We start from the raw sequence: 72,089 nt of genomic DNA, 5'->3' as shown, positions 1-72,089 counted from the left end.
AGCCTGGAAATTCCTTCCTTCTCCAGGCTATTAATGACTTCAGCTGGTGAGAGATGCAGGATCCTATTTATAGCAGGGCTGCACTCTCCATTCTTCCTGTAGAGCTCTAATGAGCCATTCCAGCCCTGCTCAAGGGAAGAGATTTCAATTCTTCCCCAATGGCTGGGCTCTGGGGTTATCCAAGTGCCTGGTGGATCATTTGCTAGCTGTCAGCAGCAGAGACTGCCAGTTCTCTGGATCAAACCAGCAGAATATCCCAGCTCTTTAATTGGGGCTCTGAAAAAAATAAAACTTGGAGGGTCATAAACTTTTATAGAGTAACGCAGCAAAACAGGGTAAATGAGATGCACGTCTGCCCAAAACTGGGACAGGCTCTGATCTTTCCCTTCAGCACATAAAAGGTTCATTTTCTGCTGCAGATTTAAGGCATTAGAATAGGAAACCCCAGGAGCTGTTGGGAGCCTTGGAAAATACTGGGTTTACAGCTGTAAAAGTACTGGGAGGGAAGGGATCCTCGGAATCACAGAATCATGGGATGGTTTGGGGTGGAAGGGACCTTAAAGCCCATCCTGTGCCACCCCAGCCTGGCCTTGGGCACTGCCAGGGATCCAGGGGCAGCCACAGCTTCTCTGGGCACCCTGTGCCATAACTTCATGACCACCTTCAAAAATATTTGAGTGCTCACCATTCCAGACCTATTCTGGTGGAGAACAATGGTGCATTAATTCTCCTCAGCTTGCTTCTATTCCCATTTTCTATCTGCCAGAGATCCAGCTGGGATGGATCCTCATCGGAAGTGTGGGAAGGAAAAGTGAGCTGGGATGTCTTGAGCAGAGCAGACAAATTGTAACTGAATAGCTGAAAATTTCATTTTGAAAATTTGTCTTGTCAAAACTGAAAGCAAGATTTATTTTTTTTTCCCCCAGTTTGTTTGGAAGCTTTCAGCATTTGCTGGAGTGGATCCTTTGGAAGCCATGGTTTGTGACATTCAGGAGGTGGAGGATTTTCCACCTTCCCTGGGCAGATTCCTCAGGTCTCTGCCTTCAAGCTGAGATCCAGGGCAGAAATCAGCCTCTGCCCTGACCTAGGAAAAGTGCCCTCTGAAATTCAACAAATTCTGCCTCAGAATTCAAATGCAAAATTTTATGGGTTTTTTTGTTTGGTTAGTTTTGATTTGGTTTTTAGGTTTTTATCTTTTTGCTAGGAGTGGTGGTGGTTAGGGTTTTTTTAATTTATTTGGTTGGATTTTATTTGTTTTCTTTGGAAAATTCCATATAAAGTCTAATACGACCTTTCCACAGAATCATGGAATCGTTAAGGTTGGAAAAGACTTCCAAAATCATCAAGTCCCACCTTCCAGTGAACCCTGCCATATCACTAAACCACACCATGGAATTCCCCACCCAGTCATTTCTGGGGCACTTCCAGGGATGGGGACTCCACCACTGCCTGTGTCAGGGCACGATCATCCTTCCCATGAAGAAATTTTTCCTAAAAGCTTCACATCCTGTCCCTTAGTAATATCACATCCTAATACCAAACAAACTCATTTCCCCATGTGAACATATAACACAGATTTTTAGGCTTCATTCCTGCCTGGTTTCTCTTTTGACTTTTAACCTTTAATTATCTTGAAGGTGAAGGAATGATCTCCCACTTAAAAACATCAGGACACTTTACCTAGGGGAATAAACTGACCGATGCAAAGAAAATCTTGTTCTATGAAATAAGATTCTAATGGTTTTATTTACAACTATTCCAGAATAATTAGTACCCCATGGGGTTTTCATGCTTGACTGTAAATGTAGGAAACTGTATTGCTTTACAAGTATTTCCTTCTAAATTTTTAGTCTAAACATTTACTTCATTGTTAGAACCATTAATGTTTCACAAATTTTTTCCAGCAGGTTGCTATTACTGGACCAGTTTTTTTATTTTATATACCATTTTTTACTAATGACAGCATATATGAGGCCATTGTTACCTCAGAAAATTCCTGTGTTCAATCATTACCCCCAGAAGCTTTAGAAATTCCTCTATTTAATCACTTTTTTTTTTTTTCTCAGATATGTATTCAGTTAAAGTTTTCTCCACAGCTGGAGAAAGGTATTTCACACTTCTCCAAGCAGTTTATCAAATATTCCACTTGCCAAGTTGCCTATTAATTTAGTCATCACCACTTGTCACCAGATTTGGATAAATGAGCATTTTCAATGAACTTAAGGCAGCTCTGAAAGCAGATGTTAATTTTGTATTCACGCTGCTTTGAAAATAAGAGTCAAAATATTCTGATAATAAAACCATCTAAACAAGAAAAAAAAAAGTGTTCCATTGTTGTCTTCTTAGAAAGGCATAATTGTTATTATTATTTCTCTTTCTTTCAGGGGTTTGTTGATACCTCCTTTACAACCTTGCCCTCTAAAAGTGCCAAAGCTGTGTTTGCTCCTGACTGCCCACCCAGGCATGCCTTCTGACAATTAAGAGGCAATTAAACAAGTTAATATTGAAGAACTAGGCCTGTCTTTTGAAGTGACAGAAACATTCTAGCTGGTTTTTTATGGTTTGTAATGGACAGCTTTGTCTGTCTGTGCTCCTCTTTCCACGTACCTTTCACAAGGGAGTCCCCTGTACCTGTCCCATCAGGGTGGGCTCACACTCTCCTGGTTTGTGCAGGAACCTTCTGTCTCCTCAGCTGCTCTGGTGCCTCATTCCAACTGGTCTTTTATCAAAAGCACTCCTGTGGGTTTTTTGGCTCTGAACCAGCTCTGCTCACCTTGCACTCCTGGAGCAGCCCACCTGTGCTAACCCTCCTGATTTTCTGTCTCATTATCATCAGCTGAGGTTGTTTCTTCCATTATGGCTGCATTCACATGACAGATGAGTGTGTCAGTCTGATCTGATCCTTCCAGTCTGGAGACTGGGATGTGGCAGAGACAAATAGACAAATGACTCTTCCATTTCCACTGTCTAGTGGGCACTGGCTGTCCTTACTTTTGCCTTGCCTGGTAAGATTGTGGCTGCCCCTGGATCCCTGGAAGTGTCCAAGGCCAGGTTGGACAGGGTTTGGAGCAACCTGGGCTAGTGGAAGGTGTCCCTGCCCATGGCATGGGATGGAATGAAATTGATTTTAAGGTCCCTTCCAACCCAAGCCATTCTAGGATCCCATCCAACTCTTGACAAAAGAAACTCCCCTGCCATGCTGGTGGAGCCTCTGGTTTTTCTCTGATCTAATAAATAATGCATGGAAACCACAAATAACAATACATTAATTGTGAGTGTCTCAGCAAGGAGACATTAAAGAAGAGTCAGCATCCAGCCTTGTGTGGGAGGGCACTGCCAGAAAGGAAAGCTCCCTCCATCCACAATGAGTGATGAATAATTGCAGCCAATCCACTTATTCCCAAAGAAGCTCATCCCACCAGTCTGGGCTAAATGTGCTGAAAGCAGGAACTAATTAGTGAATAAGTTGCTTCCACCAAGTTGAGTGGGCATCAATCACATCCTGCAACTGGGGCCACACAACACTGGGCAGCCCTGCACGGCTGCTGCTCTTTGGGAATGGGATCCCAACAAACCTGGCCCAGCTGCTGTGGTTTGGGAATGGGATCCCAGCAAACCTGGTCCAGCTGCTGTGGTTTGGGAATGGGATCCCAGCAAACCTGGCCCAGCTGCTGTGGTTTGGGAATGGGATCCCAGCAAACCTGGCCCAGCTGCTGTGGTTTGGGATGGGATCCCAACAAACCTGGCCCAGCTGCTGTGGTTTGGGATGGGATCCCAACAAACCTGGCCCAGCTGCTGTGGTTTGGAATGGGATCCCAACAAACCTGGCCCAGCTGCTGTGGATTGGGAATGGGATCCCAACAAACCTGGCCCAGCTGCTGCTGTTTGAGAATGGGATCCCAAGGTGCCCAAGGAGCTGCTAGCCAGCACCAGGCAGAGGCAGCGTGTCATTTGTCTTGTAGGACATGAGAGGATTCTATTTAGTCCTTTGTGAGGTGTTTTGATGCTGGTTTTTTTTGTTTTGTTTTTCGGGGTTTTGGTTTTTTTTTTTTTGTTTTTTTTTTTTTTAATGCAGGAAGACAAGCTGGAGTTCCACAATTAATATGGAGTCTGCTGCACTTCCAAGTCACCCTGGGTACAAATGTGGATTGGGATCAAAGTGCCTTTGTGTTAAATAAACCATATCATCCAAGAGAGAGTTTGTGTTGGGTTTATGCACAGGGCTGGTGGGATTGGATCTGTCAGGGACTCTGCTGGCTAAAAGTTAATCCATCTGCAGTTTTGAACAAATAAGAATCACAGAATCACTGATCTTGGGAAAGACCTCCAGGATCACCCCTGGAATTATTCAAGGCCAGGTTGGACAGGGCTTGGAGCAACTTGAGATAGTGGAAGGTGTCCATGCCCATGGCAGGGGGTGGGACAAGGTGACCTGTAAGATCCCTTCCAACCCAACCCATCCTGTGATATTAAAGCTTCCCTGCTTTTTTTTCCAGCCTCAAAAGAAGAAATGAGCAGGTTAGAGAGAGCCACGATGTGGGATCAGGCTGGAGAAATGTCAGCAAGCACAGCAAAGCCCGTGTGTGGGCAGGCAGGGGTTTTGGAGGGAGCACTTATTTCTCTGCTGCTGAAAGGTTTCTTGCTCTCCACTGTCATGCAAATTCCAGCTCGAGGAGGTGAAATGTTGGAATTGACGCTGGAATACATTCTGTGCACAGTCTCTCCTTTATTTCCAGACCTCTGTCAGTGCCTGCTCACTCCACCGCTGCTTTGCAGTCGCAAAAGAATTAAATCCTGTCAGCAGCTCCTCCAGGCAGCAGAGCCAGCATTTGCAACTGAACAAAACATCTGCATTTTCTTCCAATCGCCCATTTTGGGGTTGTATTTCCTGCAGTCCTACTCGTGCATAAATGGCTTAAGGGCAAACCTTTTTTACCAACCCATAATAAACTGCTCACCTGAAGTGAAAAATCCCCACACCTGTCCCTGCAGAAGACCCCTGGTTTCACATGAAGTGGGGACCACAGTGAGCTCCTGGGGGATTTGCTCACGATGTGAGTTTAATTCTGAACATTCAGCTCCCTTTGTTTCACACTGAAGTGCTTCCATGGGTTTCAGGCTATTTCCTTTAAAGCATTTAAATAAATAGTTTATCATGGAGTGACACAAGACAGCATTCTTCTTTACAGCCTTTCAAAGATATTCAGTGGCTTTGTTTTAGTCAACTTAGGCAAAAGCATAAAGCTTTAAAGGCATTTTAAACTGTTACATTATAAATGTTCTTCTTTGTAACAAAGGAAAAAAACACAAAACTTAAGGATTTCTAAAGATTTATGAGGTCTTTTGTTTTTCTGTTTTTCCTCACTCTTTCAAGCTGCTAAACAAACATCAAAGCATGAAATGGGGAGGCACCATCCAAGTGCATTTTTCTGATACTGGGTGGGAGGTGTGTGAAAGGAAATGAGAAATTAATTTCCAGCTGTGGTACAGAAAAGGGATGGACCAGATATTGGTGATATGGATAACTCCTCCCTGCAGCACCACTGGGGTCCTCTCCAGACGTGGAAAACTGCTCCTTGCAGAGCCTTTTTGTCCCTTCAGCCATTCTGCTGGGACTGTGGATGGAATCACCTGTGGGGATGTCCCCACTCAGGATGTCCCCACTCACCTCATTCCAGTGTGGCCAGGAAATTCAAGCAGATAACACAACTGCTGTGAAGCCAAACAAGCTTCAGGTCATATCCCACCAATGGAAAAAGTCTGGAGTCAAAGGACACCAAAGGTTGTTGAGATGTGAGCTTCAAACTTTTGTGAAGCTCGGTGTGCTCCATTTGACCCAGCTGGAGTCTCTGGGAACATTTTAGGGACACACATGATGAGAAAGGTTGAAAAACTGCTGCCCAGTCTCCATGAAAGATAATTGTCTGCACTGGAGGTGACTCATAACTGCCTTTTTCTCCTTTAAAACAAGAAACCTTTCATAAAATATGAGCAATCTTCTCTCTCACCTGCCTTCCACACATGACAGATGAATTGCTGTGAAAAGTCTTTCAGAGAAGCATCTGATCAAGGTTTCCCTTCCACCTTCCATTTGAAAAACTGATAAGTGTGCAAAAAAAATCCCAGGAAAGGAAACAAACAAAAAAAAATCAGGAGTGACTCTGAAGTTAAAAAATCAGTGCAAGAACACCCAAAATTTCCTGATTTTTTGAAATGGAAAGACAAAAGCCCTTACGTAGGAGATGTATTAGTCTCTAAATCAACATTTTCTTCAGCTTTTATAGATCTCTACCATGGCAGAAGAGTGTTGGTGAATGCCTGCCTGTGACTGCACTTCCAGGAGGAATCCCTCCTGAAAATCCTGAACTTATCTTACAGAGATTTCCTCTTGTGAGCTCTGCCTAAATGGGGGAAACCCAGCTCAGACAATTCCCTGTTTGCCAAGGGATCAGTGAGATGGAGATGGGGATCACTTTGGGGCTGAGGGATGCTGAGAGCAGCCCGACTCATCCATCCCAAAACTCAACATTTTGGGGAAGAGCAATATCTCCTGAGATCCTGACAGAGGAACCAACAGGTGACAGTGCTGACACCTGATCCAACCCAGCCTGGGGACATCTGGCATCAGTCACTTTGTGCCAATAAAAGCCCAGCCCCACTTTTTAATGGGAGGATCTTCTAACACCCCCCTCCTGGGAGTGTGTGGAGATTCCTCCCTGGAGTGGGGACCCCCTCAAGGTCACTCCTTGAGGGTGACAAAAGAGGTTCAGTCACTGGGATAGGTGAGCGACATCAATCCCTACTTAATGACTGTTTTCCTAGCTTTAATATCATTACTCCAATAAATAGTGCACCACGTTAGTTATAGCTGCCTGTACTATGTATTAACTAATTCTGATTAAAATCTTTCAGTTCAAGCATTCTCATTATCACTGTCATTCTAATTGCAGGGTTAAACTCAGAAAGGGCTAGGAAAGGGGAAGAGGATGGGGTTTTTATCCTCTTATTTGAGAATTTCAGCCTATGCTTCTAAGATAGGATTTATTTTACACTCTTCACCTAATAAACATTTATTGGAGAAATAATTTTCCCTTTGTGGGCCCTTTTGGAAAAATGTGCCTTCTGAGCACTGAAATAATTGGAGACCTTGGCTGTTTGGTGGTCTCCAAGGCCCTGTGCTTTGCTGACACAGAGAAGTCTCTCTGGCTCCTGGGACAAATAAAAACGGTGCCACAATTCAGGGGTTGCCTTTCCCTGATCTTAAAACTCTGGAGAAATGGACACCACTGACTGTGAGTTTCCTCAGCCAGCTGGGGGCTGGTTAACACTAACCAGTTTGCACTGGTTAACAGCTACTCAGCATTCCCTTTTCACCCCGAATTTCCTGAAGGACCTGAAAATGTAGATCAGGCAAAATGCCTGATGTGTGTATTATTTCTGATTGTTTGTATAGGAAAGGCTGGTCTGACATGGGGAAGGGCTGCCTGGGAAAGTGGGGGAGTCACCACCCCTGGAAGAGTTCAAAAAATGTGGATGTGGACATGGTTTAGTGCTGGGTTAATGGTGGGACTCCATGGTCTTGGAGGCCTTTTCCAACCCTAATGGCTCCCTGATTCTATGTGTGTGCTGTAGTTTTAATTAGACATTTTAAATAGACTGCTAGGATGGGATTTTTATTCATTTATTATTCCTTAATTACTTAGCTAGTCCATTATAATTGAAATATGTGTTCTGTGGCCTCGTATGAAAAGAGATTGAAAGCTAAACATAGGAGCTGCTCAGTGGGTGCATTAATTGGGAAGTCAGATAATCAATAAAGGGAAAAACTAAATTAAGGACAGTTTAAAATACTCATGTCAAAGACACTCAATCAAGGAAATGGAGGGATTTCTCCAGCAGAACCTGGGCTCTGTCATCCTTGGGGATGATTGGACTGATGTCCATCCCTGCACTGGTGGCTGGGGATGCAGAACCTCACCCACAAAATCCAGGGGTGGGTGACCTCCATCCCTGGGAGCCAGGGGGAAAATGATGGGCTCCATATTCCTGAGGCACAGAGGGGCTGTTCTGGATGCCTGGCATGGCTTTTGAAAGGTGGCCTGTTAGTGCAATACTTCAGATTAAAACCTGTAATCATGATTCTCTAGCAGAGGAAAGATGACCTGAGGCAAAGCTTTTTATGTTTCCTGCATTGTTAGAAAGCAGCAGGGTTTGAAATGTACAGGTTTTGCTGCCCTGCAAATGAAGGAAAGGGTAGGAATGCCCAGATAAATATCAATAATATTAAATAATCACCCTTTTACCATCATGGAATCATTTAGATTGGAAAAGATCTCCAAGACCAATGAGTCTGACCTCTTGCTTCCCTCAGGCCCAGTGGAGTCAGGACACAAAAAATGTTTAGTGGGCTTTAATGTCCCTTCCAACCCAAACCACTCTGGAGCTCTACAATTCTTATGGAGGGAAGTCAGGAGGATTTTTATCAGAGGGAGGAGAAGCCAAACTAATCTGTTTTAACAGGAAACAAGAGTATTTGTTGCCAACTGCTGTTTTATTCCCATTGGAATCTGGTGTTCCACAATGCAGCTGTTTTAACCTCCTCCATCCCTCCCCTCCTTTCATTCACTGCTGCCACATAATCTGGAATAGGAATTTCCAACTGCAAGCTTGTAGATGAGCACACACATTCCCAAAAATTAAATATCCCTGATAGTGGCCTTGGACTTGACGTGGAAACATGGGCAGAAAAAAGGCTTTAATTCATGGATGACATGGGGTATTGAGGAACTTTAAATAACCTTCTCTTCCAAGGCTTCCTCTCTGGTCAGTGCAGAGATTAACCCAGAAAAGAAACCAAGTTCCAGCAATCAAGAGAGTGATGAGCCTGATTAATCCTCTCCATTACTGCAGAGGGAAGAAAGGGAGATAAGACTCATCAGACAAATGTTGGCCTTCAGGAACTCTTCCTTTGCATATTTGCATGCATAAATTAAATTAACTCAGGCAGCTGCATGAGCCCCAAAGTTTCAATTATTAAAATGATGACTACGTAAAAAAGGTACAAGAAATTGCAAGGATTGCTGTGGAAAATATTAATTTTTTAGGTTAAGTGCAGGTTATGGGGCTCCTCCCTGATTTTGCCATGTGTTTGGCCATAGGAGAGCTCCCAGTCATCATTACAAACTGATATAATGGAGCTTTCTACTCATAATTATAAAATTCAAATTAATATAGAGGAAAGGCAGTAGGAGAACACTGCCACAGTCCTGTACAGATCACTGAAGTGACTGAATCTGACCCTAATTAGTCATTATTGATTATTCTTATGCTTTAATTTCTGTGCATTTCTGCAGAACTGAAACATATCAATAAACAGATACATAAAATAGTTCAGATGGCGTTGAAATCCCAGCACTAAAAATTGATCCCAGGAGAAAAGAAAGAGTCAGAGTTCTTTCAAAATAAGAAATAAATTGTTCTTTTTTTTTACAGCCTAATCCTTGCTGGCAGAATGGATCTCCTTGACGTTATTTCTGTATAAAAGAACATAAGAGATGCACCCTCTTTGGTAGCAAGAAGGTTCCATGGAGGCACACAGAGTGTTTTACAGTTTAGTTATAAGAAATTTTGTGGCATTTAATAGAACTGGAGGACATTCTCTAGGCAGAATTTAAAATTCACGTGGGGTAACAATGTCAGTACATTTTCCAATAGATTAGAAAGTGCTCTAAAGCGAATATCCCAAACCTTACGAACAGAAAGGATTGTGCAGAGGCACATTCACAGCATTTCTGAGGAGAAAAGTGGGAAAAGAGAAAGAAAACCCATCAGAAGCCTGGATCAATGCACGTGCAGCAGCACAGCTTCTTAAATCCTGTGTGACGGCTCGAACATGACAACATGGAACAGCTTCACAGGACATGGCCAAGGAGATAAATTTGGCAGCAGCAGGTGTTCATTTCCCCCAGGAAACTCCTAAAAGTGCTTAAAACCAGTGGGTTATCTACTTAACCTTGTTCTCAAGGACAGAGCAGAGAGGGAAGTCAGCCCTTGCCGTGGAATTCTTGGGAAATGTTACATTAAAAAAGTAAAGACACTGCTCATTATAACTCAGTGCTCCTTTCAAAGCTGCCAGAGATCAGCCAGGCCAAGAGCTCTGCAGGATTTAAAAATCAGTTGGATAATTGCAGTGATCCAGGAGTCCTCATAGCAAAGACTAAACAAAGGCTGGTTTCCTCTTCCTCAATAAACAAAACACAAGTCTTGGAAAGGGAGAATAAAGGATCAACCTTCAGGGCATAAGCAGCCTCTGACTCATGGGGTTTGGGAAGGAATGCTCAGGGACAAATACTGAGCCTAAGCTAGGCTTGATGGTTTGGGGCTTAATGGTTTGGGGTTTAATGGTTTGGGGTTTAATGGTTTGGGGTTTACTGGTTTGGGGTTTAATGGTTTGGGGTTTAATGGTTTGGGGCTTAATGGTTTGGGGTTTAATGGTTTGGGGTTTAATGGTTTGGGGCTTAAAGGTTTGGGGCTTAATGGTTTGGGGTTTAATGGTTTGGGGCTTAATGGTTTGGGGCTTGATGGTTTGGGGTTTAATGGTTTGGGGTTTAATGGTTTGGGGTTCAATAGTTTGGGGTTTAATGGTTTGGGGTTTATTGGTTTGGGGCTTAATGGTTTGGGGTTCAATAGTTTGGGGCTTAATGGTTTGGGGTTTAATGGTTTGGGGCTTAATGGTTTGGGGTTTAATGGTTTGGGGCTTAATGGTTTGGGGTTTAATGGTTTGGGGCTTAATGGTTTGGGGTTTAATGGTTTGGGGTTTAATGGTTTGGGGTTTATTGGTTTGGGGCTTAATGGTTTGGGGTTTATTGGTTTGGGGCTTAATGGTTTGGGGTTTAATGGTTTGGGGCTTAATGGTTTGGGGTTTAATGGTTTGGGGCTTAATGTAGCCAAACTCTGTAGAAAGAAGAGTTTGAAGAGCTGCCTTGTGGAGTGGTCAGCACTCTCTAAAGGCTCCCTGCTTGCTGAGTGCTTTGCACTGGAAAAAAATCCCATGAGGAGGGGCTGAGGGAGCTGGGAAAGGGGCTCAGCCTGCAGAAAAGGAGGCTCAGGAGGGACCTTGTGGCTCTGCACAACTCCTGACAGGAGGGGGCAGCCAGGGGGGTCGGGCTGTGCTCCCAGGAACAGGGACAGAAGGAGAGGGAACGGCCTCAGGCTGTGCTCAGGTTGGACAGCAGGAGGAATTTCTGCATGGAAAGGGTGGTAAGGGCTTGGCAGGGGCTGCCCAGGGAGGTGTTAGAGTGCCCATCCCTGGAGGTGCTAAGGAATGAGTGGCTGTGGCTCTTGGTGACCTGGTTGAGTTGGAAATGCTGGGATTCAGGTGAAGGTTGGGCTCTGACCTCAGAAGCCTTTTCCAACCTCAGTGATTCTGTGGTTCTTGCCTTCCCTGCTAACCTGGCCCTTCCACCCCATGTCCTCCCCCCCCAGGGCCCATTCCAAGGGAAATTTGTTCCCTCCTGCCTGGAGGAGCTGGATAAATCTGCCCCAGCACTTTGGGCAGGGACAGAAGTCAGGGCATGAAATAAAACACTTTAATTCTCTGTCAAAGTGGGATTCTCCCCGACTGCAGTGACTCTGAAAGGCAGAGCTGTCTGATGGGGGTGGCACCTGTCACACACAGCCCAGGGACAGAAGCTCAGACCCTGAGAGGTGACTGGCACAGGGTAAGAGTTTAGATTAGTGAAAAGGAAGGAAAAATTAAAGTGAGAAGGCCTTAATTCACAGCATTTCACAGGATTATTTATAATTTCCATCTAACCCCAAGTTAACACTAATCTCAGACTCCCTCAGAGAATTTTGGTGTTGCAGCACCAGGTTTCACACACCCTCCTCTGAGGGTGGAAGCACCTTCTGACAGCTAAAAATGTCCTTTTTAGCCTTTTTTTCATCAGCAATCAAGCCCCTTCAACTCATAAGAAACTGGTTTAGTTTTTTTTTTTATTAATAAATGGAATAATTTCCGTTTTCATGATAAGAAACAGTCGAATTTATTCCTCCCTGAACTCCTCTTGGAATTCTGTGTGTGTGCACATGTGTGTGTTTGTGTGTTTGTTTGTGCAGGAGAAGTAAAAATACAAAATAAACCCAACTTTTTCCTTCCCATTTGGGATTATTCCCCCCAAACCGTGGGTGACCCCTCAGGTGTAGCCAGGAAATCCATAGGATATTTTATTCCTAATAATCTCCTGGCAGTTCCTGAGGTGTGAGAGCATCTCACGCAGTGAAATCTGAATTTAAAAAGGGCTAACTTCCCCCTTTTGGAAGGTGGACTTGCCATTTATGCATGGTGCCATTAAAATTAATTACCTGAGAACCAGTCCATAATGTCCACAGGTATGGAAATAATAAAAATTAATTGACTGAAAGTGTTCATAAAATGTTTGGAGCAAAGGTCATTAATTTGTGCTCGCTGAAACAGAGACTTGCATGCTTGGATTACCCAAATACTTCAGCAATAAGATAAATAAAAAGTGCTCAAAAAAAAATATATATAAGTGATTAAAGTAAAGCTCTGCAGTTCTGGGGGTTTGGATCCCAGTTCTGGGAGGGCAGAGCAGGAGCTGGTGTAACTTGACCCTCTCCTTGAAAGCCTTTCCCCAGGGAAAGTGCTTGGATTTCCTTCTCTTGCATGCAGACAAATCCATACTAAAGGAAAGGAAAGAAGAAAAGGGGTTGGGGGAAGCTTGGTTTGGCTTTGCAGGTGGGATTTTCTGCAGGTGCATTTCTGGTCACTAAATTATTCACAGCAAAGGAACAATTGGAGCTGTCACCTCTTGAGGAAGGAGATCCTGTCCCCATGTGCTTCCTCAAGGATAACGGAGGCAGGCATCAACCAAACTGATGGAAAAGGATAATTAAAAAATAAAAACAAAACAAACAATTTCCAGTTCACAGTTTGAATTCCATTTTTATGAACTGAGCAGACTGGGATCTAGTTTGGGGTGCTGAAACCTGAACCATTGCTGGGTGTTGCTGCTATAATCAGCAGAATGTACATATTTATAGATCTATTTCTGTTGTAATCAGCAGAATGTACATATTTATACATCTAGTTATCTTTTGTTCTATGTCTGCCAAGACTGCTTATAACTAATGACAGTTATTTAACTTCTGCCACTTTATCAGGCTCTGGAAGTGTTCAAGGTATCAGGGTGCCCAGAGAAGCTGTGGCTGCCTCTGGATCCCTGGAAGTGTCCCAGGCCAGCTTGGACAGAGCTTGGAGCACCCTGGGATTGTGGAAAGTGTCCCTGCCCATGGCTGGTGGGGATTGGATGAAATTTCAGCCCCTTTCAACCCAAATCAGTCTGGAATTCTGTGATTACAAACTAATTTCCCTCCTGTTCCTTCCTGTTCTCCCTGTGCATCTCCCAGAACCCAAAACCAGTTCTGGAGAGGTTCGTTATTCCCAATTTCAAATCCAAAGTAGTTAAGCACAGCACTCTGTACAGGATAAATGGAATAAGAACCTCTGCTTCTTAAGAGTACTGATGCTTTTGTATAGTGAATATTCCCCTAAAGCACTGGAATGGTCTGGATTTACACAGGCAGCTCCTGAAGTTTAGAGGTAACAATTTATAGTCAATTTTAGGACTGGAATTGCAGCATCTTTGTGGTAAATTATTTCATTGTGGCCACTTGAATAACTGTGTGCATCTTAACAAATATTATTAAATTAGTAATTAAAGGGGAAGGCAGTGTCCTCAGAGGCAATGAAATAAATCCTATCATTTGATTATAGATCATTTTCTGAATTACCTCTGTGCTGGAGGTTCTAGCCTGGTACCAGTACAACCTGTGGGGTGACTGCAGAAATACTGCCCCATTTTTTTGAGTTTTCTTTGGACAGAATACTCATTTCATTTTTTAATTTTTAGGGAATTTTGTCCAGGAATTATGTACTGTTATTCTTTTAATTCTGTTATTTATCAGTAATACACACAAATTGCTTTAGACTGCAACCCTGACAATACAAAAGAGGGTAATTTGGAGATTATTTCTTTTGCAGGCAGTGTAATAATTGCATGTAATTAGGACTGAAACTGCTGCAAAAGTCTGAATGGGTTGTTATAACTTCTGATGTTTAGATTTATCATTAACAAAAATGGCAATTCTTGCCTTCAATTTTCCTCTCTCTAATTTTCTTCTAATGTTTTTTTCCTGGTGAGCAAATATCCGTATTTTTTCAATAATCTTGCTGTTGTGAGGAGTACATTTGGTAAACAGGACCTTGAGTAATCCCTCCCTTCAAGGCAACCACACCCTGATAAAATCAATGCATTTAACTTTTCTCACGTTGCAGTTCTCCACTGTGCTTCACCACAACTGGAGCTGTGGATCTGGATAAGTCCCTCCCTCTTTCCCTAATTCTTCTGTACACTCCTTCTCTCCAAAGAGCCCCCTCAGTCCCTTATTCCCTCTTTGTTCCTCCCCTTTCCTTCAAGCTGTACCTGCTTTGGGTGATTTTTAGCTTGTCCAGGTGCCATCCTTTACCTTGCACCATCCAGCAGCAGGAAAACAGGGCTCCTTTATTTATCCTCTTTCAGCTCAGATTTCCCTCATGAATACTAAGAAGTGCAAAACTCATTTAATTTTCCCACTTTATCCTGTTCACTTTATATTAAGTTTCTCCCTAATCCCTTTGTGGGCTAATTATTTCACTTTTCAGCCCTTTATCTCTTTCCCTTTATATATTTAAAGAATCTTATATTGTTTTTAGTCAGTCCCAAGATAATAATTCCCTTTTTATTGTATTTTTCCATTGCAGCATTTTGGAGACCCTGACATCCATCCTCCCCTACTTCCTTTATTAATTTTCAGGAACATTCATTTACACAGCTCTGATACATTTTCTCCATTATCCCTCTCTCTCTCCAGTGCCTCCTCCCTCTGGGACAGCCTCTTTTTTCAAGCTGGCCCAGAGCAATTACAACACAATTAGAGGGGAACCAACTACAGGAAAATGTTAATTTCCCCAAAATATTGCCTGCCTTCCTTCCAAATCTGTGCCAGAGGGGTTGGGGTTTTTTGTGGGTTTTTTTTTTCCCTCTTCTCCAAGTCAGAAGCCAGGTCAGGATATTGAATTACAGGAATTCCAGAATGTGGAGTCCCAGGAAGAGACAGGTGTCAGGCAGGTCCTGCTGCTTTTGTGCCCAATGCCACTCCTGGGATCACCCCATTCCCTGCAAAAGCCACTTCTCATGGATTATCTTCCATCTGCTGCACTTTGGGTTTCTCATGATCACAGGTGCAGCATCCTCAGAGTTCTACTCCTGCCTGTGGTACCAAACCTGGCCCCATAAAACAGGAACTGCAGGAACTGAGTGCTCCAAACCTGCTGGTTTATTGAGACGAGGAAAATTAGGAATTTCATCCAAAGCATGTTTCCAGAGAGATAAAACTAAAGCAGTTAAGCCTCTGTGTCTCTCTGAATATATTTCTCTGCACATGTTTGTAATCCTACAAGCATATAATTACATAAAGGCACAGATAGTTTAGAGTTTTGTGGGGGCTTTCACTGAAATGAAACCCTTTATTCCAGAAACCTGAGCAAATAATTCATTCCTAATATCTTCTTTTCTCTTCCTGTAATTTAGCATTTCAAATGCAAGGTGCTTTATTTACATTTCATTTCATTTCATTTCATTTTGTATTCCAGGGGGTTGAAGCTAGTCTTGCTAACTTGGCTCTCCTGGTAATCACCAACTCATCATGTTCTACCCAAAAAAATGCAGATTCAAGCAAGTAAACTGCATTTGGGGATTTGGTTTGTTTTGGTTTTAGCAATGCCATCATTCCTCAGGTTTTCAGCTTCTCTTGGTTTCGTGGTTTGAGTTTGAAAGAGTTTTAAAGGAATTAGAGACAGCACTTTTTAAACCAGACTAAAGCCTTTGAATGATTTTGTAGATTACCATTAATTAGTCTGGGTGGAATCCAATCACTTCCTAAATCTCTAAATAAGGCAGTGTTGTTTGCAGCACTACAGTCATAGTCTATCAGCAGATATTATCAGTATTATTCTACTCTTTAGCTCAGCCAAATTGGAACAAAAATAATCTTGACCTCTGTTAAACAAGACTAATAAATATTCCTCAAAATGCAGATTGATTATTCAATGGAGAGCCCTAAAAAAATTTAAGTATTTATCCCTTTTGAAGGCAGGGAAGAGGAAAGAGGAAAAGAAGCCTGCAGGCTTTCTGTGTTTAATACCTGTGGAGTTCAGGGCTGAGGCTCCACATCCAGCACGTGGAAAAGGAAAAATTTGGAAGAGAAGTGAGGTGAAAGCATTCTCACTTCTGCCTTCCTTCATGTTCATGCAAGAATGGACATTCCCTGAAGAGCTGGTGATCATTGTGGGCCCCCTCCAACTCAGAATATTCCATGATTCTGAGATTAATTTACTGTTTGTTACTGTCTCTAGGCGTGCCAGCAGCAAACCCAGCCACTGCTCCAGCTCCAGACAAGATTTCTTCCTTCTGATAGGGCTCTTTCCACCCAAATAACTTGTGTGGATTTACATTTATTGTTCCTGGATAGTTTTATGGCTATTTGGAATTGCAGAAGATCCCCACTGGACAGCAAACAAGGAAATTTCAGGCTGGAAGGAGAGAAGCATGGCTCAGGAATCCTTCAAACCCCAGAGCCTGGTGAGCACAACTTCCCTGGGATGCATCTCCCAGAGAAGACAAAAATTCCTCTTGGGGAATTTCTAGCAGCAGATTCTGGAGGTGATTGATGGTAGAAGGGTTTGAGTAATGTGATCTTTAGGAAATGTCACAGTGAAAGCTCAGAAATCTGGAGGGCAAAGTGGTAAAGAAATTAATACCTTTTAAGTGGGAAATATGACCCACCTTGGAGCTGCAGAGAAAACTCTCATGTGCAACTGTGTTTTTATGGGTTCCAAAGCCACTTTCTTTTATGTGAGTTTATTTTTTCCCTCATTTGCTGGAGAAAAAAAAAAAAATCCAACAATTTCTCAACGAATTGGTGAGAGAAGATTACAAATGAGTTTGGTAAATAACAGAATCCTACCTGTTCAAATCACACAGCTGGCCAAAAAAAAAAAAAGAAAAAAGAAAAAAAGAAAGACAAAGGAGCCTTTCCATGTGATTTAAAAGGAACAAACCCTCTGTAAGTCTGTGTTTACAGAACATCCTGGTGAATGGAACAGGAAATTGCCCCAGGTCAATCTATAATTTGGAAACACCAGAAGGTTGTGCATTTTAATTAACTTTCAGCTCTTTCTCTGGTGCCTTTCCCTCTGTTTCTTTTCTGTTCACAATGATTAAAAGACAGAATCCTGCCCCAGTTCCGTGCTCAGGAACGCTTCCTGATTTGCTTTCATTAACTTCCACTATGCAAACAAGTTTAATTATTTATCTGCTGATTTCCACAGGAAATCCTACAGAGATGTGAGTCTGCTTTGTAGGGATGCCATCTCAGCAGGAGCTGGAAAATCCAATCATCCATCCTTTAGGGAAGAGAAGTGATGCCTTCCCCAACCTGTTCATGGGAAAAATGTTTCAGTTCAGTTAAAATCTGGGGACCAAAGAAATACTGGATCAGCTGGTGCTTCTCCTAAAAGCTTCCCACTTTGTTATTTGGATTTAAATATTGTGAGACAAGAATGTTCCACAGTACATGGGATTAGGCTGGAATCCTGTTGCAGTCCCTAGGAATAATCTGATTTGTCCATGATCCTGGACTAGAACATGCCCAGGTGGGAATTGGGTTGGTTCTTTGGGAGTAAAAATATTGAAAGAAAAATAAATAACCAATCAAAAACCAGACTCAGACTACCAAACTGATGGCTATCTATCCTGAAATGTATTTAAAATTATTTCCAGTTTTGAAAAATGAGAGGTGGAAGTAACAGCAGAGAGATCAAACCCTCTGCAGTGATCAGCACGGAATTTTTTGTGTGTGTGCTGTGAACCTTTATGAAAGCAACATCTGCTCCCATTTGTATGTTAATTTATTTTTTTTTGCATTTAAGATTTGGCTTTTAAAACTCATCCTCTCTCTTCTCCCTGAGAGTGAGGAGCTGAGTTATAAAGCAGAGAATGAGGGGGGCCTCTGAGTGAGACCATCAATAAAAGGAGCACCAAGGAATAACTTCAGTTATGGAGAGTCAAATGCCAGGTGAGGGCTTGCTAATAAGGTTTGAACCTGCATTGCCAGATTAATATTTTATTTTTGGGATCAGCCCCTGATTTCTATTCTCCCTGTGCCCTCCTCTGTTCCTTCCCCAGGCAGCCATTCCAGAGGCAGAGGGAGGATCTGATTCCTCCATCCCTGCTCTGATACCCCCAGCATGTGAGGAGCAGAGATGGAATCTTCAGCCAGGAACCTGATTCCATTTTCTCTCCTGGTGCTTTGGCTGTGGTGAGAAGAGAAGTCTGTGGTGCCTTTACAGGACTGCTTTTCATGAGCTCACAAAGGTCATTAAGACCAAGAAAGTAACTTTGGAGGGAGCTCTGGCCTTGTCCAGTTGATTTTGGGTATCTCCACAGAGGCACCTGGAGTTTGGTGATGATTTTCCCCCACATGATTGGACTTTCCCAATTTCCAGCTTGGCCCATTGCCTGTTTTTTATTGTCTTGCAGCTCTGGAATGAGTCTGCCTCAGTTGGTGGGGCAGAAGGTCTTTGCCAATCTCCTTGCCTGAGCCTAGGATACAGGAAAAGCCTGCAAAACAAATTAATGCTTCTTCATTTCAGTTATTATATTAAAAAAAAAAAAAAGGAAGGGCCCACCTGTTTGATTTGAGCCCTGCATTTTCCACATCCCCAGTTCCCCCTCTGGGATCCTGCAGAGGACCAGCTGGAATGCAGCAATTCCATGAATTTCCTGGTCAGTTGGTCTGTATTTATTATTCCTGAGGTAGCACATTATTCTCTGATGAACTGCAGTAATTTCCTAAGTCCTCCTTTCCATGGATTAGGGTTTTTTTTCAATTTAAAGTCCTCTTTCTGTCTTTTACAAATAAAAATCACTTTAAATGGACTTGTTGAAAGGTGAAAGAATATGAACAAACCCCCCATTGTTCTTTAAGGAGAACGTGCCAGATTCTGACCATCTCAGTCCCTTGGTGCCCAGAAAAATTCATGGAACAAAAGAGGAACAAAGAGAGGCCTCAATCACACCCAGATTTGACAACCCTGGGGGTAAGAGGTAATTATTCAAAATTAATTCCCCTCCCCAAAAATACCTCCTGGGGTTCACAGCCAAATCAACCTCTGATCAAACTCCCTTTCCTTGGAATAAAAATGCCATGCAGCCAGCATGGGATAAAGCACACTTTGGGGAATCTTAAGGACCTCAGAATTACTGCAGCCTCAATTTTCTCCTTTTCTGAGTGTGGAATCCAAAGATAATTGGTTTAAACGTACAAAACACAAAATTGGAGCCACCAGCTGGAATTGCTGTTGTAACATAATGCTCACAGCTGCAATTATGCAAAAACAAGCTTAGCCAGTTCCACAGGACCTGGGTTTTTAACAGATCCCAAAGTTCTGCAGGATGAGGGTTTCCCTCAAGAAACAAAGGTGTTTGCAGAGTGCAAAAGGGCAGAGATGCACAGTCAGACTCACAGCTGAGTCACTAAACCTTTCAGCAAGTGTATTTTGGATGCATTTTTCAATTTTTTTTTTAAATAATTTCTGTTATTATCCATTTTGCATTTTTCCAGCTGAGCTGTTGGCCATTCCCAGCTAAGTCTGAAGAAAACTGACATGGTCCCATGGCAATCTTGGATTCTTCTCACCCAGTGCCTACTAATAATTACCTTGAACCTCTCTCATTTACTCAAGCTAAAAGAGCTTTATAATTTCTTCATAAATATGAATAAATATATTAATTTTATATAGTTATTTCTAAATTTTATATACAGAATTATTAATGAATATAAAATGAATATTCAGCCACGTGGAAGGTTTGACATGACCTTAGTTAAAGCCACAGCCAGAGGGTGTTGATCAGGAAAATCCTTGTCACACATGGAGATGTGTGCGTGACACAGCAGTGGGGAACAGAACTGGGGCAGAAATCTTGTGCAGGGAGATGAAAATTCTGTTATTCCACCTTCACCTCCTTTCACACCTTAGGGGTTGTCCTTCCAAGCCTTTCCTCTCACTTCCAAGCACCTACTGTATTTCAGTGGGAGAAAAAATTAAAAAAGGATATATCAAAATAAAGTGCACCTGAAAGGCAGGTTTTTTTGGCACTTTGACTTTCATTGGGAAAAAGTTTGGGGCAGATTTGCATTCAGATTTTTTAGAGAACAGGAATTTGTTTGTTACCAGCTCTCCAGACAATTAGTGGGTTCCTGTTGTAATAAGTTTTGCTGATGTGATTGTGAGCAACGCTGAAGTTGCAGAATTAAAATTCAACTTTTTTCGTTTCATTTTAAATTGATATTTTTTTTCTTGCACAGAACCACAGAATATCCTGAGTGAGAAGGGACCCACAGGGATCATCCAGTCCAGCCCTGTCCCTGCCCAGACACCCCAGCAATCCCACCCTGGGAACGTTGTCCAAACCCTCCTGGAGCTCTGGCAGCCTTGGGGCTGTGCCCATTCCCTGGGGAGCCTGGGCAGTGCCCAGCACCCTCTGGGGAAGAACCTTTCCTTGATCTCAGCCTGACCCTGCCCTGGCACAGCTCCAGGCCAAACTTTTTTGGAGTTTGTTAAGAGAATTTATTTCCTCTTTTTTTTTTTTTTTTTAAGAGAAAAAGAAAAATAAAAAAAAAAGGAAAAGGAAAAGGAAAAGGAAAAGGAAAAGGAAAAGGAAAAGGAAAAGGAAAAGGAAAAGGAAAAGGAAAAGGAAAAGGAAAAGGAAAAGGAAAAGGAAAAGGAAAAGGAAAAGGAGAAACCTTTTGAATTCAATCTACATGGTCAGAAATTGTTTCCCAGAGAAGCTGTGGCTGCCCCACCCCTGGAATTGCCCAAGGTCAGGATGGACCAAGGATCATCTCGTTCCCCTCCCCGCCATGGGCAGGGGCACCTTCCCCTAGGCCAGGTTGCCCCAGCCTGGCCTTGAACAGTGCCAGGGATTGGGATTCCATGCTGAGAGGGTTTAAATTCTCCTTTTCAGGCCCTGTTCTGCTGGCTGTCCCTGGGCTGTGCTCCTCAAGGAGAGGCAGTGGGGGCGTTTTTCACGTGGCATTGCACAGAAAATGGAGCTGGGTAAGAGCTGAGGCAGACAGAATATGCTGGAAACGTCCCAGTGCTTTGCTCCTGCCTCTGTTTAGCCCCTGCAAGGTCTGATCTAAATTTTCCATTGCATTCTGTGAGAGTTAACACGGCATAATAACCCCCAGCACTGCTGGCTGCCTGCTGCTGATGGATTCAGGATCAAATACAATGTAATGGGCCTTGGGGGAGTGATTTTGGAGTTTGGGGTTTATCAGAGATGCTTATCCATCCCTGCTCCTGAAATAAAACCACAGTGCTGGCCAGAAATCCTTAATGGGTGTGAAACTGCTGAAGGGTGCCATGGACAGGGCACTGTGGGGTTTTATCTTGACTGTTGGGGTGCTCTAGGGCTAATGGACAGCAGCCATAAGTTGTGAGATTTGCTTTATGGCCGTGTGCTCAGGGAGCAGCAACTTCTTCCATTTTAATTTACTTCTGCTGTTTGATCTGTTAAGGTTCACATTTTCCAGCTTTCATCTGCTGCCCTGGGGGACAGGAGTGCATTTTAAATCAAAATGATGTCTGGATTCTTTTATGGAGAAGACAACAAGGCCAGGTTTCCATTAATAAAATGGAAATTCTCTTGAGACTAAGAAAAAATTGACAAGTGCTGGTGGCACTTGGGAAAGGCTGTGACACTTTCTTGGGATGGTGTGACAAGGTTTGGGCAGCTGGGGTTTGCAGGGGTGAAGCTGGTAGAGGAGATCAGGGATGGCCCAGGATGGACAGAGCTCATTCCAGCCATGCCCAAGGACCTGCCTCCAGCCAAAGCCAAGCTGGTGGCACTGGGGACATCTCTGGGATGGCCTCCTTGGGCTGGAAATAAGGAAATGGGAAAGAGGGAGCTCTGCAGACAGCCAGGGCAAGGCAGGAGGAGGGGCAGGAGCTGCTGCAGGTGCCAGGGCTGAGATTCCCCTGAGAGTCCATGGGGCAGCTGTGGCCCTGCAGCCCCTGGAGGAGCCCAGGGAGGCAGAGATCCACCTGCAGCCCCTGGAGGGGAGGCAGAGATCCACCTGCAGCCCCTGGAGATCCCCAGGGATGCAGAGATCCACCTGCAGCCCCTGGAGGATCCCAGGGATGCTGAGGAAGCTGCAGCCTGTGTAGAGCCTGGACAGGGGCAGGTCCTGGCAGGAGCTGTTTTCCCACAGAGAGGAGCCCACCCAGGAGCAGGTGTGGTCCTGGCAGGACCTTGGGCTGGGAGAAGTCTGTTCCTGATGGAGTGTAGCCCAGGGGAAGGGCTTCCAGTGTGAGGATGAGGAACCAGCAGAGATGAAGAGCTATAGACTGACCACCACCCTCATTTGTCACTGTGATGTTTTCTGATAAATCCCTTGGCCAGGATTTTTCTCCTGAGAAGCTGAGAAGCCTCAGAAAAGAATGAAAATAAGATTTATCTTCTTGCTTTGGAATGTGGTCTGGAGCTCATTTACCAGCAGGTGCATCTTGGATTGGTTCCATGTGAATTGTTTTTAATGAATGGCCAATCACCATCAGCTGTGTTGGACTCTGAGGGGTCAGTCAGGAGCTTTCATTATCATTCTTGTCCAGCCTTCTGATGTATCCTTTCTCTTTCTCTAGTATAGTTTTAGTATAGCATTCATAATATAATATAATATAATATAATATAATATAATATAATATAATATAATATAATATAATATAATATAATATAATATAATATAATATAATATAATATAATATAATATAATATAATATAATATAATATAATATAATGAATCAGCCTTCTGAGAACTTGGAGTCAGATTCTCATCTCTCACCTCATCCTGGGGACCTCCCAACACCACCCTCCTTTCCCACATGGGAGGAGATGAAACAGTTGGGAGTAAATCCCAGAATCCAGGATGGGTCAGGCTCACCTGGTGCCACCTCTCTGCTCCAGCAGGGCCGTCCCATCCCAGGGTTGTGTCTGGATGGCTCTGGAACATCCCCAGTGAGGACACTCCACACCCTCTGTGGTCTCTGTTCCAGTGCTCAGTCACTGCCCAGGGAAGTTCTTCCATCCTGGGAAGAAAGGAGAGAGAGAGAGGGGAAGATTTTTTTTTTAGATTTATCTCAATTCCTCACCATCCTACTTGGCAATAAAAGAATTTTTTCACCCAAGTCCAGCCTGGTTTGCCCATGACAGTGATGGGTGAGTGATCTCCCTGTCACCATCCTGAGCTTTCCCATGGAATTCTCTTCCCCACCCTGTGGAGGGAAGGCAGCTGGGTGGGTGTCTGGCAGAACCTTCCCTCTTCCACCCATCCCAGTCTTTCACCTGCTGTTTCTTAGCAGTGACAGAATTTAATATCACTAAAACATGAACACCTGGTTGGTTTTATCCACCTGAGTGTGGCAGAGTTTTCCTTCTGATTTTCCATCCCTGCTGCCCTTCCTGCCCTGGTCTCCTCTTGCAGACACAATGTGAACACCATGAAGGCTGAATCACCTGGAAAAAGAGGTTTGCTGGTAGCTGGTGGGGGGGGTTATGATTTCTTGTCTGCTGATTTGTGTCACCCACTGATGATTTCCTGAGGAATCTCTCTGGAAAGGCCTCAGCACCAGCAGAGTGTGGGTTCAAATTCCTGCTATTCCTGTGTGATCTTCAAATTCCTGCTAGTTTCAAAATGCATTCACACAGCTCTTTGAAAATAGAGAAAACCATGCCAAGGTGTAAAGGTCCCCTATATTTTTGACAATGCACATTTTAAATATAGCAAGTAATACATCAAGGGGTGAGAAGTAGAGGATCCAACAAGATGTAAATCACATTTTGTCTGATGCCATCTCACAGAACTTGTGCCATGACCCCTGAGCTGGTTTTGGTGCTGAATTTTCTCATTTTTCCCTCCATTTTACAGCATTCCTATGTATTTAAATGACCTCACCTTGCTCACTGTGGTTAAACTGACCACTAAGAAGAAAGAGTTGACTTCCCACTTATGCCTTTTCCTGTTGTACAATTTTATTTTTATTGCTATTTTTCTTACCCAGTAGTTTCAATTCAGCATATTTATGACATGGATTAATGTTTTCCAGACTTGTCTGCTGCCCAAACCCCATTTTTCCCCCAGGACCAGCAGGGATGTTTGACCTGCTCTCTGTCCATTCTCAAAGCTCTGGATGAGGCAGTGCTTTTCCTGCACTATTGAACAGTGTTTAAATTGAAGGAGGTTGCTGAGAAATCAATCTCTGTGCTGGCTGATGCTTTTTGCCAGCTATCACTTATCAGGTGATGCTTCCAAATCTCCTCTAATGTCAGTAAATGACACTGGGTACCCTCCTTAACAAGTGATCTATACCTTCATCTCAACATGCTGGAATTTATTACTTTTAATTACTTTAACTGCTCACTCAAAAAGCTTCTTTCTTTCCAAGATTTTTTTTTCTCCCCCAGCAAAACAAAAAAATGAAATAGGAGAACAAATGATGCATTTTAATTATGTCAATAACATGCAATTTTCTGGTCTTTTCTTCTTCCCTGAAGTTTAATTAATCTGGAGCAAGTAATAAATTGTCATAGCTTTCAGCTCAGCTCCTCGATTCAAAATGAATTCACTTCATTGGATGGAATTAGATTTGAGCTCTGTTCTCATCTCTGGGAGCTCCAGCTCCTGGCTAGGAGTCAAAATGTGGGCATTTGACAAGGCAAACAGTTGAGAATTCTGTGCTGGGGGTGATGCAGGGCCATCCCATGCTCCTCACCCCACCTTGGGCAGACACCTGGGTCCAGTCAGACACACAGCCAGACCTCCCCTTGGCAATCCCAGCTCCTGATGGTGGCCTGCTTTAAAAAATAATTCAAATAAAAGAGATAAGGGACAAACCTGGTCAACTTTGTTGCCTTGGTAGGTTGGAGACCCTCAGAGCCTGGGGTATAAAGATGTAGCACACTAACAAGCTGAGATGTAAGAAATGATGAGTCCTAATTACAAGGCTACTGAATTTAAAATCAGAGTATTTTATTGCACTGAGCAGCACCTTCCAGTCTGCACCATGCTCAAGACACAGAAATAGCTGCAGCTTGCAAGGGAATTGAGTGTAATTGGCATTATTATCACTCTATCAGCATTAATTTATTAGAATAAATGTTATCAGGTTGTTATCTGCACCATCCAGTGCCACAAAGAGAGAAAGGAGAAGGGATGGGAAGGGAAAAGCTTGGAACAAGATTGACTTTTAAGGTGACTTTCACCTTGCACTGCTGAAACCACCGAGCCATTTTGGGACAAGAAATGTCTTTCCTGGGTCAGTCTCACAAAACATTGCCCTTTTTCAGGCCAAATAACTCTTTCCATCAGGGCTCTGGTACTGCAGCTCTGAATTTTGCCACGCAGCTGACAATGAGACAATTCATGGCAGCCCAACAAATAGCACTGCAGCCTGCCCAGCTTCTGACACTGGAATAAAAACTATTTACTGCATATTTGTGTTTCTGTGCTGAGGAAAACCCACTCTGTTCTGGGCATCTCACAGGGGTGTTTTGGTCATGTCTTTGCTCTGTCACAACGAAATTGCAGGCAAAACCCCATTTTCTTGCAAATGGAGTTACATGGCAGGTTTGGTTTTCTCCTCTCTTGTTTCTGTCATTCCTCATTTGCACCAGAACTCTTATTTCCATTTCTCCTCATCCAGCAGGACAGTGTTATTTATTATTTTGTTTCCTGCCAATTATTGATTCCCCTCTGCAGAACAGATTACAGTTGCTGGCTGAGGGATTTTTTTTCCCTCTGGGAACTGAGAAAATCTCAATAAAAAGCAAGTGTTTAGTAGGCTGATATTGCTGCTCCTTTCAGTGCTGAGGTTCAACAAGGCCTGGCTGGAAATTCCAGGCTTTATTTCCAGGGAATGTGCTGACAAGTGAGTCAGGAGAGCATTTCATCCATTCCTTGCAGCTGAGCTAATGTATATCTTTGTGTTGCTCTCTGAAAGAAATCCAGAGTATTTTATCCTCAGTCACAGAAGTTTGGGGGAGATTATTAGAGATTAATTAGCACCTCTTAATTATTCTTTTAACAAAAATGTTCTTCCATTTTTGGGGGGTTACAGGGAAGCACAATTGGCTCATTTTTTAAAAATTTTATTTATTTTCAGGTTATGTCACAGGAGATAAAAGGGGGAAATGTAAAATGTTTTGGGGAATGGAAGTGGGGAGCCAGCTAGGTGTGGAGGTGGTGTTTTGGGGGCAGCTCTTGTGCAAAGAGGCTGGAATTGCTGAGGTTAATGCAGGACTCAGTGAGCACAGACAGGAGGAAAGCTGCTGCTCTCCAAGGTTTCCATCAAATATCCCGTTTTGTTGGAGCTATCAGCTCCCTGGTGTGATTCAGGGCTGGGCCATGGCTCTGCTTAGGGCTAAGATTTGAGGGAAGAGGATGTGGAGAAGACATTTTCTGTTGGGTTCCCCTTATCTAGCACCAAGAGATAAGAGGTTATCCTGGGGAGCCTTCTGTCCTCCAGATTTACCATTTGCCCCTGAGCACTCAGTTTTGATTTAAGGATGGATATTTACTGCTGGCCCAAATAATTCTGGACTGCAATTAAACAACTAAAAAGACATGGCTTAGGAAAACATAAATAATTGTGTTTTTAATTGTTCAAAAGTGAATTAATATGTACTCTTGATATGGCTCTGGTCAGATCAGAGCAGCCAACTGCAGAAGGATCAATTTACACCCCTGGATGCAGCACAACCATGAGAATTCTTAAGGGATGGGATGATTCAAAGCCTATTTTTAGTGTATTGATAAGGCTTTGGGCTCTACATTTTTGATGGTGAGGGTTTTAGAACTGCAAGATGAAGGATCCCACACTGTATATTGGATTCTGAAAGCCATGTTGGGGTAAGACCAAGCAGGGATTTAGGGAAAAATTCTTGTCCAGGTAGGCAGACCTGGGCTGTGACACCAAACAGGAAATACAAAAGGCTCTGCAGCCCAGTTTGTTCCTCTGTGCTCACAAATTCCTGGGGGCAGGAAGGGGATTAGTGCAGAGGTAATGATGCTTTAAAATTTGATCAGCATTAAGAGTAGATTAAAGAAAATTAAAGATTAAAGGTTTATTGCAGCCTTCTGCAAGGGCTTTGGTGATAAGGAATGGCTTGGTGGATATTAAAGATCAAAATATGTGGGTTTTTTTTTCTACCACAGCCAAATGGCTAAAATCCCCAGTGCAGGGCTTTAGGACTGGCTGCTATTGGTTTGGGAGAAAACTTCATCCTACATTTTATTTTATTGATCATTTAAGGTTAGAATTGATGTTTTGGAATCAAAATTGTGCAGTCAAACTGTGGCAACCCCTCGGAGGCAGAAAAAAGAAAAAGGTATGATCAGAGCCCAAAACATGATTATCTATACTCAGAAACACTTTTTTTTACCAGATGCTGTTGAATCCTGAAAGTGAGGAAAGAGCTGTGACCTTCCTTTTATCCCTACCTGCACTCCGTGCCTGGTATTTGGGATATTTGGGAAAGAAGCACTGGGGGTGAGTTAGGATAATCTCACTGTACATTTCTACATCTCCTGGGTTTCACAGAAACATTAGAGATCCAAAGAGGATTTATTTAAAGAGGCAGAGTTGTTGTTTAACTCTAATGGCACACGATGAAACTGCTGGAAATGAACTTTTGGCTTCGTTTCTAACGTGAATAAACTCATTCCATAATGTCTTGGGCAGTGGATTACAGAAAGTTAGATGTAAGGCATCAGTCAATAAAAGCAAGTCTTTTCCCACACTGGTGATCCACATTAAAATGCTGTTAAAAAGGCCTTGGCACTAATCACAATTCCCAGTTGCACCACAAACAAGGGAAAATATCTGCAGGAAGGTCAAACAGAAGTGACCTCACACTGCAGCATCACCCCAGGAAAATATAACAGCATCCCAGGCTAAACCTCTTCCTAAATCTCAATTTCTGGCATTCAGGGCTCTGATCCTGCTGTAAAGGAAGGTGAAACTGTTCTCCCTTGGCAGAGCCCTGAGGGACTGGAGCACCCAGCAGGAGAGGAATTGTGTGTTCTTTATGCTCCCAGCCCTGCTCCTGAGCACACTGCTAACAGCAACCTTCATTATATCCCACAAACAGACCACAAAAAGGACGTGCTGTTATTGTCCCTCTTCTTTATTCCTGTGGCCCTGCAGAACAGCCACTTTCAGGTTTCCAAGCCCTAAACCTTAATTAAAATCATCACATTGGCTGTAACACAGAAAGGCACCATAAGGCTTTCCACCACTCCAAACCTCCAGCTCTAATCAGCCTCTTCCTGTCTCTGGCAATGATACAAAATTGAATTGAACAAAATTGAACAATTTCACTTCTTTAAGCTTATTTCCCAAAGGCTTCAGCCCAACGTTCCCAGCAGAAGCTCTCCATCTAAGTCAGGGGGTGGGAAGTAGGAAATCAGGTAAGAAACTGAGTTCTTGGAGCTTTCATTTCCCAAACCCAGCTGTAACCTAATCTGTGCTGTAACTGGAGAACAAGTGGGGAATATAAAGCCTCTGCAGAAACCAGCCCTCCTCCTCCTGCCTCTGCAGCAACCTGGGCTCCTGAGGTTTCCCTTTTCCAGTTAAACTGCTAGAAACTTTTCCCCATCACTACAGGGTGACAGAAAGGATCACATTTATGGGGGGCTCTGCTCACCTCCTCATTTTACAGGCCTTGGAGGATGCAGCCATTGGTTCTTGGGTGTGTTTTGTTCACTAGCAACCTGCTTAAAGCTGATCCCAGGAATGTCCCCAGCAGGAGAAAACCTTTGAGCCCTGGCCTGAGACATCCAAATTAAAGATGTGTGATCAAAGAGCCCGGAGAGGCTCTGGGGGCTCCTCCCTGGGGATGTTCCAGAGCCACACGGACACTCTGCTGTGCCCTGGGCTCTGGGATGGCCCTGCTGGAGCAGGGAGGTGACACCACATCAGCCACTGGGGCCCTGCCAGCCTGAGCCACTGTGGGATCCTGTGTGATTCTGAGGTACTGAGCCAGGCAGATCTCTGCTCCAGCCCAGAGGGTATTTGCCAGTTTTTATATAGGAAAAAACTCAGAGCTGCCCTCCAGCTGAGTTGCACAGACTGGGGGAAAAAGGGGGCTGGACATGTGTAGGAAGAAGGAGTGGGATGAAAGAATAGGAAACAAAATTCATTTCCTCTACAATAAGATGATTATTCTTAGAGCTGGCAAATAGAGGCAACACTGCTCCAACAATTTGCAATTTATTTCTGTTCTAAACAGGTCATGTTTGGGGGGTTTGTTTGGGGCTTTGTTTTGTTGTTGTTGTTGCAGAGAGCATTTGTGTGAGGATGGAATGAATACCTGCAATGTCTTTGAGGATCACAATCTGCTCTGAGATTTCAAAACCAAAATTGTTTTACCCACTTCTTTCTCTCTCTCTCTCTCTATACAGACACATGTCCTGCATCTGCAGAGAAGGTTTATTTCTCTGCCTGATCCTGTGCACTGATGATCCTGAAGCACCTGCAGGATGCAGATAATGGGAGCAGGGATATAAGGAAGCCACCAAGTCCTGCCTCCAGATGTTTGAGTGGTTTCCTCATAAAGGTGGTGATTCCTTTGAAACACTGCTTCCTTTTCTGCCTCTGCTTCTCTAATTTATCTTCCCTGCAGTGCTGCAGCCTGAGGAGTAACAGATAATCTTGAAACCCTCCAACACCCACCTTTAAATCTCCATTCAGCTCTGGGCTTGTAAAACCATGCACAACATTATTGTGGAATAATTGATCTTGGAATAAAGGATGGCGAGGGTAAATGAATTGGAAAGGTGTTTTAATGGGAAGCTTTTCCAAAATTATGTGTTAATTATTTGCAAATACACACTCTTGCACAGTCTTTTGCCACACAGGTGTGCACTAAATCCACCACCTTGTACCACTTTGTCAAGTGAGCTGGAGGTGTTTGTGTTTTGCCCTAAATTAAAGATTCAGCAGAGCTGCTGTGCATTACAATGAGCACTGCCCATAGATTTTGTACAAGAACTCCAAGTTGTTCAGTGTTTTCCACGAGTCCAGACTCCAAACCCTCCCCAGATCAGCCCATTTGAATTTCTATGCTCACTCTGTTACTTCTGTGAGCCATTTGACCCCTCCTTGTCTCAAAACACAACCTGCAAGTAGTTAACACCACCAAGGGCACTGCAGGAGCACTGGGCTGGAGTTCCACATTTCTTTAGGTACATTTTGCCTTCAGGTTTGCATTCTCTGTTGAAATCTTGCAAGCTACATGCTAAGAGGCCTTTTCTTTTTTCTTTTTTTTTTTTTTTTAACATGTGTTGCTCTTTTCAGCAGCAATGAAAAGAGCAATGAAAATTCACCTTTGTTACTTTGGTGAGCGTTTGGTTTCTCTGGGGATCTCTGATGTGTTCATGAATATTTTGGGGACTGGAGGTCCTCCAGTGTGGGACAGAGCTGGGGAGCAGCCTGAGCACACACACCTGAGCTCATTTTTGGGTTCTCAGAGACTCACAGCTTTTGCTGCCTGTCTGGAACCCCTACAGAGTTCTAGTTCTAAGAGTCTCAAATTCCTAAACTGTGTTCTGCTGCCCCTTGCAATTCATTGCACCTGAAACTCTTTAAGGTCATTGTCCAAACTTATTACCAAGAATCCTTTGATACTCATTATTTTGACCTTCTGGCTTAGAAAGAGCTGAGAGACCCCTGCTCACCCCATTTTCCCTGTGCTACCCTGGAAATACATTTATATTGCAGGCTATCAAAGCAATGCACCCAATCTTTTTATATTGTTTATTGCAACCTAGTGAAAAATATTTGTCCGTCCATGGTCTGAAGTAAAAGAAGAAAATAAGAATGTTTTACAGAGGGGAAACAAAAAGGAATATAACACATTCAAATGAGAAGCAGCCAAGGTGTATTTTATCTTTTCCCAAGTAATAACAAACAAGTTTTGTGTAATTTTTTTTTAAATGTGTCTTTTATTTTCTCTTTTTATGTGGTTCCAAGTGGAATTGAAAGCCTCAGGGAGTAGCTGCCCCTGTACTTTTAAAATGTATTATAGCACTTCTGCAATATCATTAAGAGAGAGAGGAACATGCATTTAATTTCACATTTTTCAAATTATTTGGTGCAACTTAAATCAGACTTTAAACTGCAGGCCCTTGTGACCACGCAGAAGGGATTGTCTGCAGAAGTGAGATAAAGGAATCAGATATCAGGATCCCTTCACTGATTCTCCTTTGTTCAAAGTGATTGAAATTTGTGGGAAATCGTCAGTGTTTAATCCCCCTCGAGGTAAAACAGTGTTCTTATGACCAGACTTGGGGTTTTTTTATTTCTATTTGTGCCCTTTACCTCGTGCTCTGCCACTGGATAGAGTACAGCAGCATCTCCTTCACTGCCCCTCCCCTTATCAGATATTGATAACCACTGATAAGATCCCATGGAACCTCCTCTTCTCCAAACTGAGCCCTCCCACATCCCTCAGCCTTTCCTCACATGGGAATTCCTCCAGTAAATAGAATATTTTTCACATACTAAATATAAATATTTTGCTATTGGTTCAGGTCAGTTTTTGTTGTGCTTTCATTTTAATTTTAGTTTTAAATTTTCCTATGCTTGAGCAATAATCTAAGTTTAGTTTCCCTCCAAAGGCTACTCATTTCATGAGACTAAATCAAAGTATTTCCTGATCCACTGCAGCAGCCAGTGTTAGTTACAGCTCAAAAGCCACAACCACTGAAGCACCATAATTGATGAAGTAGAAGAAATTTTAAATTACTTCTGTTTAGCCAGCATCCTCTGTGATATTCCTTATGTGCATATTTGGAAAATGTATAGAAATCCCCCAAAGCTCCAACATGAAACTGAGCTAAAACATGTGCTCCCCTTTTTAACCACATCTTTGGCTGGAGATTGCTAAAATGAGCTTAAAATGTCACCTGAATTACTTGGGAAAGTGAATTTCTGCACCCATTGAAACTGATGTGAGAGAGAATTTCCTTTCAGGCTGGTCCCTGGGCAGAGAGAAGAGCATTTAGTGGCCATGGAAATAACCCAGGTGCTGGGGGAAATGTGAGCATGAAAGGCAGAGAGTGAGAAAGAGCAGCACGAGGCACAGCCAGGGGCACGGCCTTCGAGGGGGAAATTAAATTAAATTAAATTAAATTAGGCAAGTCTGGCTGCCTTTGCCTAAAATTACTGAAGAGACAGATCAAGGCACTGATGTAGAGGGAAGGGATGAACAAGGGATTGTACTTGTGAATGGAGTTTAAACAGTGTGGCTACAGCACTGAAAGGCACGTGAAGACCTCAAAAAAAAAGCCCTGAAAGCACTCTTGGATCTAATCTTATAAATAATGGGGTTTGGACCCATCTCTCTGAAACCTCACTGGTTAGGTGTGTCTGCAAGGTTTACTGAACAACTTTTATAGTGACTTGAAATGACTCAAAAAATTAAAAAAGGCTTCTCATTTTTAGTGCATTTGTCTTTTATTTGCTTTGTAAGTCTTGCAGTGAAAAAGCACTGCTGATGTAAATGTAAAAATGTAAATGTAATGTAAATTGTCACAATAAATAAAGGGTTTGTTTGTTCTTATCATTTTACCTCTGAAATCATTTTAAGAATATATCTGAATTAAAAGTTTTATGCAGAAGTGTTTTCTCTCTATATCTGTTAAGAAAGACCAAGTTTTCAGGTGAGCACAATTGAAAAGTTAAATTTTATTTTAAATCAATAAATTGAAAGCAACTAATTAGTAAATTATGGAAAGCAACTAATAAATTGAAAGCAACTAATTAGCAACCAATTAGTAAAGTATTTTTGTTTGTACCTTTGGGCTTGTTATCAACAGCCTCACGTGCTAATTAATATTAACCAATGGCAGGTTTATTTTGGCAGTTTTTAAATAAATACCTGGAATATCTATGAATGAAGTAATAATTTAGGAGGCAGAGCTTAGCAAATCCTGAAAACCACAGTGCAGACAAGAATTGATGAGCATGAAATCAAATATCACTTCTGTGTCATGTGGGAGGTGCATTTATTTGTTTAAATTACCCCTTTACTCCCTTTTAATATGCTTGGTACAGCTTCTTTGGGCCAAGTAAAACACATGACTGGTAAGAAATCACGTGAATTTACAGAATATTTCTGGTGTTTTGGGCATGTAAACATTCAATTATTTTTTATTTCTCTGCAAGGCTGGCCTGGGTCAGAACTGCAGTGTCCTTTTGAGGAGCCCTTCTGAAAAACACAAAGTGCTGCAAGAGAAGGGCACTGAAGAGAGATTTTAGGAGGTCACTTTTCCTGCAGCAGTTTCCCATTTCCCCTTTGAAGCAGGTGGAATATTCCAGGGACTATTGGCTCTGTCATATTTCCCTTTGCCCAGGATTTCTTCTCCTGGGAAGCTGAGAAGCCTCAGGGAAAAATGAAAACAATGTTTATCTGCTTGCTTCTCCTGTGTCTTGCTGCTCTGGAATGTGGTTGGAGATTATTCATCCAACAGGAGGTTGGTTGATTGCTTTCATGGGAATTGTTTTAACTTAATGACCAATCAAAGCCAGCTGGGTCAGACTGGAACAGTCACAAGTTTTCATTCTTGTTCTTTTATAACCTTCTGTCTGTGTCCTTTCTCTATTCCTCAGTATAGTTTCAGTATAGCATTCTTTAAAATAATATAAGTACATAAAATAATAAATTTGCTTTCTAAGAACATGGAGTCAGAGTCTCATTCCTCCTTCATTCTGGGGACTCAGCAAATACCACAGACTATACATCAAAAAAAAGGGAATATCCATCAAAAGGAGAAAATATGCACTCACACACACACCAAAAAAAAAAAAAAGCCAGATTTAGATAAGCAAGAAGAATCACTGCTGTGGATTTGAGAGGTCTTTGTGAAGCACTCAGTGCTACATGAACCCACTTCATCTGTGGTTAATCTCTGAATGAAGTGAGGAACACCAGGCTTCCCTGAAAATAATGGATGCTAATCTTAGTGCTTCTCACCAACACAATCAGAAATTCCAAGCCTTGCCATGGAACAAGGGATTCTGCAGATTCTGTCAGCATAAGAAATGTAAAAAATACCCAGACATTCAACTCAAAAATCGACCTACAGCCACAGCTTGTATAAAACAGGGAAGACAGAGAATTTAAATTTAAATAGCATCATCACCTGCTGCTCCCTGTTTCTCTGTGGATCCACCTGTGTGTTGTGACACCCCACTGTTTCACAGTTCCTCTGACATCCCTCCCAGGGATAGCAAAAGATTTTAAAACGACAGAAAATTTGGGAAGCCAGAAAAAGCTGGGCTTAGTAGACCCTGGTTGGGCCTTGCATTTCCTAGGTCAGGTGAAACTGCACCTGAGTAGTCAGTGTATGGCAAATGAGATCACTGTTAGATGTGATCAGGCATAGTTATTGTTTGAAGAACCATGAGAAGCTGAGTTTTTAAAAACCTAAAAACCACAGCAGACTACATTTCCTTTCACTGACAGCACTTCCCTGGTGCAGGGAGCACAGGAGGAAAGGCTGGGAGAGCTGGGATCGCTCAGCCTGGAGATGAAAAGGCTTTGGCTCAATTTTGGCATTCCACTACCTGAAGGAGGCAGAAGAAAGGTGGAGAGAGACAATTTACATGGCCTGGAGGGACAGGACAAGGGGGAATGGCCTGGAGCTGACAGGGACAGGGTTAGGTGGGACACAGAGAAGAAATTCCTGAGGGTGGGCAGGCCCTGGCACAGGGTGCCCAGAGAAGCTGTGGCTGCCCCTGGATCCCTGGCAGTGCCCAAGGCCAGGCTGGATGGGGCTTGGAGCACCCTGGGACAGTGGGAGGTGTCCCTGCCCATGGCAGGGGTGGCACTGGATGGGCTTTGATGTTTTTTCCACCCCAAACCACTCTGAGGTTCTGGAATTCTATAAATGAGTTCTTCTCCCTCCAGACTAATAGAAATTTCCCCTCTTTGTTCTGTGAATGTGGAGAGATGGTTCCTGCACGAGAAAGTGCTGTTTACTGAAGAAAATGAAAGTAAAACTGCAGCAGGGAAGTGTTGTGAGAGTCACAGGAAATTGTCAGGAAAGCAAAACACTTCAGTCTTCTCCAGCTGCAATCCTGGTAAAATCCATTTGTGCCATCACATTTCCTTGGCCACTGGCAGCTGGATGCCCCTTTTTGAAAAGATTCAGCATTAAACTTCAGTTCTGAACTAACTGAAAATTCTGCTATGAATAAATAAATAAATAAATTAATTAATCCCCTCTGGAACAGCCAAACAGGAGAGTGTCCATATGGAATACATTTTTTACCAGCTAAAACCAAACTCTGACTTCTCCTGTTGCCTCTTTGAAACAAATTAGAAATTTTACTTCATCTTTCCACAGGCAAAAGTCTTTGCTGGAGAACGACTGAAGTTAGTGCCAGTTAGAAAGGAGAAGGAATGCAAAGGAAATCGAATTTAAAGCTGAACATGCCAGAGTGGAAGAAGGTGGGTCTGAAATCCTCATGAATGTGCAAAGTCATTTGCAAAGTTATTTAGCTCATTACAGCTGTGAGGTGCTGAGATGTTTCATAGCCTTAACTTATAACACTTAATATGGGAAAATCTGCACTGCTGCAGCCTCAGATACAGCTGGAGAGACTTTTTTATCTAGGAAGTTGTCATGTGGAATGAGATATGCATCTCATGGCATGACTCAGAGAGGAAAAAAAGAGGGAAAATGTGAATAAATACATCTCACACCTTTCACAGGCACTAAAAGCTCATTCAAAAATAATTTTGAAAAAAATTCATTTGGAGAAAAGATTAAAGATCAATTCAAGCACTTGCAGAGAGATGAAGACTCTTCACACTGGAACAATATTGCCTCACACAGGCAGACACTCAGCCAGGAAATGAAATTCACTGGGATCAACAGAGCTCCAACAAGCTGACAGAACCACAAAATGATGTTGTTAAAATGACAGCTAAAGTGGGAACTGGTATTTCACCCGTTACAATCACTCTCATCTTCCACTCTTATTAGAACCTTCATTAAAGGCATGAAACATTAGCAATTTAATACATATTTGAAAGACAACTTTTCATTTGCTTTCCTTTGGACTTTCTTTTTTAATTATGAGATAATGACTGACTAGTCTAAATATTTTGTTAGGCATATCTTCTGTTAAGTGCTTAATTTTTCTCTGCTTTCATTCCCTTCCTTGTACATCTCACACATGTCTAGAGAAGGGAACGGAGCTGGGAAGGATCTGGAGCACCAGGAGGGGCTGAGGGAGCTGGAAAGGGGCTCAGCCTGCAGAAAAGGAGGCTCAGGAGGGACCTTGTGGCTCTGCACAGCTCCTGACAGGAGGGGACAGCCGGGGGGGTCGGGCTGTGCTCCCAGGGACAGGGACAGGAGGAGAGGGAACGGCCTCAGGCTGTGCTCAGGTTGGACAGCAGGAGGAATTTCTGCATGGCAAGGGTGGTCAGGGCTTGGCAGGGGCTGCCCAGGGAGGGGTTGGAGTGCCCATCCAAGCTCTGGGCTGGTGACAAGGTGGGATCAGGCACAGCTTGGGCTCAATGACCTGGGCATCTTTCCCAACCTCAATGGGATTCCCTGAGTGCTTGGGTCACATTGCCTCATTCCTCAGGAGCACCCTTAGGACTTTCTCCTGAGTAGATTTATACTCTACCACCAATGGCACACAGGGGTTTTGCTCTATATCTGTGTTTGAGACCATACATCCATTAAGTATAACATATAACATAACATATAACATAACACCAAACACATATAACATATAACACATATAACATATAACATATAGCATAACATAACACAACATAACACATATTCAGTATAATAAAAGCCACTGCACTGTCAGAAAATAAACTGTCCATGACATGGCAGTAGCTAAAGCAGACCTGGACTCACACCCCCCCAAAAACCTCCACCTGAATTAAACCTGCCAAGGCTTTCATGAAGGAGGAGCCAGCTTCAAAGCAAAAGGGGTCATGTTTATTTTCCTAATCACGGTTTCCTGTGAAAATTAGATTCCTGTGGAAAGTGAATTTTGAGTTGAAGTGTTGCTTGATTCCCAGGACTTGGAGTCAGGCTGTCTGACTAATGGTAAATAGCATTAGGCACAAGGAAAAGGCAGCAGACAGGGAGAGCTTAAAGCACCTGCTGGGACAACCAAGGAGCTGCCCTGTGCTCCTGATGTGAGATGAAGTCAAGGAAATAAATTTTGTCCCCAGAAAGACATGAAAAAGAAAGGGAATTACAGCCTACAGGAGGATAGAACTTATGGGGTGCCCCAGAAGGGCATTTGGAGACACCATAAAATTTAATATGGCACATTTTAAGAGATGCTTAGGGAAGGACCAAAGGCAGGAGAAACAAAATGGATTGGAGAGGGTAAATATGGGAAAATAAAGGGAAAGGGGCATAGAGGGATAGGTTTGGTGTAACAGGTGCCACTTGGCTGAGCCATGGGCCCCTTTGATCATATCACACACTACTTCCAGCTGCCTTCCCGTGTCTGTGCCTCACATCCCCGAGCTCTGTGTCCACCCAAGAGCACCCCCAGGTGGGACAAGGTGACAGCAAAGACGTGTCAGGGTGTGCACGGGAGATGGGACTGCACAGAGGTTCCCCAGCTCGGGGTGGCAGCAGGGACAGAGCAGGGCCTGGGGACACAGATGGGTGTCCAAGGCCCCTGGGCAGACCTGGTGGTGTCCCTGGCTCTCCGTGGAGCACACACTTGTTCTGGATGAGGCCTGGAGCATCTACTGCTCTGCCTGGTCCACCAGGAGGCTGCCAGGGTAATTAAACACAATATTCCCTTCATAAATTCCTGCTGACTGCTGGGTTTGTCTTTCTTGTGTTGGGAAATGGTTCCAGGATTATTTGCTGTCACCTTCCCAGGGTTTCATGTGGAGCAAACTAGCCTAAGCTTGCTCAAGTCCTCCTGCTTGTCCTTCAGGAAGGTCATTTGCTTTTCCCAGCCATCCTTTCCCTATTGTCATGAGCTTCCAGAGGTTCTGTGCTTGTCAAACAAAAAATCCCAGACTAGTTTGGGTTGGAAGAGACCTTAGAACCCATCCAGTGCCATCCCCTGCCATGGGCAGGGACAGCTTTCACTAGCCCAGGCTGCTCCAAGCCCCATCCAAACCAGCCTTGGGCACTTCCAAACACAGACAGCTGGTGACAGCACCAAGGAAGAGCTGCTCAAATAGAAATCCATTTCCTCTTCAGAGCCTGGAAAATTTTATCCTTCCTAGAGCTCCTCACATCTAGCATACTCCCTAATTTTGGGGGAGCATCACTGAGTTCTATCCAGCAGAGAAGGGTTAGACACCACATTCCTCCAATTAAGGATGCAGGCTCTCCTTCCCTTGGTGTCTTCTACCCCTTTCAAACACTGATGTTTTCACAATTATTTCATTATCCTCTTCCATTTTGAGTAATGAAGCCAGGTAAGAAGCAAGGACTTAGCTCAATTACTTGAGCTGGCAGAGGATGAAGCTGAGATAACAAAATCTTAATGGGAAGGAAATCTCCAACATCTTTGTAGGATCTTTGTAGAGTGATGCAGAGACTGGTTTGACAGCATCAGCTTGGGAAATGGAAGCAAGAAATAAACAGAATTGGGGCCAACCTTTCTAAAATACCCAAATGCATGAAACATCTCAGCATCATTGATAAATATTAAAAAAGCAGGCTGAACTGTGATGGGAAGGGGAGGCACTGGTGAGTGCACCAGGTTCCCAGCTCAGTCACAATTAACAATTACACAGCCCCTCTCACAAAAGGTCAGCTCAAGGTGTGGTTGTCTCTGAAAAGGGGATTTGTTACATATTCCCTCTTGTTGAATGGTCTGATCTCATTCTCAAGATCAGCAGTACTGTACAAGCTGAGGGTGCAGTGACACCCCTGGAGGACAGGGTGACATCCAGAGGGATCTGGACAAGCTCCAGGAGTGGTCCATGGGAACCCCAGGAGGTTCAGCCAGGGCTGCTCAGGGCAACCCCTGGGGTCAGTCCAGGCTGGGAGGGGCAGATGGAGCAGCCCTGGCAGAAGGACCTGGGGGTGCTGGGGATGGGAGCTGGAGCTGCCCCAGCCCTGAACCCCCTGCCCTGGGCTGAGCCCCCAGCCTGGGCAGCAGGAAAGGGATTGGGATTCTGCCCCTGTGCCCCTGGGCTCAGGTGAGACCCCACCTGCAGAGCTGCCCCAGCACAGGAGGAGCTGGAGCTGCTGGAGAGAGCCCAGGGGAGGCACCAGGATGGACAGAGGGATGGATGGAGCAGCTCTGCTGGGAGGGAAGGCTGGGAGAGATGGGATTGTTCATCTGGAGCAGCTTTGGGGTGACCTCACAGGAGCCTTACAGTGCTTGAAGAGGCTGACAGGAATCATGGAGAGAGACAGTTTCCAAGGGATGGGGTGACAGGACACTGGGAATGGCTTCCCATGACCAGAGAGTGATATTGGGAAGGAATTGTGGGCAGGCCCTGGCACAGGGTGCCCAGAGAAGCTGTGGCTGCCCCTGGATCCCTGGCAGTGCCCAAGGCCAGGCTGGATGGGGCTGGGAGCAGCCTGGGACAGTGGGAGGTGTCCCTGCCCATGGCAGGGGTGGAAGGAGATGAGCTGTAATGCTCCTTTCCCCCCAAGCCTCTCCATGATCCATGATGCCCATTAAGAGCCACAAACCCCCAGACCCTCTGCCTGAGGCTGCTCCAGTCCCCCTGTCTGTCCCTGCCGCTGGGAATTGCTGCAGCAGTTTGTTCTCCCCTGACCATTAGTTGCAGTGTAAATTCTGCTGATGGCTTTCTGCTCCCAGTATGCAAAGCCAAACCTGTCCCCATGTTTCCTGATGAATGAGGAACAGCTGCCTGAGGTGGCTGGGAGAGCACAAAGACATTCAGGGAGGCACCCAAGGATGTCAGAAACCTCTCAGGCACTCGAGGTACAGACTTTTTCAGACAGACAGGACATAACTTATCCTTACATCTCCTAGTGCAGCTGCCTCCAAGTGGGAGCAAAGCTATGGATTCTGCTCCCAGACCCATGCAGGTGTTCAGTTATCACCCATCATCCTTCTCCAGGAGCCCAGACTGATTTAGCAGGGATGCAGCAGCATGGAGCAGGTGTTTCACCCAGCTCCTGAGCCAGCTGTGATTCCCACACTGCTGTGGCAGCTGGCTGCAGGCTGGGAGGCATCACTAACACCACAATGATGTGGTTCTTCCTCTCCACTGGTGCTTGCAGCTTGGTGCTTCCTAATCCCTGCCCTGCTCCATCCTCTCTTTGTCACTGGGCCTGCAATTCCCAGAGCTGTTCATGGCATTATGCTGCTCCAGGAGATAAGGTCAGACTGCTGCACAGAGAAATCCCACACTGGGGCTGGTGCAGGGTGTTCTAATGCAAAGGGAAAATCAAAAACCTACAGAGAATTTAAAAAAAAACCACCTAAACCAGTCAGGCTGACTGTGGAAACACTGTAAAACAGCAGCAGGCTCTCACCAGTTTGTACCCACACTGATTAAAGAAGCATTTTATGGACATCATTTCACCCACTCAAGTGCTTAATGGGATAGTTCTCTCATGTTCCTCCCACTCTCAACTGGGACAACTTAGAATTTATATGGTGATTAAATGCACCCCATTTTAATTAGCCTTATTCTAAAATATATAAATAGGGCACTGCTAACCAGGTGATTTCATTAACCCTTTTTTTGGTCAGAATTCATCCACAAATATCAGCAGTTCTTTCTTGCTCTCTATCTCTGCTTCAGATAACTGGAGATGATCTCTGGGGCCAAAAGGATTGGTCATAATTGTGATCCTGCTTTAGAGAGGGAGTGATATTTTTCAATTCATGTTACTGCATTTGACAGCTTCCAGCTTCCCTGTGCCTTAGCAATAACAAAGCCATTGGCAGAGGTGTTTAACAGGAAAAAAAAAACAAACAAAAAAACCCACTCCAAAACAGGCCAAGGGAGCTGTAATCACACTAAATCCTTATTTTCAGCTCAGGAATCTTTGCTAAGGACAAGCTGTCAGCTCCTTCAGGCGTGGAGCCAGGTGTGAGAGGGCACAGCTCAGCCCTTTGGAAAAGAGCTCTGCTAGACACCCCCAGGGGCTGGGCCAGCATGGGGAACCTTTTCCAAATGGGGATGGGACAGAGAGGGGCAGTGAGAAGGAGGATTGGGAGGGAATGGCTGCCAAACACTGCCATGAAGCCAGAGGAAATGCTAATGAGTCAGAAATTGCTCTTGCCGGACATCAGAACTCCTGGCAGAGCAGAAAGGTCTCAGGTGTGGTGAGATGAGGTGAGAGGTGTGCTGGGGAACCCCAAGGGCTGGGGGAGCACTAAAGATCATTTTGTGACGTGCAGATGGAGCAAGCTCTTCTTGAGCTCAAGAGTTTAGATGTTTCAGAAGTGCTTTCTGGGCTGCCGTCAGAGCAGGAGGGAGAGGTCTCTGAGTTGCTGTGTTCAGAGTTTTCAGGGGAGAAAACAATCCCTGCCTGGCAGGTTGTCTGCAGTCAGCAGCTCTGCACTGCAAGAACACCTTCCTTTGGTTTCCCTGGCAGCTGCCCTGGGTTCCACCCCACACTCCAGAGGCTGAAGAACAAATGCCACCCCCAAAACCAGCAGAGGCTGGCACAAGGAATGAGCTTTTCTTGACAGTGCAGCTCGAGGGTGGGAGAGAAGAGAGCAGCAGTTTTGTCACCACTGGCACTGGCACATTTCCTGGGAAAGGAGAGTCATGTCCCAAAAAATCAGAATGAATGGGAGCACCAGGGCTCAGCTCTGTTCCAGTGTAAATGGGCAGCAGGTTTCTCACCCATCCTTGGCTGGGGAATGTGGCCTGGAGAAAGGACAGGGGGAGAAAATGCAGACTAATTTAACCATGTGGCCCTTTAGTTTGTGGTCTGTCTCAGTGACAGGGGGGCAGGTGCTTTATGCTGCACCCGGAGCAGAGACACCAACCAAAAAATGGGGTTTTCCTACAAACAAGGTTGGAATAAATACCAGAGACTGACCAGATCTCTTTGTTGCTTTGCATTCTAGAGTTGCCCTTTCTCTTCCAACTTCTGGGTGCATTGTAGTGCAAATCAAGTAGGGTTTAATCATGCTAAAGATTTAGTCATTAAACTGCTTTTGAAATTGTTTATTCCTAGTGCAGAACAAAAAGACCTGATGATTAGAGGTTTGTTATCTATTTGTGTTAAACACTGAAAATCTAAACTGGAATATTACAAATCAGAAAAAAATATGTTATTTAATACCATTTTATCAGAATTTTAAATGCACAGAACAGATTTGTGAAAGCATTTACCTTCCCATAAAATCATCAAAGTTGGAAAGACCACCAGGATCATCAAATCCAACCTCTGACCAACATCCCCACATTGTTATGTGCCACATGTAGTCATTTTTTGGAATATTTGATGTATTTAAATCCCATTGGCTCTGAATTCTCAGCTAGGGCAGATCACAGTGATCATTCTTACGAGGTGCATACTCTTTCTGGCAGTTTTTGCAGAAGAAAATCCACATTTAGTAAGATGGCTGACCCAGAATAACAAGGACTCACAATAGGAAAAACACATCCTCTGCTTCCCTTCCTTTCTTCCTCCTTTCCTCCTTCCCACAGCTCTTATTTAAGTTTGTTTGTAAGCAGAGATTGTTTTCATCCCATTTGAGTGATTTTTGTGTAAACCAGCACTGAGAGAAATCAGGACTTGGGGAAAACTCAGGGGGGTCAAATCCACAGCAACAATTCTTTGTGGATACAGCAAAACATTGTTTTTCCTTTAAAAGTTTTGTTCCAATTTCAATGACACCTCAGTGATCCTTTTACTTGCTATTTTACCTTAATTTATCCCCTAAGGTCTATAATTTCATGGGGTGATACTCTATTAAGAATGTTAACAAGATTCCAAACACCAAAAAAGGCACCACGCAGAGCTGGAAAGGCAAAGTGAAATTTATCAGGGAGAATTAGAGCAGCCATTATAGAATAAAAATTGCACATTGTAGTAAATATTTCCCTCATTGTGTAAAGAATGTATTTAAAACAGGGATACACCAGAACAGGGCTCACTATAAATGCACTCCTAAGTGTATCCTACAGGAACCTTTTATCAATAAACTGGGAAATTTCTGATGGAGAGCTGGAAATTTGTTTTTAGGATATTACAAAAGGCCATTGAGAAATGTTAGTGCTAACTTAATGTTAGCAGTAACATTTCAAAAAAAACCTTCAGTGTAAAAAAGTTTCTAAAAAATAATGTAGGTTCCTTGCTCCTTGAATGAGAGGATGCCCAAGTTTTTCAGACATGCCCTTAATTTCAGCATGAGCTGAGCTGAACTGGGGTGAACTCAGGAGATTTGTGTTCAAAAGCTTAAAACCAAGCCTTGCTGACATGGAGTTTGGGTTCTTTGGTCCAGTGGCTTCTTTGTGCTCCAATAAGAATGAAAATTTTCCTGCTGCACATTCAGGGGCACTTCCAGAAATTCAGCTTTTATCTCCACATTAGGATTTCTGCTGTTGTTCATCTCCTGTGTTACCTCAAAAACACCCTGTCCCCTCCCAGGGATCAACAGCAGAATGATTTTAATTCTTCAGGAAATAAGAGAGATATTAAAAATAAGAAATAGAGCCCATCCTTCTGTGTGTGTGTAACCTTCCTGGTTAAAAGCACAGTTTGTTTAAAATCTTTAATTACTTTACCTCTCATGTATGCACAGTAGACAAGGAGATGTAGCCATGCAGATAATAAGGCCATAAAAGAAGAAAGTCACAAAAATAAAATGTGTGGGTTTGTTTTCCATCTTCCCTCTTCAAAAGAAATAATCTCAGGCAATACAGAAAGAAGATAAACACAGAATGATGTTAAAAGTGAAATGAGAGATAAAGAAAATATTTACTTCCTGAGCTATTCCCACCTGATATAAAAGATAAAAAAAAGTTGGACTTTCAAGATCATACTGATGGAAATTCTTCCCTGATTTATTTTGCCATTGCTCAGCCATAGTGTGTGTGTGTGCAGAATGTGGTGTCCATTTAAATAATCACATTTTCTGGTCTTCCAGACAGTGCTCACTAATCTTTCCTTGAACTGTGGGAACAATAAGATGTGCTGGATGTCATAAAATAAGTATTTTGGTTTATTTTTCTCTTCTTTATGATGTTGTCATCATAAAATCCTTGCTGCTGCACGCTTTTTTTTTTTTTTTTTAATATATTTGATGTTTTATAGGTATCAAATTTGGTGGAATTAGCAGTGAATATATTTGGGAAAATCATCTCACACTTCCCAAAATGCAGCTGCTGCTGCTGGGGGATAAAGTGCCAGCCACTATGATAGCTGGAGTCAAGGAGGATAAAGAACAGCCAGGAAAGCCAGGGCTAGGAAAAACCTGTTGGAACTGAATTACCAAAAGAAGTGAAAGTGGAAATGTTGTCTGTATCTCCCATGTTCATATCATCTTTGATTTTGGGGTGGCTGCCCTGAATTATCTGCCATTCTCTTGTCAGTAACTCCCTTAGTTAGAGACTGAGAGCTAAATCACTCCCGAATTTTAAAAGATCCACATCAGATGGCAATTGAACCTCTCCTTGAGCCATGGTGCAAATCCTCCAACAGTTCATGTTAGAAATGTACCAAAAGCTATGAGAAACCTGGAGAGTTGATCCAAACATGCATCACAAAGTGAAGAAAAAGAGTTTAAAGATTCTTTACTCAACTTGACCGAAGCAAATGTTGAGGATTACTGAGGCCATTACTGTCTCTGGGCACAGCTCTGAATGAGGAAAGGCTGGGAGAACTGGGATTGTTCACCAGGCTGACCTCACTGTGGCCTTCCAGGATCTGAAGGACCCAACAGGAAAGGTGGAGAGAGGCTGTTTACAAGGGATGGAATGACAGGACACAGGGAATGGCTTCCCACTGCCAGAGGGCAGGGATGGATGGGATACTGGGAAGGAATTGTTCCCTGTGAGGGTGTGAGGCCCTGGCACAGGGTGCCCAGAGAAGCTGTGGCTGCCCCTGGATCCCTGGCAGTGCCCAAGGCCAGGCTGGATGGGGCTTGGAGCAACCTGGGACAGTGGGAGGTGTCCCAGGGGTGTGGAGCTGGATGACATCTAAAGGTCCTTTCCTTTCCACACCACCCATCTTTCACACCCCACCACCCTGCTCACACTCCAATTCCTCATTTGTCCAACTCAGTCCTTGTTTTCAGCATTTCCTTTTTTCCATACACTTTTTTTCCAACACCCAATGCCTTCTCTAAACCATGAGAAATGTAAATAGGTTGAGGTTTCAGTTTATTTCCAACTTTTTTTTTTTTTTTAAAGCTTTGAACATTTAAACTTTGACACTGTTGTTGTCTCCTCCAACGGGAAAAGCTCAAAACAATTTGAGAAGTTTCTGGAACATCCCTGGTCACCCCTGATTCATGGATGAGGTGGGAAGCATTTGTACAACCAAGGACAGAATTTCAATGTGAGATGAGACCTCCTTCTTCCTGTCCCTGGAAAGACCAAACCCTCTTCTCCTCTAACCTTCTCCTCTAACCCTCTTCTCTCTCTACTAACCTTACGAGAGTAAAATATTTTGAGCAGTGCAAAAAGCACCCCCCAACCTCATTTATTTAAAGCTTGTCTCCCATTTCTCTGCCAAAACCCAGTTCAAGGCTGTTCATTAATGCAAGCACAGAGACCTGTACCCACCATGTGCTAATTCTCAACCACCTATTAAGCTGCACCACAGGCTCTGCCGTGTGCTTAGACACAAATTGCTGGGAGAAAATGTTGGAGTGCTTTTCATTTCCCTGTGTTCAGCCACAATGTGTTTGCAACTGGGTGGGTTTCGAGGTAGATGTAAATAAGCTTCTCCCTGCTATACAAGCCAGCACTTTGTGCTAGATTTCCTTGCTGATTGAGAGGAAATGGATAGCAACATTACAGTGCTGTAAATCACAATTTGTGCCTGGCTCCTCGGATCATCAATTTGGAAATCTATCAGAACATATTGTTACAGAATAAACAGCATGACCCAGCCTCAGCTTCCTGGCTCCTCTGAGTGCTGGGAGCACTGCAAAGTGCTCCTGGATTCAGGCAGGTGCCTCCCTTCAGAGCAGCTAATAAACCCAGGCTCTCTCTCCCCATCTCTGGGATTAGGCTAAATCCAATTGCATCTTTCAAAACAAATACAGCTGCTGGTTAAACATCCCTTCTGATCCAGGGGAAAAAGTAAGAGTCAGGTTCTTCGTGTCTTCCCAAATCCTGTTAAAACACAGGTGCCTGCAGGGTCTCTAATCCTGTAACCTGACACAGACAGAAAGTGCCCGTCAGAGCCACAAACCAACTCCTGACACATGATGGGAGCCCTTCCCCTCACCTTTTAAATGGAATCAGTGCTGAGGGAAGTTCTTCTCCAGGTCATTTTAATCACTCAGCTCCGAAAATCATAATCCAATTGATCTGCCTCTGTCATCTCCCAGTATTTGCCTTGCTGACTTTCTTCTCAGCTTAAGTTAAATCAAGATCATCCCTGGTCAATCTTGTTGACCTGCACTCCTCTGCTAATCATATTTCATGATTATTTCTTGAAAATTGCAAGCATATCAAAAGCATTTATAAGATGCCAAGGAAAAGAAGAGCCCTTCTCACCAAGGGCAGAACATGACAAATCCAGGAGGTGGTGGCTATCCTGAACATAAAACCAACACATTTATAAAGCTTATTTTATCTCTGCAGGTCACATAATGAATGGTCACAATTTGAAGCATGTCTGGTTCAGAGAAAGAGGAGTCCCAGCTCGTTATTTGGAAAATAAGTAACACATAATATATAGGAAATTCTAAAGTGATATTTGTTTCTAGCATAATTTTGTGCATAGTTTCTCAGAAGTCTGTTTTTCCAGAGAACAGCCAGATTTTCTTCTCTGTAAACCAGATGGGTTCCTATGAAGACAGAGAAATCAGGCAGACAAGACACATGGTCCATCATATTTTAATTTCTCTTCTAGCTATCTATCTATTTATCTATGCAGCTGATGAAGCAGTCTGCTTTTATTTGAGATTTTTCCTGCAGCATCTCATGTTCCTCTGATATTTCCAAGTCAGGACATTTCTAAAATGTTTCTTCCTATCACTAAGATAAAAGGGGAAGCTGCTTCCCAGGAGCTGTCCCAAGGAAAACTTGGGACATCATTACCATCTCCACACCTTCTAAGGTGCCAGGAGATGCAGGAAACTGACAGGAGAAAGTCACATCCCACACACCTGCTGGAAGGGCAAGGGAGATTGAAAAGCCCAAACCTGTCAGCTTCACCTCATTCCCTCAAGCTTCCTCATCTTGTTAAGGATCCAGGGCAATGCAGAACAGTTTGAGACCAATAAAATCCATCAAGGGTCTTCCAAAGGAAACCCAGACCTGACCTGATCACTCTCCCCAGTGAAACAAGGGGCCATGTGGGCCAGGGAAGGACAGTGGGTGTTCTTTACCTTCTTTAAAGTAAGGCCATGGACAGAGCCTTCCACAAAATCTTCTGGCTTAAATGGAGAGATGTGGGATTGATAAGGGCACGAGGTGGGCAGAAAATGGGCTGGAAAACTGCTCTGAGGGTGTGGGGATTGGTGGTACAAGGTCCAGCCAGGAGGTGGTCAGTGCTAGGGAGGAGCCCCAGGGACTGGTGCTGGTGTTGGGATGCCAGGACAGGGAACATCCTCAGCAGGTCTGCAGACAGGGTCAGACTGGGATGCAACTCTGAAGGGGAGGGCTGTGATCCCAGGAGAAATGGCCAGAGCCCAGGGCAAACACCTCCAGCTGGTGAAAATCTGGAAATTATTGCTCTCCATGGTGGCCTGATGGGAGGGTGGAGAGGAGACAGAGCAGACTCTTCTCAGAGCTGTGCTCCAGTGGACAAAGAGGCAACCAGAACAAGCCAAAACATCAGAAATTCTGATTAGATTGAAGGAAAAATTTTGACCACACCGGTGGTGTGGTCAAAAATTTGCCCAGATTTCCCAGGGACACTGTGAAATTTTCCCACTTGGAGACAGCAAATCCTGGGGCTGGAAAAGGCCCTGGGTGACCTCCTGTAGCTGTGCCTGTCCTGCCTGACACTGGACTCAGTGACCTCTGGAGGTCCTTCCCAAGCTGAGGTGTTATTCTCTGTCTCCAAGGCATGGCAGCACACCCAGGGCTGCTGCTTGTCCTGGATGGAGTAGGAAAGCAAGGAGAAGAGGGAAATTTGTCATAAGGCACATGTGTCTGGGTTAGCAGTTCTCTGACATTCCCTTTCAATCATTAGCCACAGGCCATTATTTCTGCTTGTCTGAGTACCCTTGACGTGTAGGAGGTAGGAAAAAAAAAAAAAAGAAAGAAAAAAAAGCAGAATAAAGTGCCTAAAATGTTTTGCCAATGAGAAAATTTGATGATAGAATGTCTCCTCAAACTGTCCTTGTCCTGTATTCTCCTGCCTGAGAAGTTTTTAACTTCTCTTACTTTCTGATTTAAAATATCTCTGACTTTGTCCACTGTGCATCCCAATTAGACAGAAGAATAAGCTGCTGTTAAGCTGTGTCTTGTCAGACTCCTGCAAGAACAGAAAAAAAAGGGAGAGTCTGCTGCCTTTCCCCCTTCTATGACTCAGAGCTCTTGCATAACAAGTAGAGCAAAGTCATGCCTTGATGAGAGAGGTCAGAGCCTTTGGAAGAGAGAAGAAAAATTCAATTGAAAAATCAGTTCTATATTTGGAGCAACAGCAACAACAACAAAAAGCTTTTTCAAAGGAAAGGTAAGTTCATAAATATTTTGTAAACTTTCTGTAAGCTTGATTAGAAACCTGAAAGTGCCTAACTTTATTTAATATCCTGCCAACTTCAATCTGCCTTTTACTCTTCTAAGCTACTGTCTGCACCTGGATCCTGTTGCCTGTCCTTGGGAAACACGTGTTAACCCTATTAGCAGAACAGAAGGGAAAAGCTGAAGTGAAAAGCTCCTCTCCCTTGATCTGCACAAACACCTTGAAAGCTGTTGACATGTTTGGATTAGAGTCTAAGTCTAGAGCATGTTGGAGCTACACATCTGGCATTTCTAATGACACTGTTTCAGGAGGCTCCAAAAACTCTGAATCTTCACCTAATGGGGAGTTGGCAGTGAATTAGTCCCTTTAAACCTGACAGAATGATCCAAATTCCTGGTTAACAGGCATTTTTCAACTGTTCTGCATCAATGTGAGTGCAACACTCTGTGATGGGACAGGCCTCAGTTCATGTCAGTTAATTTCTTTAATTATTGATACTGATCCAGCCTGGGGATCCCAGCACAGGAAGGAGCTGGAACTGCTGGACCATGTCCAGAGGAGGCACCAGGATGATCAGAGGGATGGAGCAGCTCTGCTAGGAGGAAAGGCTGGGAGAGCTGGGATTGTTCACCTGGAGAAGAAAAGCCCAGGGGTGACAGAGAGTAGGATCTGATGGGAAATTGGGAAGGAATTGTTCCCTGTGAGGGTGGGCAGGCCCTGGCACAGGGTGCACAGAGAAGCTGTGGCTGCCCCTGGATCCCTGGCAGTGTCCCAGGCCAGGCTGGACAGGGCTGGGAGCACCCTGGGACAGTGGGAGGTGTCCCTGCCCATGGCAGAGGTGGCACTGGATGGGCTTTGAGGTCCCTCCCACCCAAACCATTCCATGGTTCTGTGACTCCTCTCTGATTTACTGGCGTCCGTAAGTGCTGTAACAATTTGCCTCTACACACAAAATGGCCATTCCCCATGCCAGGGATGGATGGGAGGCTTTCCCCAAAGGTTTTCCAAGCTTTTGATCCCTTTTCTAAGCACAGGTTTCTCTCTAATGAAGCCCACAGTGGGCTGGGATGGTTCAGTGCATCCTTGCAGAGCTCTGGTGTTCCCAGGGTGCAGGGTCTGATCCTGGGCTCACTCAGCCAGAGCCTTCCTGGCCAAGAGTCCATTGTCCCACGGATGATGGGCACATCCAGAGAAGCAGAACTTGCACCCAGTGGGAAGCTGAAGAAGTTTTCAGCCAGTTTTACTGACACTTTCAGAATCTGACTTTTAGAAGTCTGTTTCCCAGCATACAATCTTTCCTGGGCTGTGGAAATACTTGCTCAGGACACAGCTTTACACTTGTATGCTGCAATGCCACTACTAAAAAGATCATAAAATAATTTTATTTCACTTTTTTTTTTTTTTTTTTTAAGGATGGATAAGACAGAGCAGAGGTGAGGCCCTTCCCACATTTCCAGATTTTCCCTTTCTTGTATCCCCTAACTATTTTACTGACACACACAGGAGCTGTGTAAATAAACTTCACCTGAAAGACTGGTGAGGAAAAAATCCCCCTGGGAATTTGGGGAGTGGTAACTGAAAACCTGGGTTTTTTATGGTTTACACAATAAAAACAGTATGGAAGGAAATGTCCACTTTATTTTGAGGCCAAGAATGATTCTGTTGTCCTGACATGGCAATAACAGGCACCTGCAGAAAATAATACACTGATCACAGAGCAATGAGACACCTGAATAAAAACTAATGACAATAATCCCAAAACTGCCAAAGGTCAGGATTGTTTGGACATCCATTAGAGCATGGAAAAGAGGCCATCACCCTCTTTCTTTTAGTGTATTCCCAATTGCTCCAGTCTGATCTTGTATTTCCATATGCAGGCCCATGCTTGCAGGATAAGCACAAGCAGAATGAACACATCATCCATGACTTCTCAAAACCATGGAAGCACTAAATTCCAGGTGTCTCATCCCTACCTAACTCGCCCATCAATCATATTTTTTCCCTGTGAAGGGCTGTCCTAGCAAGACAAATGCATCAGGAGGTGGATTGGATGCACTGCTCCTGAAATTATTCTCACATCTGTGCTTAAATCGTTGGCATTTCCATCCTCTGGAAGTACTAAAGTGAGGAAAAATCCCCCCTTTCTTTTAATTTGTCTTCCTTCTGTGTACAGCAAAGTCTCACAGACCAAATGGCTTTTGGAGAGTGGAGAAAACAATTATTTTGTCCTTCATTTAAATAATATCAAGCCATCATTCATCTCACAAGGAAGTACAGAGTGTCACTAAAGAGTGACACTAAAATGCAGTGCAATTTGGAGGAGAATAATAGTTAAAATAAATATTAAGGGGATGTGTTCCTTTTTCATATTTTTGTGTCAGTAACTCTGAAATTTTACCACCACTGGGAAAAAAAAAAGCATTTTTTTATTTTTCAAAGCAGTGTGAGCAAAGCTGTAGCAGTGAAGATAAAAATCAAGACCACAAATCTCACTGTTGTTGGTACTTTGAAGATGGACTGATTTTTATTTAATTTTTTTTCCTGAATTTGTGTAAAAAAACTTTTGCTGCCAAAATCTCTGCATTCTTTTATACCACCTAAAAATAAAGTTTTGGATTTCAGACCTCCTGCTAAAACCAGCAGCTGCAGGTAACCCCAGCTGCTGACAGAGACCACGGGTGTGTTTTCCCCTTGTCCCTGCCATGTGGAACCCAAGAGGTCTGGGGAACCAAAGCCTTCCTGGATGCCATGAGGAGTGTGTGACAAAAAACACTTTGGGAACTGAAGGGAGATGCCATTCCCAAGGAGATCTTTGTGTGTCTCCAGCACAGAAGTGTTTGCAGGATGGAAGCAGGAATGTGTAAACACAGCTGAGAGAGCTGGAAGGGATTTCAGAGGGTACTTTTCTGTCGGCAGAAAAATCTGGGATGTGCTTGGCATACCTTGTGCTCTCCTCCACCTGTGCTCCCAAACTATCCAACACAATCCTGGGGTGACTGCTGCTTTGCTGGGAACAAGTGGGAGATTGCCTGGAAATTGCCAGGAAGGATGAAATATGGGAAGAGGAGAATTTCTATACAAAAACTCGTGGCTAAAGATTTTCCTTGTCCTTAATATGAAATGCTGCTGGAGTACATAAACTGGCAAATACTTGTGCTGCTTTATTGGGACAAATGGCTGTTGTCTGCTTTAATATACCCCTAAGTATTCCAATAAGGACAACAATAAGTCTGGAATACCTGCTCTCTTCTTAGATTGATATAAACAGCAAAAATGCACTCCTTTGTTCCTGCATGCTGGGATTAAATGGCTTTTAAACATTATTTTTGCATGTCTGCGTGGGAGCAAAGTAACAAAAGAAAATTAAAGTCTTCCCACCCCTTTCTTTCAGTTGAGCTAAGGGTGAAATCTTGCATTTTCCCCAGAAATATTCTCCTGAACATCAAAGAAGGTCTGGCTCTTAAGCAGCCTGTGGATTCTCTTTTAATAGAATCTAAAGGTATTATCCTATTTTTATTGGAGACATCCTGAGTGCACGTGTACTCATATTTAGGGATGGGGAAAATGTGCCAAAAGAAAGTTATCCATAAAAAACCTCTGTGTGTAGGAGCCATGCACAGTAGGCAGAGACCTTTGACTTACCAGGAATTTGCTCATTAGCTCAGTCTGGCTAAATTACAGAATAATGGGATATCCTGAGTTAGAAGGGATCCACAGGATCATGGATCCAGTTCCTGTCCCAGCCCAGACACCCCAACAATCCCACCCTGTGCATCCCTGGGAGCATTGCCCAAACCCTCCTGGAGCTCTGGCAGCCTTGGGGCTGTGCCCACTCCCTGGGGAGCCTGGGCAGTGCCCAGCACCCTCTGGGGAGGAACCTTTCCCTGATCTCAGCCTGACCCTGCCCTGGCACAGCTCCAGCTGTGAAATGTGCTGCATTAACATTTATCCAGATTTTGATGTGACCCTCCACTTGTATTTTCCCCATTTTAGCCCCACCATTCCTCTGGGTGATGTCAAAACCCCTAACAAGTTCCTTCTTCTTGGACTACTGTGGCAAATATTTTGTTGGGGTTGTCCTCCCACTTATAAAAGGATGATAAAGTCAACCTGCTATGAATGAGTTTGAATTTGTTACTGGAACACATTTAGCTCAAGGCTGTTGTCTGATACATCTGGTTGTGGCTGGACTCCTCACTGGACAGATACAAGATGCTTAGAGCATTCCCAATGGCATTTTAGGGAATAAAAGCTTGGGAACCTGGGCAATTCTTCAGGCAGGCAGGGACAGGAAACATCAGCACATTTCTCTATCCAGCAGTGAACATATGTATATACATATGTTAGGGTTATATATAAATATATAATATAACATACATATATTATATTGATATTTATATTTATATTTATATTATATTTATATTTATATTTATATTTATATTTATATTTATATTTATATTTATATTTATATTATAAACTGAATAAACACAAATATCTACTATGTATAATAAATATAACATATATTATATAACATTTATCAAATACATATAATACATAAACACATATTTTATATAATATATTATGTATCTTTTATATATTATATCTATTTTTATATCTTTTTATACTTACATATAATTTATATATTTAATATTATATTATATATAACATATATTATAATATTATATATTATAATGTATTTTATATATTTAATATATAATTTTATCGTTTTTTATATATATATATAGTTAGGGTTTGGGTCAGGTTTAAGGTGTTAGGGTTATATATATATTTATATGTAGTTTTTTTTAATATATATATATATATATAATATAGTTGGGGTTTGGGTCAGGTTTAGGGTGTTAGGTTTATATATATATATATATATATATATATATATATATATATACTTATATACTTATATAAATACTTATAAGTGTGTGTGTGTATATATATATATATATACACACACACACACACACACACACACACACACATATATATATATATACACACAATACATATGAAGTGAAATGCTTGCAATTTTTTATCTCTGCTGTCCCAGGAGAACTTTCTAACTAATTTCCACCTTCCATTTTTCTGACACACAGACCCTGGAGCACCTAATTAACTCCTGCAGGGGAGAGTTTGGAAAATATCATCCCAGCTTCTCTCAGGATTAATAACATCCTCACTGGGAATATCCCAGAGCTTGAACAGGCTCATCCTGAATATTTAAATTTTGTGACGAGGTCTGCTCTGCTGGGCCACTTTGGGCAGAAATGAGATCTTTTAAAAATAGGCCCAGGATTTATTTTCTACCCTGTAAACAGGGGGGAATGGCACAATTGTAATTCCATGTGGAGGCACAGCCATGTGTTCAGTAAACAATCCCTTGGTTCTCTGCCAAAGCCTGAAACAGAGAAAAACCAGGTACTTGTGTAAATACACATCACATTAATTCCCTTTACAAATCTCTGTATAATAACTTATTTCACATGAATCCATTTGCAGTTTTCTCTCCTTTCCACCACAGCACTGCAAGTTACTTGTTTTGTTACAAAACATGTCAGTCCTCATAAGAACTCAGTGGTTTAGTTATAAAAAGCAAATACAGAATCTCAAAAAGTCTAATAAAATCTGACAAGCTGTTAAAAGCATAAGAGTTCTGCTTACTCTGGTTTTCCTGTGTTCAGGGAGGCTTTGCCATTAAAGGGTTTTAACAGGACAGAACATTTAAGCTACTCCTGCAATCAGTTGCCCTGTGATAGGTGATGAAACACATATCCAATTAGAAGAGCAGCAATTATATCATCTCTGGAACTTCAAGGAAAAAAATACAGATATTCATGTGTAGGGGTTTAAATTATGCCAGTGTGAAGTCCCTTTTTATACTGTGAAGTCCCTTTTTATACTGTGGAATATCAATTAAATATTTCTATTGGGGAAATGCTATTAAAAACTGGAATGTTTACTTCAGTGACTGAGCACTTGTGGAAATAAAATGTTAAGTTGTGAAAATGCTGTTGTAACAAGGCCAGTAAATCATGTTGGAGCTTTTAATGAATGAGCAATATTCAGTTTCTGGGTTTGGTTCTTTGCTTTCACTGGTGTTTTGTGTGGGAGCATCCACCAGAACATTAAAAAAATCCCACTGCACACAGAGCAGTTTAATCAGGAGGGTGAAATTATAAAACAAATCATTAGGTAATTTCACAGATTCTCAGCAAGAGATTGCAAATACTGAGTCTCAGATTCTTTCACTGACTCAAGAAGTGAGTCAGGGTCAGAATATGGAATCTGAAGGACACTTCCAGCCCCAACAGTTTCATGAGATCTGTGTCTCCTCAGGAAAAGAGGGAGACAATGGATACTCCTTTGGATGGTGTAGTGCATGATTTACAGTCACAGTCCTTGTTAGAGGGATTGACTGATAAAATAAATACATTTTAATTGGGCACCTTCAGGATCTGCCTCCAGAAGCTGCTGAAAAATGATCACTTGTTATGAAATGAGCATCTTGGCTCCAGCCAACACAGAAATTCCACTTTTCTTTGCTATGGCCCACACCCACTTTTCTCATAAACCTTGACCATTTGCCTCAGAACTTCTGAAACTGAGCCAAAGAGTAAAAAAACTTTTCTTTTTTTCCAGAAAGCAGGAGAAGCACAACACAATGACCTTGCAATTTCCACAGCCCCAGCCAGGCTAACCCTTGAAAAATGCAGCAGTGAAGTGAGTGGAACAGCTTGTGGAAAAGCCTGACATCCCCCAGAGCTCCAGTTACACTCCCGTGCTCAGAACAGCCTCTGCAGCAGAAGGCTGGCCCAGATGACAGGAAAATAACAGCAAAAAACCAATAAACAACCACATTTATTTCACTTTGAACCTAAGAGCTCTTCCAGCAGCTGAACCTTGTCTCGTTCACAGCACTCTGTTTCTACATTATACCTTCCTCATTAGAACACTAGCTTGCCAGACCTTAAATAAGCACTTTTACTGAGAATATAAAGATTAATCCTTTTTGTTATTCCTTTCAATATTCCTCGTTAAAGAGCCACCCATATATGACATTTATTAATGTGTGTATACTGCATATTAATTCAAATTAAGCTCTGCAGTGAATAATGCTAAGGCCCTCAAATTAAGTGATTTAATTCCTTTCCTCATCTAATTGCTGAGACTATTATTTAATGTCTCTTGTTTTTCTCTCTATTAATCTGTTTGCTTTATTACATTGCATGCTGTTGTTCCACTCAGAACTTGTACAATTAAAAGAGGCAAAGAGAAGGTTTGAAACAAAGGAGCAAAGCATTTGCATGGAAGGAGAAGGAAAAGCTGGTGGAGGGAACATGCAGGACATGGGGAACCTGTCCCAAGTGCTCCTCTGCAAGGGAGGGAAGAGCTGGAAAGGCTCAGGGAAGTGAAGGATTGTTAATGATGAAAAGGAAGATAACCAGGGACCTGGAATGCACTGCTGCTGTTGGACCCCCTGGGGCTGCACAGGAAAACAAGGATGGAGTTCCTGAGTCCTGTCCAGCCTGGACTGAAGCTGACACAGACAAACTGCAAAAGCCAAAAAGACAAAACTCTGTGCTTAACATTTTAATTTTTGAGCACAACTGTGTCACCAGGCTTTTCAGATGCTGTTGTAACTAATGGTTACGAGCCTGCACTGCTCTGAAAAGCTTTTCCCTCTCTGTGTTCCCTGCCCAGGAATTGTGAATTTTTCCTTGCATTTAGCATTCAAGGGTTTTTATTATTTCACTTTCCCCCTCTTTTCTCTCCTCCTGAAGGAAAGAAGCAGTGCAGGAGGGTTATGTGGGATAAAGGCATGGCTCCTGTTCATTTCTAAGACTTTCCTGTGACAAGGATAGTTGCCATGAATATAAAATCACTTTTTTTTTTTTTTAACACAGTTCAGCTAAGGATGAAACAACCAAATAAATTAAGCCTTGTTTCACTGTAATACCTGTGATTGCAGTCTGTAATTGCAGCATTTCTCTAGGTCTGTTCACAAGGAACCTGCCCATGTTTGAAGTTCCCATTGTTCCTGTGGTGACTAAAATATTCTGTGCAATAAGGAGGTAAAATAATTGTATCATTTCTGCAAATGAGTCCTGTGCTCAGGAATGAGCTGTGCAGTGGCAGAGAGAGCTGCACTCTTCTCTGCATTCACACTCTCCCCTCACACTGGTAATTGCATGCAGAGCCATTTCCACACTGTTTTTCCCATCATCTTGGAAAGCACCTTATGTTCTGCCCCTGACATCAGCCAGTATGGACCTGCAGTGTGAAGGGCAGCAGCAAGAACACTGATCCCTGCTCTGAATTCCAAGAGGGGTGTGTGCTCTGGGGGTATCTGACTTCCTTAGGAGAACCCAGCACTGCTGAGTCAAAATCCTGCACAGAGCAGCTCATTGTCCTTCAGTGTCCTGCCAGTCACTGTCACTGAAGTGGGGGGAAGAAAAAGTTGCCAAAAAAGGTCTTGGCTTCAGTTCCTTTCTGCAAGTTATAAGCACACAATGAGTATTTGATTGATTTATGTCAATCTGCCATTTTTATCCACAGAAAACAGTAGTGAGTGGCAGGCAAGCTCTTTGCCACAACTCTACTTCTCTTCCATCCCACAAAACTTAGCTGTGGACATTTTCTGAATATTGTACCTGCACAAGTTCATCCATTCATGGAATGGTTTGCATTGGGATGGACATGAAATCTCACCTTGTTCCAAATCCCTACCAAAGGCAGGGATACCTTCCTCTAGGTCAGGGTGCTCAGAACCTAAATTAACTTTAGGGAGCAGAGAAAGGAAGGAAAACATAAACTCCTTGTTTCTTTCCACTTTTTTCTCTTTGACCTGGGACCAGACCCAGGCAACATCTGGAGCTGTGCCAGGGCAGGGTCAGGCTGAGCTCAGGGAAAGGTCCTTCCCCAGAGGGTGCTGGCACTGCCCAGGCTCCCCAGGGAATGGGCACAGCCCCAAGGCTGCCAGAGCTCCAGGAGGGTTTGGGCAACGCTCCCAGGGATGCACAGGGTGGGATTGTTGGGATGTCTGGGCAGGGACAGGAGCTGGACTGGATGATCCTGTGGGTCCCTTCCAGCTCAGGATATTCCATGATCCCATGGCATTTACCCTTCTGCCTTCACACAGCACAGGCTGGTAAAATCCTGTGGACACCCCTCGTCATCAGGGGATGCTGTAGAATGCAAACAGGTGGCATTTTCCTGGCACCAAAAAGCCTCTCTGGGAATCAACATTGGGGGCACTTTGGGCCCCTGCACCTGGTTCTGCCCTGATGTCACCCCTGTGCTCCCACACAGAGCCAGTATCCCAGCCCACCCTCTCCAGTGGAGTGTGTTGTCACAGACATGTTTTATGAAAAATCCTTTCCTTGGGATTTTTCCTCCTGAAAAGCTGAGGCGCCTCAGGAACAAAATATAAACAATGATTATTTGCTGCTGTGGGATGCAGCAGGTGGATCTGGGATTGGTCTCTGTGGTTGTTTCTAATTAATGGCCAGTCACAGTCCAGCTGTCCAGACTGTCTCAGAGACAAACCTTTGTTATTCATTTCTTTTCTATTCTTAGCCAGCCTTCTGCTGAAATCCTTTCTTCTATTCTTTTAGTATAGTTTTAATATAACATATATCATAAAATAATTAATCAGCCTTCTGAAACATGGAATCAAGATCCTCATCCCTTCCCTCATCCTGGGACCCCTGTGAACAGCACCACAGTGAGTCCTATAGTGTCAGGGAAACACCCAAAGGTCACCCCCTGCCTGAGGGCTCTCATCCCACCACCAAGGTCACAGGCATCTTCAAATTCCAGCTCCTGGCCCTGCACAGGCCAAACCCAGCCATTCCTCTGCAGGTCCAAGCTCCTCTGCTGAGCAGCTGGGGGCCACACTGGCACTTGCTTTTTCTCCCTGAGCATCACCCTGCCCCCCCTAAAACCCTCAGGAGTGGGGCAGTGCTGCTTTTCAGCAGTGCTAAAATCAGAGGGTGATGCTCTCTGGAGTGTGAGCTGTGCAGGGGGACTGGGACATTGCAATCTGCCCCTCCTTGGTCCCTCTCCAAGCATCTCCTGCTCCCAAAGAGTTCTGTTTGCACAAGCCTCAGTTCTGTTCTGAGCTGTGACCTGCTGGCCTCTTGTTTGAGCTGTGATCCTCTCTGTATTCTTCAGAGACTGTAGCTGTGGACTGATCTTGGCACCAGAATCAATCTTTTTTTGCAAGCAGAAGAGTGTTTTTACATGACAAAGCTTTTGTTTTAGGATCTCAGAGCTTTGCTCACTGAGGTCTAAAGAGTAATTCCTACTTTTAAATTTTTTTTTTAACATTTGCAATTCACCTCATGAGTTTTCCTCTGGTGGATTCTCTGTTGTCCCTGATAAGATCCACAAAAGCGAGTCTGATGGCCCCTAATCTGAAAGAATAATTGTTCCTTAGATTTTTGTTTTGCTTAGTTCTTTTTTTTTCCCCTTCTCCTATAAATCTTTAGCTTGAATCAGTGTGATTATATAACAGACAAATCTGGCCCACTGCAAACTAAAGTGTGCTGTGTTTGCAAACCAAAAGACTTCTGAAATAAAGCTGGAATCTGGTGGAATGTCTGTGAAGTGGAGCTGCACCCATTTCTTTAAATCCAGTAATTCATTTCAGCCCCTGTCTGGGTTTGTCTGAGTGACAGAAAAGAGCTTTATTACTGTTGACTTCAGGTAAGGGAATGCACAATGAGATTCTTTAAATGACTTGGATGTGTTTGGACAGCTAATATCTCAAAAAGTCTATTATCTGTATTGACTACAACACTACAGAATGTTATAAAATTAATTATATTCTTCATAGCTTAACAATGATTGCCTCATTTAGAAATATAATTACCTATCACTGAGGTTTTCAGCCAGAAGGGTTTTTTTTTAACAGTGTGTAATAGCTTGGTTTGTCAGACTTCATTGAAATCCTTTGCTGCTTTCTTCTCCTCCTTGTAAAAGTTTGATATTTTAGTGACTTTTTCTTTTTTGATGCCAAAGTTTTATTCCGGGTCTTTAGTGTTGTTATTCACAAAGGACAGAGTGACACTAAAGGAGCAGCCTGGCCAATAAAACAAGGAACCACCAAGTGACAGCATGTTATGGGTTACTCTGGGATGTGATGGGATAGCCTGAGAGGTGTCCTCCTCCCTAAGATTTCAAAGAATGGAAAATTATTATTCAGGAACAAAAAGTAAGATCCATCTCTTGAAAGGGTCATTCAATGAGACAGAAGTAAGAAAATGAAAACCTGACAATCTTGGCCATGGTTTTCCAAGAAAACTCTCTCCAGGATTTCTATTCTGATTTCAAGTTAATTCTCTTAAAGCACAACCATTATCCCCACAGACACATCAAAGCCAAACCCACCTGATAGAACCCATAATTTCTATGTGCATTTCAAAAGCACAGAAAAAGAGAAAATAAGAGCTGAACCTTGTCAAAGTTCATGTCAGGCTATGCAAATGATGGCTCTCCTGCCATCCTGCTCCAGCTCCATCTCTCTCTCCAGCCAATGAGGGAAGGAGGAGCTGAGAAACACTGAAGAAAGGCAGATAATGCACTTTGTTCCTATTATTTTTCCTGCAGACACAATTTTTCCCCCTCGATTGTATCAGAGCTCATCATTCTCCAGAGCCATTAATCTGGCATCTGTATCGACAGCGTGGGATTGTAAAAGATGTTATTTATTTCCTCCTGCCTTCCAGCTCCAATAGGAAAGAAATCCTGAGCTGCCCCCAGCCTCAGGAACCAAGTAATAAGAGGAAAATGATGGAGTGTGATAATTTAAGCACAAAGAGATCAGATCCTGGCACTCAATACATTGGTTTTGCTTAAAAACTGCAGCAGTTTTGTTGGTTTTTTTTTTTTTTTTCAGGTTTAGCTGAAAATTAGAATTTAGATGTTTGGATTGAAGCTGATTTAGCAGTTGAGATGCTGCTTTGTTTCAAAATCTCTCTTTAATAAAAGACACCACTAAAATTAGGTGGATCAGTAAAATAAATAAAAGAGCAACACTTCTGGGGCTTTTCATTCCCTGCCTCTGGTGGGGGTGATTATGGAAAATACATCTGTAAAACAAACACAGGCTGCTTCTTATGTAGGCACAGTGTGTCAAAACAAACAGCAGCAATCCTTTGGCTCAGATTTGGGTTTTTTAGCACAACCCCTTAAATCCAGCATAAAATCCAGCCCTGCATATAGATGTGGTATTATGTATTGGTGTCACAGCCTCATGAATTTACACTGAATGCTTTCCTAGGAGAGCTGGACACCTCTGGAGCCTTTTACCTGAGCATTTGGGAAATTGTATTTTGTTCACATAAACTGAGCCCCTCAGTTTGCTAAATGATCAGCAATGTTCAGAAAACAAGCACTCATTAAATACACCCACACAGCAAAATATGGAGTCATTTAGAAATGTGTTAATGCCTAATATTTTACAGATATTTTTGCTGTGAGGGTGGTGAGGCCCTGGCTCAGGCTGCCTGGAGAAGCTGTGGCTGCTCCTAAAACTCCTCCAGATGAGATTGGAGCAACCTGGGCTGGTGGAAGGGGTCCTTGCCATCCAGAGATGGCACTGGATGACCTCTAAAGGTCACACACCACCCATCTTTCACACTCCAATTCCTCACTTGTCCACCTCAATCCTTGTTTTCAGCATTTCCTTTTATCCCACAGCCTCTCTATGTCAGCAAACACGAAATGCCTTCTCCAAACCATAAGAAATGTAAATATGGTGGGGTTTTGGTTTATTACAATTTATTTCAAGAATTTAGGAGATCCTTCTGGTCCCTGTGGGGAGAGTTTGGCTTTTCTTGGCCTTTTTTGCAGCCTTCTGTATAGTTCCTACAAAACCTCCAGTGCCAGGCTCTCCCCAGTGATTGTTACAGTCTCACAAACCCTGAGTTCTGCAGCACTTCATTCCACTAACTAAAAATCGAGCCCTATCTCTCTCTACAAGGCCTTTTAAGGATAAAGTGTCCAATTAAGAAATGACATCCAAATTATTTTTACTTTTAACCCAATAACCAGCCACCCATGGCCCTCAGTATGGACTTTTTTATCCAATTATACCAAACAACCCAAACCCATGGAGAAGAAAGTGAACAAGAAGGTAGAGAAGAAGGACCAGCCTCTGCCCTAAAACCTCCATCCTGCTTTTTATATATTACTGTATTCTAAAACCTTAAACTCTAAGTTTTTGTGGGATATTACACACTTCTAGTCAAACTCCACACCCACAATCCCAGTTCTACCCAATTTTGGAAGCCTTCTCCATGGCCTCAGGTCAAATTCTCTTGGGGGTCAGTGTCCATCAGCACAGAAAGTCTAAAATTCTCAGTAATTCCAGCACATTTAATCCTCACCCTTTTGCTTGCCAAAGTGCAGGGAACCTTGGGCCACAGCATTTCTCCCTTACAAGAAATAGAATATCTCCAGAATCACCACTCAGGGCATGGTACAGGACATTTCTTCTGGGCACAGATCATTTTCAAACAGACTCTGAGCTTTGGAAGTCTTCATTTCAAGGTTTTATGGTCTCTCAAAGTAACAAAACAGAGCAAACACCTTCTGAAGATCTCCACACAATGAAGGCGGAAAAGTAATTTAATCTTGGATCAATATTTGCAAGTGGTAAGTGGAAATTGCCACTCAGGAAGGATTTTGGCTCACACAATTCCATTTCATTCTGCTTTTGTGTGGTGCAAATCTGGGATAACGTTCCCAGTGCTGGATTGTAGAGAGAGAAAAGAGGCACTTGCACTGTTTATTCTCTGCTCTATATGAATATAGAACCTTTATGCATCATACACCATACCTTATATGTGATACATCATCTATACCAATAAAATACATGGTAAATTTGGAATATATTGAGGTGCCATGGATTCAGCTGTGCAATTGAGCAGGTCACAAGCTCAGCTGGTGCCACACTTGTTTTGCCATTTAGTGAATATGAATTTCAATCTCATCCATAAATACACACACATCTATTTAAACATGCATAAAACAATATCATCTGTTCAATAAGTAGAAATTTAAAAGAGTTGTGGGCTTGCTGTTGGGGGTTTTTAGTGTGGTTTTTGTTGTTGTTTTGGTTTGTTTGGTTTTATTTACTTCTAGTAGCTACAAAAATTAGGTAAATAAAAAGCAGACTAGTGGCTGGTTTAACTCACTTCACCCCTCCTTTCTTTGTCCCTTGGTCAGTGGTTTGTACAAGATTCAGTGAGAAGAGGAAAAAATTCCAAGGGTGAAAGTGTAGGAAACTCACCTTGCAAAAGCCACAACATGTGGAGGTGTCAGAGCTGTGCCAGAGTGGAGGAATTTGCTTAATGGAAATTTTCCCCAGGCATCCCCTAATGTCACTGGTGGCTCCCAGTGCAGATTACCCATCAGTTAGCACAAATTTGCTTTTTAATTGGCCTGTAGTGCACCTGCCACATCCTGGCTCCCCAGCCTCTGAGGCACTGGCAAAAGGAGGAAGGTGGATATCTGGGGGGATTTCAGTTAATGCATTCCAGGAAGGGCTTGCACAGCAACAATTAATGTTTAAAAGACAAGAATAATGTGCACCAGCACGAAGGGATGAGGACAAGGCAAGGGGAGCTGGGGAGTAGCTAATGAACAAGATTAATTAGCCACAGCAGAAAGATCTAAAGCTCCAGTGGTTTCAGGGGGAAGCTTTAATTCTGTTGACTTTTGTGGGTCCTGGGAACAGCCCAAGAAGTCCAGGAGTAGGGGATTCACCAGCAGGGCTTTGTTTATCCAGATTTATTTAAAAATGATGCCAGAACCGTGTGTTCTGGAGGTAAACTGTGAACAGCCAGGCAAAGGAACCACAGGCAGTGGATGTGGGAGGCTGGCAAGACCCAGGAATGGGGCTGCAGTTCTCTTTTCCAGGTACAGGATGCTCCAGGTCCCCTCTTCCCATTTCCTAAGAGTAAGAAAACTGAATTTCAGTTGTGAAAGTCGATTAGAGACTTAGTTTTGTTCAGATCTCCCCACTATTTACTTTTCTCCCTTTCTTCCAGAATGGCTGGGCTCTCCTTGCTCAGATTGCTATGGAAGTCTCAGGGAATGGGTGTTTTTCTAGAGAGAATTAATGTGTAATTCCTTGCAGTGAATTCCACTCCCAAACCATGCAGCTTCCTGGCAGCAGTGCCAGCAGAAGGAGCAATGTGACTCCCCAGCTCCCAGATGTTGTGACTCCAGAGAAATATTATCCTGCAGAAAGCACAGGAGGCTGGGATGCTAATTCCCAATGTTTGCACCTCGTCAGAGGCTCTGGGAACTGCAGGAGTGGGACTGCAGTGAAGCTGCTCTGAGTTGGGTTTGTAAGGACAGTCTCAATTCAACATCAATCAATAAATAAATAATCTGCTTGGAAATTAGAAATAAAATGGAAATATCAATTCTAGGAAACGTAGGCAGTGTCTCTGTCACTTATTTCCTTGGGATTGTCAAGATGACCATGCAGAGATGTTCCATGAGTTGGCAAACAGCCTTTTTGCTTCCAGAGTTAAATTCCAATCAGGTCAGTGAACAGATCTGCCTGACTAACCCAAGTGTGGGACAGCAGTGGGAAGAGATGGTGCAGGGAGAAAGGAGGCAGGATTGCCCCAATTTCATGTGGTTTTACCCTGGTTTATGTGTAATGGTTATGGCTATTCACTGGTTTATGTGAATAGCCATAATATTAATGAATATTAATGCCCATAGCATTCCTTCCTTATTATTTTACCCCTGCCATCCCCTTGCTCCAGGTACCTGCACTATCTGTCTATAGTGGCTTATTGAGTTCTTGCTTTATTTTCAGGAAAAAACTAAGTTATTTAATAGAGATATCCAAAATAAAGATACTCAGATAGCAGCTGCATAAGTACATATTTGAAATTTTATCTTTGCAGTGCTGGTGTGTGTTGCAATATCTGTGATATATTGCTCTTCCCTTTGCCTTATAACACACTCCCTATTATAGAGGCACAATTTAATAAGGCCATGTACATTAACATTATGGCATAATTTCCTGGCTGCCAGACAGGAGAGATTTTGAATGTTAAACTGTGTTTGATATGTTAATATAGGATGTAAGTGCCAAATTGGGCTCTATTAACAACACTTGCCTAAAATATTTTCCAATTTTCCTGTTAAACTGGGATGTGGAGAAAAAGGCACTTGGTTGGAAGGGAAGGAACTGGGAGCTATTTGATATAATTTAACTGCAGCCCAGTTGGTGGAGCTGGGAGCTGTCTGTGGGAAAATCCAGCAAGCAGGAGAACACATCTTGCTAGTGGCACAGGGATGAGCAGAGAGGAGTCCATGAGCAGCAGATTCCTGGAATATAAATGGACTGGAATTGTCATCAGGCACTTCCTCAGCTGTCAGAGATGTTTAGAAAGAGATGGGCTCCACTTGGACACCATTCCACATCACCTCCTGAATTTCCAGATATAAAACCTGACAGGAGTGTGGAGGTGGGCAGGTCGGGCTGTGCTCCCAGGGACAGGGACAGGAGGAGAGGGAACGGCCTCAGGCTGTGCTCAGGTTGGACAGCAGGAGGAATTTCTGCATGGAAAGGGTGGTCAGGGCTTGGCAGGGGCTGCCCAGGGAGGGGTTGGAGTGCCCATCCCTGGAGGTGTCCCAGGAGGGCCAGGACATGGCACTCAGTGCTCTGGGCTGGGGACAAGGTTAGATAGACACAGCTTAGACTTGATGATCCTGAATATTTTTCCAAACTTAATGATCCTGGGATTGTGAATCTTCATATTTCCTTTTAATGCAAGGTGCCCAAGGGGAACTGTAAATGAGATAGGAAAATTGAGAAGCCCTGCAGCTGCATAGATCAACATCTCTACAAACAAATTACCCCTCTTCCAGGGACGTTCATTTTGATGCAGGGCAAATTGCTTCTCTTTTTCATCTCATAGCATCCACTTTGTTTCTACAGCACTTTTAAACCCGTTTGGTTAGGTACCTCATCATGTGGGTTGGTAAAATCTACATGGTACCACCAGAGATGTAATACTAATACTAATTAAGTGCAAATGGAACTCTTCTATAAGAAAATGTTTTTTTCTGGATGAGATTAAAGCAGTCCCTTAATTTTTTTAAAGTCTACAGGCTAAGATGCTAAAGGGCAGTTGTATCTGTCTTCTAGCTCAAAGAGCAAATACCAGAATGCCTGAAAATAGACTGAGGGAGCCTTTAAATCAGTCTCTGGTCTAACTGAATGCTGGGGGCATCAATCTCTATTCTTCATATTGCTGCTTGTATGTGTCACAGAACCATGGAATCATGGAATGGTTTGGGATGGAAGGGATCTTACAGCCCATCCAGTGCCACCCCTGCCATGGGCAGGGACACCTCCCACTGTCCCAGGTTGCTCCAAGCCCCATCCAGCCTGGCCTTGGGCACTGCCAGGGATCCAGGGGCAGCCACAGCTTCTCTGGGCACCCTGTGCCAGGGCCTGCCCACCCTCACAGGGAAGGATTTCTTCCCAATATCCCATCTAACCCTGCCCTCAGGGAAACCATTCCCCCTCATCCTGTCACTCCATCCCCTGGAAATTGTCTCTCTGTTTTTTGTCAGCCTCTTCAGGCACTGCAAGGTCACACTGAGCTCACCCCAAAGCTCCTCCTCTCCAGGTGCACAATCCCATCTCTCCCAGCCTTCCCTCCCAGCAGAGCTGCTCCATCCATCCCTCTGCCCATCCTGGTGCCTCCCCTGGGCTCTCTCCAGCAGCTCCAGCTCCTCCTGTGCTGGGGCAGCTCTGCAGGTGGGGTCTCATCTGAGCCCAGGGGCACAGGGGCAGAATCCCAATCCCTTTCCTGCTGCCCAGGCTGGGGGCTCAGCCCAGGGCAGGGGGTTCAGGGCTGGGGCAGCTCCAGCTCCCACCCCCAGCACCCCCAGGTCCTTCTGCCAGGGCTGCTCCATCTGCTCCTCCCAGCCTGGACTGACCCCAGGGGTTGCCCTGAGCAGCCCTGGCTGAACCTCCTGGGGTTCCCATGGCCACTCCTGGAGCTTGTCCAGGTCCCTCTGGATGTCACCCTGTCCTCCAGGGGTGTCACTGCACCCTCAGCTTGGTGTCACTGCAAACCTGAGCGTGCCCTCCACTGTCTGTATCATTAATGAAGATATTAAACAACAATGAATTTATCCTTTGTGTGTTTGCATGTTTAAAGCTAAAATCTGCCTGTATGATAAAGGAATGGCACAATCCTGACACAGCCTCCCCTCAGCAGGGCTAACATCCAGGATCTCAGCCTGTGCACGGGGCTGACACCGAGCTACAGCCAGCTGGAGGTTTGGCTTTGTCACTCCCATGTGACATTTAAAGCAATTCCTCCCCTTCACAGGCTCCCACCTTTGATAATGTCAGGAGCAGAGCACAGGATGCTGTCAAAAATCAAGAAAGCACCTGAATTTCCCTTCTCAGTAATTCCCTTTCTGCACTGGGAATCGTTTAGAGGTACCCTGAAAATGAAGGAAAACTTTAAATCTGTTCCTGCCTTAGTCACAATAACAACATAAAGACACTCTAATGGTGTCAAAATTGGTGAACTAAAATCAGGGAGAAAACTTTATGAGTTGCTGGTTTGGGGTTTTTTTTCTCTAAAGGGTTTTCTAAGGATCTCTTCAGGTTCTAGCTGCAATTTGAGGAAACACTTTTCAATCACTTATCCTTGCCAGAGATTTAAAGCCAACAGGAGCACCAACAATGGCAAAAGGCAGGCAAATCTGCACTTTATTTTGGAAATACTTTGGGGATTTGCAGCTTCAGAGTCCTCAGCAATGGGACAACTCTCAGAGGACTTGGAATAATTCCTCCCTGCAGGTCACACATGATTTCTGTCTGGTAACTCCCTAAATAAGCCATTAAAATAATGACTGCTTTCTGATTTTTTTTTTAATTTTCTTGGGGGCAGACAGTGGATTGTCTTACAAATAATTTACTGTGTGGGAGTTGCAGCAAAACCCTGTCAATTCTTTTTTTATTGTTGAAACTCATCGCACAGCATTAAATTAAAACCAGGCAACCGAGGGAAAAATGAGCATTGAAAAAATTAGAGCCATTCTGAAATAGAAAAAAAAAACAACCAACAAAACCCTGACACTTCTGTACAGTGGCACAGAGTTTGAAAACTTTTGGGATTTTCTTTTTCTTCCACCACCTAATTTCTAAAATGCTCCATCTGGGATTTGACTAATTTAATGTACACAGCCCTAGGATGTTGAAGCAATGATCATTCCAGCTTGGGAAGGAGAGTTGGAAGTCCAGCTTTGATGCTCAGTCCTGGCCCATGTGAGTAGGTATGGTGGCAATGTCTGCAAACAGCTCTAAAACATTTCAGTCCTGCCCTAAAATGCCTTGGTTATTTTTATCTCTCCATCTGGAACTGCACATCTTGGTCAAAACACACAAAAAAAGTGGTCTAAGCTGTGAATCAAGATGAGAGATTTAAAAAATGGATAATTCCAAAAGAAAACTATCCAGAGTAATGGACAAGAAAGAAAATTATTAGACTTAAAGAGGACATGTGTATTAAACCTCTCTGTATTCAAGCATTGCTGACACAATTCCTGGTGTTGGTCAAGTAAAATATTTAGCATAAACTACTGGATATTGCACCTCTCTGATTAATTCCACCTCAGATTTGGGAAATTAAGTAAATCATCTTGACTTCAATGAAGTATTGGACATTATGTCACATTCCCAAATTATTGGTTAGGATGAAGATGGTTGGGAAATGGCACAAGAGCCCTGAGACAGGTATGGAAAGAGCCAAGCTTTGCCCTTGATGACAGGGCTGTAAAATGAGAACTTTGCCAAGCAGAGCCATAGGATTCCTGATGAGGTTTTCTGGGACAGCAGCTCCCAAGGCTGTCCCTTGCAGAGCCCTGCTGGTAAATTGGTGTCTCTGACCAAGAGGTATCCAAGGGCTCTTCTCCTCTCCCAGGCACTGGCCAGGGATCCCCAGAGCCTGGGACATGCCCAGGCCACAGCCGTGTCCTGGTGTCCCCTCTAGGCTGGTGGTGGCTGATAACCCACCAGGGACCACTATCCCATAGAGTCAGAAAGGCTGGAGAAGGCCTTCAAGATCCTCAAGTCCTTGGGTCTCACTTGGAACAGTGAGGATAACATGCCCAAAGCTCACCATAAATGTTTCCAAATTTGTGGACACTGCGGATGTGAGTTTGGGGACTTTCTTTGCTGGGTTGTTTTTTGGTTTGTTTGTTTTTGTTTTTTTGCCTTCTCTTTTCTCCACCTGCAGGTGAGCGTATCCAGCTCCATCCCCCTGGCTGTGATGGATGTGCTGCCCTCTTTCCTCAGCCCTGGTGCCAAGTCCAGGGAAAGCTCAGCCCCTGCTCTGCCTCGGTGCTGCTCCCCAGCCCTGGCCCACATTTATCAGTGCAATAAAACAGCTGCAAGCTGCCTCCACTGAGATTGGCTTGGTTGTTTGCTTGCTTTATAAACACAGCAGGTGATTTATTTTGGAGTTTCCCTATCAGGTTCACCTGACAGAACATTGCTGAGATAATTTACAGTTTGTTTCCATTGATGTGTACTTTTTAGTGCTTCCTGACAACAGACGACCACTAATAAATAGGAGATGAATTATATTAATACTTTCTGTCACTTATAGAAATGTTTTCTTCCCCTTTCATATTTCAACTCAGTCATATCATTGCCTGCTGAGTTATTACAATGTGGGAAAACAAGGTTTTTTAGAAGTATTAGAGAGATCCTAGTTTTTCCTCACAGGGACACCAAACACCTGCCTTCAAAGATAATGGCAATAACAATTATTTGCATCATAACCCGAGCTCATTTGGTAGCTGGAAGCTGCTGTTCTTATCTCTGAGCCTCCCAACCTGTCCCCAGCGAGACAAGCACAAATGAAATGCTCTGTCATTTCTCCCTGTGACAATAAACTTTGTGGAATGGGTGGCACCTGACACGGAGCAAAATCAGCAGCGAGGCTGTCTTTTGTGTTTGTTTTTGGTATGCAAATAAAAACAGAAATGTAAATGTTGTTGTGGCATTGTGTTTTTAAGATTTGTTATTATTATTTGTGTTAGTTGTTTTGTGTTAAGAAAATGGTTTGGTCCTTAGTTCCCCCCATGTTCTCCCCTCATGATGGTTTGTCCCAGGTTGTCTGTTACTTTCCTTTCCCGCCACTTGCCTGCCCATCAAACCCAGCGATCCTTCCCTCCTCCCTCCCTGCCCTTATCAGTCCTCTCCCCTCCCAGTGGTGCCACCTACTCCCCTTGTCACTCACTGTAACCACCCCCCTTTTGTTCGAGATTTTTCCATGTCAGTCACCCTTACTGTGCTGTATGATTTGCCCCTGGGGCTTTTCCCCTCCCATGTATGACCTTTATTGGTTCAGATATGTTGTTGGTTCCTCCCCTACCCTATTCTTATTGGTTACTTTGAGTCTCCCCCCCTTCCACGCCCACTCCCTGTATCAGCTCCTCCCCCCGCCAGGGTGTCTCCTTTGTCACTTGCTTCTGCAACCATTAATGAAAAAAGCCTTCTTGACAGCCACGCAAGTGTCCTCTCTTTTTCCTTTGCTTTGGACTCCTCGTGGCCTCCTCCTCGCCTGTGCCACCCACGCCACAGACGGCACCACCACCTGGGGTCCTCTAAGGGAACCTGGGGGTGGCAAATCTTGTGGCTTCCTCCAGCCAAGCTTGGGGAGCAGCTAGCTGGGACTGCGTTGCTCCCGTGGCTGCAGGGAAGAGCCACAGTTGTTCCTCTAAAAAATGAAGTGCAAACTCCTAATCAGCTCCCCTAACCAAGAGCTGCTGCAGGCCCTGCCAGCAGAGGGGAGGTGGTAGCTCAGAGGAGCAGAGGTAATAACCAGTCAAGTTGTTCTCACACACTGCAGTGAGGGGGAGCAGCTCGGCTGTGCTTTATCCAAATGCTGCTTTTATTAATGCCCTCAAACAGACTGGGAGGAGTTCGATGGGATGCTGGGATCAAACCCTTCCCTGTGAGGGTGGGGAGGCCCTGGCACAGGGTGCCCAGAGAAGCTGTGGCTGTCCCACTCCTGCTCTGTTCCTCCTGCACTTTCTGTGGGAAGGGGAGGCTGTCACACAGGTCAGAAAGCATCAAAAGGTCTGGTTTTTCAAACAGCAGTGTGAGGAGTGCATTTGTATAATATATTCATCGAGAAAAGATTATATAGGCAGGGAATAGAAGTGATAAGATCCAGATGGGACAAACAACTATTTTTAGTGTCATGTCCTGACCTTTCCATTGCCTTCCTGAAAAATTTCAGTCCTGAATCAGCACCCTGTCAAACAGCTGGCAGGATGCACACCAAATATAAGTTTTATGAGTCCCACCATCCAAAAGCTGCTGCCATCCTTTCATGAGACTGATGCTGGATATCCCTCCTTTAAATTCTGTTCCATCAGCAGGGCAATCCCATGCCCAGATTGGTGTCTGTGTGTGTGTGCACTCTCTCCAAGTGGCATTTTTTAAACAGAAGTGTCTTGAACTGGCTGACATGGGTTGTTTTGCTGTGTAAAAGGAGCAATTTGGCATGGACAAAAGCTGCATTTCCCCATGCTGTTATCAACAATAAATGGTTTTCACATTGTCAGCTGTTCTAACACCAGTGTACATATCCAGAGCAGGCTTTCTGTCAGCTTTTTATTATAAATCTCCATGCTCAGGTCTATCTCAGCCCCATCTCTCAGCACTCCCTGATTTCTGATACAGATTTATCTCCATCTCCTTGGCACTGCCGTGTGCTCCCTTTCATGGCTCTGAAATATTTGCAGGGCAATCCCTGAATCACAAAGCACAGGGCAGGGAACAGCACCCCGTGTTCACAGCATGCAAATCCACTCCCCCCTTTCCCATCCTTCCCAGCTTGGTGGATTTACTGTGTCCTGTTTGCCTCTCTCTGCCTCCTTGTGCTGGGTGGTGTTTCTCAGATTTAGAGCTTGGCAGGCTGAGAAATGTAATCCTGGTTCTAGCAGCAGACTGTGGAGCCTTGGCAGGGCTGCCTACACAGATGCAAATAGAC

The 72,089-nt window shown here is 43.6% G+C and overlaps 1 long non-coding RNA gene across 1 annotated transcript; it reads left to right on the top strand.

The window, feature by feature from the left end:
• The first annotated feature begins 48,876 nt into the window (after window positions 1–48,876).
• LOC127059876 (uncharacterized) lies at window positions 48,877–55,888 on the top strand. Its single transcript, XR_007778191.1, has 2 exons — window positions 48,877–49,002; window positions 55,663–55,888. It is a non-coding gene; the product is annotated as an uncharacterized LOC127059876 (long non-coding RNA).
• The last annotated feature ends 16,201 nt before the right edge of the window (window positions 55,889–72,089 follow it).

Source organism: Serinus canaria, chromosome 8 (assembly GCF_022539315.1).
Source record: "Serinus canaria isolate serCan28SL12 chromosome 8, serCan2020, whole genome shotgun sequence".
Taxonomy (NCBI): Eukaryota; Metazoa; Chordata; class Aves; order Passeriformes; family Fringillidae; genus Serinus; species Serinus canaria.
Note: the sequence above shows the minus strand (reverse complement) of the source record. Positions and strands in the feature narration are given on the sequence as shown.